Source organism: Electrophorus electricus, chromosome 22 (genome assembly GCF_041902795.1).
Source record: "Electrophorus electricus isolate QZ-2024a chromosome 22, ASM4190279v1, whole genome shotgun sequence".
NCBI classification, from domain to species: domain Eukaryota; kingdom Metazoa; phylum Chordata; class Actinopteri; order Gymnotiformes; family Gymnotidae; genus Electrophorus; species Electrophorus electricus.
The window spans coordinates 4,799,281-4,856,649 of record NC_137518.1 but is presented as its reverse complement, the minus strand read 5'-3'; the positions used below and the strand labels follow the sequence as shown (position 1 = coordinate 4,856,649).

Here is a 57,369-nt window from a genome sequence, read left to right as displayed (position 1 = left end):
GGAAAAATAAACAAATGGTTAAGCACCGCCAGAATTACCAGACACAGGGGCGAGCGTGCTTTACATTTACCTGATGCCTTTATCCAAAGTGACTTACAATTATGACTGAGTACAACTTGAGCGTTAAGGGCCTTGCTCAGGGGCCCAACAGCAGCATCTTGGTAGCAGTGGGGCTTGAACCAGCAACCGTCTGATTACAAGTCAAGTACCTTAACCAATGTTTTATTGTGTGTCTTTGTTATTAAAGAAATGCCACTGCGATTTCACAGAAGCCATGGCTGCTTTCCAAGCGCAGCATAAAAGTTCTATTGTGACGCCATAATAATTACCTGAGGCAAAACAATAAGACTTGAAAGTTGCGCACTTCCACATGAGCCTTGTTCTATGTTAAACTAAGCTTGCAAATGAATGCTGTCTGGCTTTGATTGAATTGTTTCTTCCTTTTCCATTATAGGGTTTTTAGGCCTTTATTTTAATTCCAGATTTGAGAGTAAGCCATTATCTTCTCCCACTGCTCCGAGCCTCACTAATGAACTAAAGTCTGTTTAGTACCACACTGTGCCGTCTGGTTCCGAAAAGATGGCGAATTGCTGGTAAACTTCGACTAATAATTGATTCACAAGTCCAAACCAAGTTCTAACTAATCTCAATTCACTTAGCTAATGAACGGTTGGATCGTCTAATCGCTCCACAACCCCTCGCACCAAATCGTGTTTCCTACCGATCGACATTCCTCGAGCCTCCGGTTTGGAAGTAACACAGCAACCTCCAAGTTGCCCCACGGTTTACGATGCGATAAGTTATTTCAAGAGACCCAGCGAGTCCAAGAGTGGCCGAGAAACCTAGAATTAATCTTCTTTAGTGGTGCTTAAAAAATAATTACTACAAACACGCAATGCTTTGAGGAGAGGATTATTTCCAATGTGCTAACGAATGAGGCACATTGTTTTTCGGCTAAGCAGAGAGGCACCACATATCCGTCTAATCGGAATAATAGAAAAAAATAAAACAGTTTCGTTGTTAAATTAGAGGAGACGGTACAATTTGCACTCCGTGGAATGCTTTAGCAGCCTTTTAGAATAACACAGTAATTTTCACTGACACTTAAGCTCTCACTTGGTCCAGAACTATAGCACTACAATTTTATCCCTATTTTATCACTTTTCTCTCTCTTACACACACACACACACACACACACACACACACACACACACACACACACACACACACACACACACACACACACACACACACACACACACACACCCCCCCCCCCCAGCACACCACATTGTTTAAGGGTGTCAAAGCTGCAGGTCTCCAGGGATGTGGAACCACTTTGGTGGAGTAACTTTGTCCTCTGGGAGGGATGCCAGGACACTAGGTTTTGAGCCTTTTCTCTTCTACTGGGCTGTGGCACCTGGTCCCTCATAGACACTCTGAGAAGAGTCACCTTACCTGCCACCCAGGTTGCTACGTTATCTGTTTCACTTTTGAACTACTTATGCCATTTGAACTACTGATGGTACTGGAAGTGTTCAGGAAGAAGAGGTCCTGATAATGTTGTAGCCATAGATCAGTAAGCATGTACTATGTGTCTTTGTGTTCAGATGTGTTTGTTTACACTTCCATGTACTAGGTTCTATAGGGATTAATGGCAATTCTTGGTACTTTTTCTAATGAACAAAACCATTTTTTTTCTGTGCATGTACATTTTGACAACTCAGGTCCAGTTTTCCTCAAAACTTTGCCCAGTATGTAACCATCCCATAGTCCCAGTGATCCCTCATGTTCTGCAGTCTTCAGGCAGCCAGGGTATAATCATTGGCTATGTGCCCCTTCCATGCCTTCCTCCCCTTGGGGCGGACTCCTCCCCCTTCTGTTTTCCCTGTGCTGCTAGCTGAATCCTGGCCTTATCTCCCCCGGCATGTGGACCGATACAGACGATTATGGAAGATCCCGGGCTTGCTGGCTCTGATACCATCTCTCAGACCCCACCCATTGGCCCACCCCCTCATCCCCTCCACCCCCGCCAAGCAATAGGCCTAAGATATGGCTGCTGGATGCTGGAGGAGTTGCGGATGGCGAATGGGTGAGGCCAGGCGGGTGGACAGGTGCTGCATCACCGGGACGTGGCCAATTAGATTTGGGGGAGGGGCAGCAGTTATTGAGCGAGTCCGAGCAAAGAACAACATTCTGCTTTCGCAGACTGCTCCTCGATAAAACTTAAAAGATATGTGACTTAGTGTTCTCCACACCCCTGACCAGCCTTTACAGGCAGAGAGAAATGAAGCAAGCGTAAGGTTAAACACTTTCTAGCATGGCACAGGCAGATCGCGTTTGACCAAACGTACTGACATTTTTAAAGTGGGGGAGGTGGCTGGGATAACTGCTGAATTCCAGCTGCTGTTGTCTTTTTACAGACTGCAGATCCATTTGGCCCCTTTTTGTCACTCAATATTGACCCAACACAACTGAAGGAAAAGGCCATTTGAAAATTAAATTTCTCTTTCTCTCTCAAGTCTCCCCCTCATACATCTCTGTTTATCTCGCCTCGTTCTCCTCTTCTTCTCTCTCTCTGTCACCACTCCTGTTCCTCTCTGCAAGCCATCAGTAAAGGCCTGCCAGTAAACTTCATCAGGGGTCTTGGTTCAGAGGTTTTCTATAGATTTCAACATTATTCGATACTTGCATCTGACTCCAATAAATAAATAAACATATATAAACAAACAAATAAGTAAACAAACAAGGCTGTGTCTAGCCCTAAAACCTGCACAAGCATGGAGAGGCAGTGGCGCCGAACCACAATTTTCCACCCTTTTAAAAATGCATGTGTGGAGATGGGGGTGGATTTTTTTCTGCTCTATGTGCAAGTATGGTTGAATATGAATAGATCACATTAGGCTGCTCTAATGCTGCTTCTTAGGCCTCCCCCCCCCCCCATTTTTTAAACTGTCTGCGAAGATCACATTAAAGCTTATGGAACTGCTTGCGCAACGCTCTAGCACTGGATAGGGTGACGTAATTACGCTCATTCTTATCTGGAAAGGCTCATTTAACTTCAGTATTCAAAATTTTATTTAATATCTGCGCAGCTGCGAAGATCAACATATCTGGCAATGGTACCAAGCTCTTATATGAGGGACAACTGTCCCCCCCCCCCCCCCCCCCGAATCACGGTTGAGAACACAGACAAAGAAGGAATCTTGAGACGTCTCAGTGCACGCGCTCGGCTTCGTCTGTCTGATAGCGCCTTTGTAACAGACACCGCCTCGCGCCCGCGCTCTCTGGAGAAGCACCGGATTGCTGGTGCGTTCATTTTTTTAACGTCAACAGCACTTTGTCTTCCCACCAGGATACTAGCGCTGCCTTCTACGGCATGTAAACATGTCCTCCGTGTTTACCAGAGGAAATGAGAAGTCCTCCAGCGGGTAGCTCGTCGTCTGGAACGCCTTTCACATATGGTGGGGAGCGTACAAAGGATCAACATGAAAATACTACGCGTGTTTCATTTAGTTGCATTCCAACTTTCTTCTGATATGCAAATTTACAAAAATCTGCAGTCTGCAAAAGGGCCTGATGACATAGTTACCGAGGCAACATCTGACTCAAGTACTTTTTTAATGCCATCTTATTGCAGACGTACTGTAGTAATTTCATCAGACATACAATGGCACTGTTTTGACGGTGCTGTACAGTCACCATAGCCCCAGGCAGTTTTACATAGTCCCTTCAAGCTAGAATAAGAGATACAGAGTAGAAGAGCCAAGTATCACAGCTAAAACAACAGCAACAACAACAGAAAACTTCTGGAGTTAAGAATGAATGATAGCTAATATGTACTGGTTTGTATTACATCATCACTAGTGCAAAATATAATGGTTACCAGTTAGCCTGAGTTCACTAGCCTTCTAGAAAGAATGTATGACTCTTAAGTCCCAGCTAGAGGGCTTGTTTTTGTTAGTACCCTGATTACGGGGGTCTTTAAAAAATGATAGTTCTAACCTAGTGTGTCTCTTGTCTAATCCATCTGAAGTGCCCTGTCAACTAACCACCAATCTCTTCACGAGGAGCAGGAAAAGGCATGAAATTGCAATGCGAGAAGCTGCAGGGTTGTGACGGAACACCTCGAAACCCTGCAGCAGTGTGCAGGCTTTGCACGTTTCTGCCTCCAAGCCCTGTAATATTCCACAGCACCCACCCTACCACGTCCCCCATCGCTGATTGGGCATTTCTCATGTTTTTTCTAATCAACATCTGTGCATGAGCATGAGTAGGAGTCTTACATTCACATGTACCGAGATAACCTCACTGCTCAAACCTTAAAAGATGTTCGGCATGAGGCAAGGAGAGCCTACGGTGGCTAGCTCCAAGACAGCCAAACAAAAATGGATCTGTTGAGGATTAGGCAGGAAAATCCATTGGTATATGGAAACAGTGGAGTTCCCTCCATTCTCCTGTGCTGGCTTTCTAGGTCAATGTAGCAGTAGTGAGCCATGGTTCCCAGCATCGGTTGAGGTTCCATCGACATGCAGTTGATGAAACTCTCTAGAAGACAAAAGGGTGAGGTGGTTAGGTTTGCATGGATAGGCTATGTTGGAATGCACCATTACATACCTCGAGATCCTTTTTTGGTATAACAATGCCAGCCTGATTTTTTAATAAACCGTGTGTCAGACATAAACTGACACACCTAGTATAATGACAAGACCGTGGCCTCTAAACCCCCCTGACACACACACTTACGCACAATCTCCTGCATCCATCACGCACAATCAGATGGGTCTTCAAACGAACCCTTTTCCCTCCAAAAAAAAATAAAAAATACAATTAAGATGCCCCCCCCCCCCCCCCCGACCCCTTTTCCATCATTATTATCATCATTTTCTACAAGTATTATAGTGGGCTGCCAAGCGCCTAATTGTTCTGCAGTTCGCCGCAAAGGCCTGCGCATGACGAATTAGCAAAATGATATAAATCACAGTGCGACGCTGGCCTGCTTTCCCCCTATGCTAATGCAATTAGTTACTTAGGAGGGTGGCAGGGAGTAGGGTGACGTGTAGGGGAGTGCAGGAGGAGGCAGAGGTGGGGAGGGGAGCAGAACAGGGAGGAGGCAGGAGGGAGGGGAGCAGCTTCGCTGCTTCCGACCAGGACGAGGTGAGTACGCGGCGGCCTGGCTGTGAGAGGAAATGAAAATGTTGGAGTTGAAACAGCCAGGACAAGATTCCATTATCCCCTGATCAATATGGCTATTTACACCACTCTGTGGGTCTGTGAACCTGCCCACGGTGAGAGAAAGCCACAGAAACGCACACGAGCAGTCACACTAGCAGGCCTTTCTCAAGATGCAGTCTAATATGATTTTGTTTGCCTCATAAATAATATTATGATAAAAGGTGTGTGTGTGTGTGTGTGTGTGTGTGTGTGTGTGTGTGTGTGTGTGTGTGTGTGTGTGTGTGTTGTTTGTCAAGCCGAGGGAGGATACATCGCTTTGGTCTTCACTGATCCCCGGGAGCTAAATGGGCAAGAGTGGTTAATATGCAAACGTATGTACCAGTGATTTAAACCATAGGCAACCATTCACTGAGCCAATAATTGAATCATGTACACAGTTTGGAGAAAACGGAGTATGCTGTAGTTTGCCATGATGCATCTGAAATTGAAGATGACAGTGGTTGTTAGAAAGAGAAATGTGGCAGTCCCCTCAAAACCACATTGGATTTCACGGCGCGGAAATTTTTTATGAGATGGATAGCAGACGGGAATTGCCCCCTCCCTTGTGCTGTATATCTTTCTAAGATACCAATGTAACGCACGATCATCCAGTTTTTGCAGATGAAATTTCTTATAATGCAGTGTATTGCTGAGCAAATGCCATGCCATACCATAGCCTAAAAATACATTTGATTATAATTATGTATATAAGATTAATGTACTTGTGTTCTCTCTAAATATATCCAAATAAGTAAATTCCCATTTACGGTGACTTACTTAATTAAGTAACTTAACTTCTGATCTTTTCTGCTCAATATACTTATCATACAGCTGATCAAATGTGATTATTTTGATTGAAGCAGTTGATGCTGAAAATTGGTCCTTTCATGCAAAATGTTCCCCTGGAGCTCTATTTGTAGCTATAAAGAGTTATTTCTCAAGCTACTTTAGCTCTGATTAGTGTTTAAAATTGCAGTGCCCCTGGTGGCAAGTTATGGTATAGCTAGTTGTGGTCTTAGAAAGGTATTGAAAGGGTTCTTATGTCACATGAAACCTGCAATCTTAAAGTTATGTGAGGTAATTAGGTGTATAGAGGTTCAAATTGAGTATGTTTTCACCTTAATCACCTTATGTGCTCTGTGAGGTGTCAGAAGAAAGGAAAAAAGAACAGTCTAGCCCTGCTTTTCACACAGATCTTTATCTCAAGTCCTATCTCTGCTCTGTCCTGATTTGTTCATTCCTAATCCCCAGGTTCCTGAGAGCTGACACATTCCGTTTTGTAATTCACCATGGAAGGCCCAACACGGCTTCAATGTGGATATGTTTGAGTTCCAGCTATAAATCCGGGGTTGCTATGACTGGGTAGGTATTTAATTAGTTTAATGGAACCACCATGCCCCCTCATAGTGGGAGAGTTGGTTCCAGTTGGGTGGTGTAACACGTAACAATCTAGATTGCCATCGTAACCAATTTTTAGTTTTATAGACTGACTACTCCCTTTATGGTCTCTAGCCATTTAATAGCTAAAACAACTCCTCTCTATGTACTTTGAGGTTTTATGATAATTAGGCCTTAAGACTTTTTCAAGATGATGCTTTTTTTTCATAACTACAATGCCATAACAATAATATAGGGTAGGTGCAGCATAGAGAGCACAATAATGTAAACTTGAGTGAGAGAGCGATAGTTGCAAAAGGAAATTTCCAACTGATTGTGGCCAATAAGGTCATCTTGCTGCTCTTTATGATGTGTAGTTCCTGACGTAATTGTGTCGCTTGAACTGTTAGGTGTACATGGTTCAGTCGGTTTTATCTTCTGCTTATGTTTGTACCCTTGTTATGGCAGCTTATGTTGGATTTGAGAATAAAGAGCTGTGCTCTTGAGGGCACTGGTTTCTATTTGCCGGTGGGGTGGCTGGTATTTCGCCATCATTAGCTTATCCAATACCTTCCAGGGACTTGGAGGCCCTCAGTCTGCCTGACAAGAGTGGGTCTGGGCAGCTCCTGGGAGGATCAGGTTATACCCCTCCCAATCCACACCATATTTAGATGTACAGGTGCATCGTGATTTTGATGGCTAGGGGCGCTGTGAGACAAAGGCCACAAAATTAGATGCTCCGTGTGGCAGCAGTTAGCAGATGGCTAATTCTGCTTGCAAACTCTGCTCACTTTCTCCCCTTTCTTTTGGTCGTCTCCCCCTCCTCAAAAACAAGGTCGAGCTCCATGGAGCAGGGCACCCCTTCCAAAATCACCTCATCTTAAAGCTAGCAATCCAACACTGATCACCCTCTTCAAGTGCTTTGATGATCAGCTAGCCCTCTCGATTCAGAGTCAGGATGCTAATCGTGGGTAAAGCTAAATACAGACTGAGGTGCGCAGGTTAATTACATACTGTACTTCATCTCGGAAGAGGTGTTGATTGTGCAACAAGCAAACAGTTTTACAGTTCTGGTATGTGCTTTGCCTCTCCAAGACTGGGACAACTAGTTTAAATCAGATTCCATATGCTTTACCTCATCATCTGAATTATTCTATCTTGAGAGTTCTTTGTTACCAGCCTATTGGGGACATGTGGAAGAGGCTAGACAAAGCCCAAAACCCCAGTACTGCTAAAAAAGGTGTCACCTTCCTCTGAACCTTTGCTCATGAATCGAATACGACTGGGAACCTGAACCCTCTAATGAATTAAATACTTAATCTACTTCACCCTTTGCTACCTCCTTTATGTCTCCCTCCACCTGGTCTGTCTCTCTCCCTCCCACCTGTCTCTTTTCCTCTGAGCCCTCTGCCCTGGCTCTCGATCAGCTTGTTTGTGGGCTCGCCTGAGACCAGATGCATCACTACGCATCAGTTTTTCCTGCTCACATGCCAAATGGTATGCTTTTTGCAATGCTTCCTCCTTCACTGGCAAATGCAGCTGTGTGGAAATGAACACAGGAGAAAGGAGACTAAATGAAACACAAGCAGCTTTGTCAGAATGACAGTTCAGGAAATGTTTATGCCATTTGGAAAGTTTACATTTGATGCCGCGCAGTCAGCCAAATTGGTATTACCGTCAGTCGCTGCACTGGAGAAATCATTCACTTTTCGCAGGCAAATTGGCTGGAAATATGATTTTGCAGACTGCGGTGATTTCCGCTGCAGAAAAATAATCACCCCGGATGTCCTGTCTGGATGACCCTGTTTGTTGCACTCATTAGAGCAAAGGTGGTGTTTCAGAAAAACAAGTCTGCAAGTCAGCGTGTGCAGGGAGTCTGTGCTAACGATCACCTCTACAACACTGCCCAACGAGCACTAAGCCGCTTCTCCCAGTCTCAGCATACAGCTACTCCTGGGCAAAGTAGCTCACAGTAGCTTTTTCCACTTGAAATCATAGAGAAATTCCTCTTCAGATCTGTGTAGTCCTGGAGAAAGCTTAATCTGCGTGCAGCTACATCTAGCCCTCAGGAATCTAGAGTGGGTAATATCATCCTGGTAATTGGAGGGAGATTAAATTTATTTATTTTTATTACCCATCACATTAGGACAACATCCGGAGTAAATGAAACATTCTAACTTGATTTTCTCTCAAACAGAATCTTAGGCACAAGAGCAAAGTCAATAAATGTGTACTAGGGTGATTCAAAAGAAGTACCATCTGTTTGAAAGTACCATCTGTTACATATGTTGAAGCCATTAGTTTTCTTCTGAGTACACACTTCTGCCCCCCACCCCCAGCACCAAGTTTCAGTAAGTTTCAGCTGTTGTAAGTTTCAGCTTAAAATCTCTCCTGATTTATTACATTTATACCTTTTAAATGAATGAAAATGAGTGAGATAGAAGTAAAACTAAAGTAATTACATCCCTTGACCTTATTTAAAAGATAATCTGAAGGAACTTTTTTTTTTAGTCAAGAGTTTTTCTTCTTTCAGAGTACACTGAACAAAACTGTGCACTGTAATTGAGCTCTTGACAAAGTTTTAGTGGTGATAAATTCACTCCTAAAACTTTTGCAAGGGCTCAATTTACATTAATCTGTGATTACTTATTAATCTTCATTGAATTCATATAAAAGTTTCATTGCTGATAAACTGAAGAAGCATTTAAATTCCTCTAGCTTCACTTTTCCATAATGTACATTGCATATTGTTAATATCTTTGTGCTAATGTTAATGACATAGCATATGACATCGTATCTTCCTACATAACACTTGAAAATAAAATTACTCTTGATGCTAATTTGTACTTCTCGGTGTCCCTGGAAAGCACTGGAATTTTCCCAGCACAAAGCTGCTGCATTCATATTGTTTTGAGAAGTACAATAATTTCTGAGTGATTTGGGGAAAGAGCTCAGTCTTTCATTTGATTAGACTTCATGTTGTCAGCTAGCTACTTGAATACTGCATTATAACAAGAAACAGAAACTCTTTAACCACCTGCAACATCTTAATATCTTTCTAAAAAAGAGTCTCCTCTCTTTAATCATCTACATGAGCATCAGGAGGGACCTGTGATTCAGAGCCAGAAAGCTCACTCAGGTCTTTTATTTTTAAGATGAGCTGTGCTCATATCCCAGTGCATGTTGCTGTCAAGGAGTGGTTAACGATCATGAACGAAATTGACTCCTGGATAAACTCATTGAGCTAGTAGATACATCAATAAACATCAACAACAAAAATCTATCAACTTATCACTGAATAAATGAATCAATGAATTAATCAATCAACCAGTCACATTCAAACCTGGTGGAATAGCACTGCTTGTATTGCACATTAGAATCCTTATTTACCTTTCCATGTTGTTATATTTCTGTTTTTATTTATTTGTTTATTTTTACTCTTTTCTATTTCCATTTGTTATTTTTCAAAAAATATTATATACCCACAGACAGATTTTGTGTTTGCCTGGAGGGGTAAAGTTTATTACCTACTGACTATATATTGTTATGTAAAATGAAAGATTTAGAACTTTAGGACTTATGCTGTTACCCAACGAGTGCATATCTTACTTTTGGATCTTTGTTTACTTAAATGTCAATTTTATGTCATGCTTTTTTGATACATATATTCATTGAAGTGGAATAAAACTATTTTCCAGTGTAGACCAAGGCTTAGAGCAATCAATATTTGAGTCTTTCACCAGACAGCCAATGCTTACAAATAAGTTAATCCCTTAGTACTCACAGTCTTCTCAAATTAACATGATTTTAACAGTAAGCAGCTCAATTGAAAATGTACATGATTAATGTAAATGTAAATACTAAGTTATATATATTTCACCTAATGCGAGTACATATAGTTGGTGGTTTTTTGCCATGTGAATATTTGGCCATGCGTTGTACCCCCTTGATACTGCCATACTAATGTTATCTTTTCTCAGTAATCTCCTGGCTGATTCTTACCCAGCTCTGTGTGTCCAGATCCCCTTTGGTAACACCTCCAAGTCCAAACGAAGATAGATTTGTCGTTTTCCCTGCCCCAAAGGAGGGGAGGCATCTTTATATGTCATCATAATAGCATCTCAGCTGTGCTTTGCCACATATTAACCCCCCCCCCATCTTTCTCCCTTTATATCCCCTCTCTGTCTGTCCTCTTACCTTTTCGTTCCCCTTTCTCTCGTCCAGCATTGTATCTGTCCATAATAACTAAACCTACCCTCGTATCTCGGCTCATAAAAACAGCTCAAATGGTAAAACACATTCTTATATTCTGGGCCAGTGCTAGAGCTCGGGGGTTATTGTATTCAGGCCGGTTCGGGCCAATGCCGTCTCTGGGTGCCATCGTTCCTCTTGTTGGCATCGCATCCCTGGCATCTCTCAGCTGTCGGTGTCAGCTGGGCGGGGGAGCCGACATGGGGCGAAGGGAGCCTGGCCGTCATCGAGCACTGCAGCGTTCCTGGCCGTTCTCCAGAGATACGAGTAGGATTTATGGCGTTCCTGTGACGAAGGCAATAAAATGCCGCGCGCTTCGCAGGATTTGGTGGAGAGCTTTAACCGCCACCGAGGCATAGCTCTTTCCCTCCAACTCCCCGTCTCCATGGCTGCGGAAGCCCCCCCTCTTCCCCCTTGCGACTCTGCTGCAGTTCACAAAGGGATGGGGGAACTAATCCTTCCGAAGTCCCTTGCTGGGAGACGATGCGGAGATGCGCTTAGCGCCTTTCCTGTGGAGACAATGATGAGTGCGATCCTCGCAGCCAGAGATACAAGTGGATTTATGGAGTGACGATGTTCAGAACTGCTCTAGGAGAGAGAGAAACGGGACAGAGGATGATGTGTGATATATGGAAGCCAAACTGTCTCTGCCTATCAAACACACAAGCCCCCATTCAGCACTACAGTACAGATATACGACTGACATCTGACAGTGAAGTCTTATCACACCCTCATTCTAGGAAGATGTTAACTCTATAATCATCTCTTTTTGAATTCAATCTTATGGGCAAGGGTCCAGCATCATTATGCCCCTAACTGACCCCTAATGACATGAATTCTCCTTGACTTCTCTTTAATCTTTTATGATATTGACTTTCTCTAAATGTCAGAAGCCTCTGCCAGACTGTGTTGTAAAAACCATATACTACTTTTTGTGACACATACACTCTGAACATTCCAAATACAAGCCTTTTAGTAACTACTCTTACATCTAATCTGATTTTCTCTGCAATGTTTAGTATAGGCATTATGTATTCTAAAAAATTTGAAAAATCAATCTTTTCCATGTAAACAAATCACTTTTCCATCATGTTCCCCACACTGTCACTCTTTGAGATATGCATTTTCCTCTCCAATGATCTGAGGTGCCCCCACCAAGGTCCTGCACTAACCCTCCCATTTAAAACCAGCCCCAACTTATCCCTCATATATTGTGACAGCAGCGCGCCGATATAGACCTCCGCACTCCGCAAAGCGCTAGATTTCAGTCTTTGGGCCCTACTGCCACATTCCTTTTCACTCGGGGGCCCAGAGTCAGTTCAATTCATTCACCACTATTGATTTTGGACCTGCAAAAATGGAATTACTGAAGCAGCATGCTGTATTCAATAATTCATCTCTGAAAACAATAGTTCTGGCAGCGTTGGGCCTTTTGGTCACACCAATCACATCAACCTCATGATGCCAAGCAGTGACCCATCAGGTTAAAAAACACTGCATTAATTACATGATGACAGCAATGGATTTATTAGTAACATAATTGCAAGATCCATATTACAAATGATAGAATAGATTTCTTTAATTCACGTGTCCCATCTGGCACTCATCTTCTGAGAATTATGTCTCAACTCTAAATGCCTTTGGTAAGGATTCTGGTGTTAGCTGGTCGTTAAGTGCAAATACTAGACAGTTCACCTGATCACATGACTCCATCCAATTAAACCCAACATGATGAATAGCAAGTGTCAGAAAATTAGGCTTTAGTTCAGTGTTCTTCGCTTAGTCACACATGTACAGTACAGCCTCTTGGTTTGTGGAACTCTTATAGCACGCTATGCAGCAGCCTTTTTCAAACCGCAAATAGTAATGTGTATATATAAGAGACAAGTATAAGTGCTGTAAGTGCAGTGGTAGCTCAGTGGTTAAGGTCCTTGACTTGTAATGGGAAGCTTGCTGGTTCAAGCTTCACCACTGTTGGGCCCCTGAGTCAGGCTGTTAACTATCAAGTCTACTCAGTCATAATTATAAGTCACTTTGGATAAAAGTGTCAGCTAAATTATGTCTATAGGTGAAATACACATGAATGTAAATTCCATGAAAGATTGGTCAATATATACCATTCTCAACATCAGATCAAAGAGCACTTTAGTCATGTCACACCCCATGGGGAGTGTAGTAATTTGCTATTTGTGCAAGGTTGTTTTACTAATAGAGATAATTCTTTAACCCTTATGTCAATCATGACCTAGGAAAAGATGTACATCCTAGGGAAAGCAGACAGTAAAAGGATTTACTGAAGACACTTTATATCAAGTATTATCTGTTCTGGAATAAAGTCACCAGACCTCAGGTTCACTGACACTACATTTCATTTCATGCGGGCATCATCCTTTGAAATGAATGAAAAATAAACATGGCTATTCAGAGTTTTTGGAGCAAACTTTTATGGTACCTCACATAAAATCTGCTACATCTGCTGAATCCTTCATACCCCTCTGTCCCTCATCTCTGACAGCGGATGCATTGGTCTCAGATGGTCGCGATAGTCTACTTTGAACCGCCACCCCTAGGCGGGCCTCGTCATTTCAGCCAAGTTGTCATTGCTGTCTAAAACGAGAGGAAAAAGAAAAGCCGTTGCCAGGGGTCGGGGAGGGGAGTGGGGATTCTAGCATGGCTCTGGGATCATATGAAATGCTTTGTGGCGTTTTGGCTATGTCACATTGAAGGCTACGGATAATAACACGGAAGACCTCTATAGGTCAGTCCGATACAGCTCACAGCTCAAGGATGTCTGAAGGTCTCTGGAAAAGGCTTTCACGTGGAAATAGGAGGAGGGGAAGGAGCAGTTAGCAGTAGTGAGCAGGAAAGGATTTTCTTAGCGGGTCTTAGAGAGTCAGGATTAAGCCAGCCCCTCTGACATTAACACGAATGGACTGATCCTTAGCAGGTTGGTTGTAATGATTCATGGTGGGGGACTGTCAAGGTTTCAGGAATGTAATATTAAGTTCCAAGGCTTGTCATGACTACCTCCTTGATGGTGTTACTTTGATGGTGTTACTTGTCATGACTACCTCTTTGATAGTGTAACTTTTCACTTTTTCAACTTTTGTGCGGTGGCAGTATTATAGGCTCCAGTGGTGGAAATAATGCTGATGTTCTCTGTTACACAATCATAATATAAAATACTAAAGTAGGGCTTTAAAATATTTTATTTTTAAATACTCATATATTAGCCAGTATGCTTTTATGCTGGACAATTGTAAGGTCATCATTATTTTCTAGTAGCATAAGTTGTGAAACAGACATCAAATAACAAACTGGACGGAACATCCAGTGATGTACTAGTAATGACCGATATTAAAACCCATGTGAGAATTTATGGTCCGGTTAGTCTCATCTCAGCACCAACCGCCCATTAAAACAGAGTAGGTCTGTCCCCATTCCAAAACATCCATTTTTAATTCCTTCCCAAACCCAGTGGCTATTTCCAGTGTAGCCAGACTTGAAAACATTTTGAAAGGTCACAATGAATGAATTATCCAGTGGCACATCATTTGTGTGGTTTTGAAGCCATGTGATTGAGTGCTTATTCATTTTCTGGGATTGTAGATTTTGGCCTGAATGCTAATGCACAGTCGTGGAAAACCGAATAAGCAGCACACAGCAAACTGCTGAGCGTTGTTGCTGAACTGACAGTATCGTCAAGATGTTTGGCAGATGACAGTAACCTTTGTGCAATGATTTCTCATATTCAGATTAGGGTTCTATTGCAATCCGTGCAATAATACCCACAAACCAGAACCAGATTTAAAAAACATGCTCAGTCTTGGGAGGAGCACACCTATGTTCTGTAATACATATTTTGTCAGCTTGTCAATCAAATCAGTTCATAAAATTCACTCCTTTGAGTCAATGTGCACATTATGCCAGAGGTAGATCCTGCCAAGAAAGGGTTGCCTGTTGCCACTGTCAAAACCTCACTTCAATCTTCCCATTCAGTAGTCCCTGGGTGCAGAAATTCATACCAGGCCCACTCGCCTGAAGACAGGCACTTCGCAGGAGGAAGAGCCTGGGCAACTCTCACCCGTTATCTACCCCGTCTCACGCATCCTTTTTATCTTCTCTTTCTTCCGTTTTTGCCTGGAAGCTGTCTCTTTTTTTGCTCTCCCTCTTCCTGGCTCACTCAGTGGATATCTGCGGCTGTAAAGGTCCTAACTTGCATGTCTCAACACATGCTCTGTGTTCTCCCGGACCTAATTGAGAGCATCTCTTTAAAGAATGTGAAGACTTGCCCTTATAGCCTTCTGAGGCAGCGCTCTGGTAATTTAAAGCCACTTGGCCTTTCAAATGGCACATTTGGACTTGCACAGCCTTAAGAATGTGAGACTCGCTGGATAACCCCATGGACTAAGACCTGTCAGTGAAAGAGAGAGAGGGACAGAGAGAGTGAGAAAGAGAGATAGAGAGAGAAACAGACAGAGACCTGGTGTCTGTGTGTGTGAATGCGCACACGTGCTTGTTTGTTGCTTTTTTGTCTGCTGTTCTGTTGTTCTAGTGTATGTTTGCCCATACTTCCCTGTTTACAAGAAATTAATCTTGTCTTCCCTTTCAACACTTTTTCTAATACACAACCTTTTTTTTCATGACTCACTTGCTTGTATGCTTGTCATTGCATTATCCATTGCCCCGGTACCAGCTTCTCGTCTAAACCTGTCTGTGTCTGTTTAATAAGGAAGCCCCTTAGCCAACAGCTACTGATTAACATACTGTAGCGCTCACTCAAACTCCCTAAAAACGACACTGCTGTTCTTCGGTTCCAACTGTCTGACTTTCCCTCAACATTTTGCCCATTTAACTGAGTCAGGTCCCATTCGGGAGTAACTTTGAAGCTCTCACTGACTGTATTGTAGAAATAATAGAGTAGGATTTTGCCATCTTGAAATATTAACACCCCTTTCAGTTTCTTTGAGGCCCTTTACAGTCTCACTTTCACTGACACTCTGTCAACTGGTTGAAACCCAGTCTTTCTGCAGTTGGTTCCTCTGCCTGACAGGCAAGACCAGCACCTTCATGTGTCTTGGGTGAATCTCGGTCCACCTTGTTACAAGGGCCGAATCCCTGTTAAAAGCAGGTTACCTTTAGCCTGCTGGTGCTGTGGGAGCTCTAGTCAAAGGGTTCTGTCTGCAAGCATTGCTGTTGCTGGCCTGTTGCGTGTATCGTAGTGAGATGTGCTGTGGTACAGTGCAGGCCAGGGAATCCTTGTCGGGAGAAATCCTAAGCGTCAGGTTCTTCTAATCAAGGCTTCTTGTTGTTGAATTGACTCCAGGTGACACTGGACAGAAGCACAGGAACATTTTGCTTCTGAAAAAACATGCACCCCAGAAATGCACCAACTTCTGAAGTTGGCTTGTCCATGCAAGAGGCTGCCTTTTTAAGGACATGTTTACACAGGGCTTTCTTTCAAGTTTCTTTCCCAACCTCCACGGAATTTCCTCTCCCAGGAAATAAGAGCACACCTTGCCAGCCAAGAGCTGTGTCACTTGTAAATGCTCACTGAGGACAAGATGAGAAGTAATAACTAGTCCTCTGCCCAACTATTTCTGCCTGTAAGCATGGATTTGGAGTACAAGAAGAAGCAAAAGAACAGCATGTATGTCAAGAGAAAATCACACACAAACTGTGTTGCTGTGTTTTTAGTTGGGTTTTTTTTGGGGGGGGGTGGCTATTGATTTTGTTTGTTTTATTTCTGCTGTTCAATGCACAAATCCACATTAGTAACATTAAAGATATGCGGTATAAATGCCTTAGCTATGTTTAGATGAGTGCAGTAAATTTTGGGTCCACAGAGGGGCACTAAGTCATTTTTGGGGTCTCAGCATTTTTTCAAAATCCAGTTATAAAGTACTGTTTTATTGACTTGGTGAAGAATGACTTGGTGAAGAAGTTGGTCCAAACCTGATGAAAATAATTTTTAAATTTTTGCCAGCTCAGCCATTGCAGTACAAATCTGAGATACAAACCTTATTTTGGTGAAGTCTTTGGTAAAGTTGGTATTTTCTATATATCCATTGATCTCTATGTTCATATTAAGCCTGATCATGTTAAAATCTATCAATTCCCTAACAAAAAAACCTTTAGTTGATTTTCCATGGGCTGTTGGCTCCTGTAGCATGACCACACAAAATTGCTTCTGCACTGAAAAACAAAGTAAGCCCACAACAGTGCAGTGTGTAGCACAGTGTGTCTCCCCATCTGCTTGTCAACGGCCATCTTGGAAATCTTTTCTTTCCTTAACAACATCATGTCCCTGAAGGAGGATCTCAGGTCTGTCTTAGAATGGCGAGAAATGCAGTCCTAAGCGCTGTGGTATTAATTGATTTGGATAGTGAGAGGATGCAGAGATATGATAGTCATGAGGCAGAACAAGAAAGAGCTATCTTTCGAGGGTTGGGGTGGGATTTTATATTTTAGTGCTGTGCTTCCTCAGATAGCCTGCTGAGGATTCTAAAGGCTGTAGGCTTTAAGAGCCCAGAGCAGGGCACGGATGGGTCAACAACATGCCCTCCTCCATGGCTGCCTTCAGTCTCCTCACTGAATGGCAGGGTGGCAGGGCTAGCTGATATCATACCATACCCACACTGTGTGAGTGCCTACGTGTGTGTGTGCGCGCGCATGTGCGCGCGCGTGTGTGTGTGTGTGTGTGTGTGGACAATAAGGGTGAAAGCGAGAGAGAAACCTAGAGCGAGAGACAGAGCAAGAGGGATTTTGTATGTGTGTTCATGTACCTGAGCTACAGAGAGGTTATGGTACAGATATAAGCTATTATTTTCACATTTGAGTTAAATCTGAGTCCATAGAATACAGAGGTTCTATGATATATTATTGTTGCAGCCAAATAAATAACTCCTGACATCAACTGAATTGTTGCTGAAAGGACATGCATTGCATAGAGACAAACAATGACTCCACTGAGACCACACATCCTATTTACGGCATTCTTTCCCAGTGATGAGTGTAGTAATGTCCCCAGGGCAAGAAAGGACAGTTTCCTCTGCTCTGCCTAACTGCAGGATGTGCTGGGTGTTAATTAAGGGTGCTGGTGATTTAAGGTGTCGGTTTTACAGCCACAGACTCGCAGCAGCGCTCTGTGGTCATTCTCTCATTTCTTTTCCACTCTCTGCAGTGATCTCTCACTTTCCCTCACACACACACACACACACACACACACACATACATACACACACACACACACACACACACACACTATGTAATCTGCATGCTTACCCTGGGCCAAGCTCCAGTCGACAGGCAAGCGGATAATCCCGCTATGGCATGGGGAGTCAGGGAGGGAGCACTTTCCCGAGAGAGAATCAGCCAAAACTCACACACACACTGAATTATCTCCCTCAGATAGACTAACCATTTTGGCTGGACATTTCTTCCACTTGTAGCATTTCCAAAGACTTTGTATGGGCACCTGAAGAGAAAGAGTTTCCTGCGAGTTTTCGTGGCTCCCCAGCACGATTCAGCCTCACACCTACAGTTGGGCCAAGCCACACTGTTTTTATATCTTTTCATCTTATAGTGCTAAATGGTTGGCTGAAACCAGCAGTTGGAACGCAGCCTGTTTCTGCTCTAGGAGACATGGAAGCTATGGCCAGTTTCTAAGCCCTAGGTCAGTGAAGTCATGGTTCCAGGACACAGCTGTTTAGAACTCCATAGCCTTAAAAGCACCCTCGTGGAAGTATGTTAGTCAGTTAGCGGGCAGACGATCACAGCCACTAATTAAACCCGTTTCCACAGCTCTTGTCGGTCCACATTGGGCTGAATGAAACCTCAGTGAATGAGCTGATTTATGTGTTTATGTAAATGATGCCGGTGCTTTGTGTGAGACCTCGGGGCTCGGGTTTGTTATTTATGTTGTGCTGTGCATGCCCCGCCCTCATCACCCCGCCCCAATCGCCCCTCCCTCAGCGTCTGGCAGCACCTCCATTGTGTCAGAATAGTCTTGGAACCTTAACTAATCAATAGCCCATCAGCAGGTAGAGTGTGGAGGCCTGGTGGTTTTGAACAGTAAAGTACACCGACACACACACACACACACACACACACACGCACACACACACACACACACACACACACACACACACACACACACACACCTCTCTCTCTTTCTCTCCTTCTTTCTCTTACACATACACAGCTCCTGGTCTTGTTTCTCTGCAATTAATCTGAGGTTGCCATGCACCTTTCACGTCCACACTCCCTAACCCCCACCACCACATCTCAGACATGCCATTCTCTCAGAGTGTTTTGCTCTCCGGGCTAAAGGGCGTAGTGAAGAAGGTGGGGGGTGGGAACGCAACCCTGAGGCATCTAATTACCAAATGATGGTTCCAACACCAGGGGCTAAGCTGACCTTAACCTGCCTGCATCCCTCTTATAACCATAAATCCGAGAACGGGAAAAATATCCCACTCCCACCCTTATTCCTGTTCACACCTCCTCCCCTCTCCTTGGCTGCCGTGCGTATATGTGCGTGTGTCCTTCTTCTGGTTAAAGACACACACAAACACACACTCAGATACACACACACACGTGCACACACACACACACACACACACACACACACACACACACACACACACACACACACACACACACAAAACACACAGTAACAGAGACACTCTCCGTTCTGAGCAAGTGGTGGGAAGGGTGAGGAAATGTCAGGTAACTGCCTTGTGGGTTTTACTACCCACAAGATCCCCTCAGATCTCTCCAGGGGTGAAAAAAAAGTCTTCCAAGAAGTCTTTCTCTTTGCAGATGGTCCCTAAGGTGGCCCGGAATATTCTCCTCCGGAGTTTTGCTGCTGTGTTATGGCATCGTTTCATGCCAGGACTGGATTTTGAGCATTTTTTTTTAATTTGCCAAAAAATTCAGTATGCTAGAGGTTTGTGTAAATTAGCATGAAGACGGGGATTTAGTAGCTATTAATTTATTCATGACGTCTCTGGAAAAAAAAAAGAAGTTGCAAGGATAAGCGAGATGCTCAGGAATGCTTCCTGAGTAAGTCCAGAAGGGGGGCTACTCAGTGTTTATGTCCTTGAGCATGGTAACGGCTGCAGATATCATCACAGCAGGACTACACACTCATCAAAATTTAACCAAGTCTGTAAATAATCCTGCTTCCATAATCAGGCCATAATATACACGTCCATGTGTACTTGAGCTGATGCGTATCGGTAACGCAAGCCAACCCATGGACAAACCCTCCTTGCTGATGGCAAGGAGAGATCCCATGGCACAAATTTGTAGGGTTACGTTGTTTGCATGCAGAAGTAAGACAGTGGATGTGGTGGCCAGTTGGAGAGCATGTAAGGTAGGGAGGAAAATCTTGCTTCTAATGTCCAACCTCCTGGTTCTAAAGCTTTTAAGCCACAGCAGGCATGAATGCTAATCTGACAAATTTCCCTTTTCACAGCTCCTATTTTATTGCTCCCTGAAGGAGTTTTTTTTATTTTTATAATGTTGATTACTGCATTTTCCTTGCTCTCTCTTTTGTTGTCCCATTAAACACTCTTTTTGCTCTGCCCCAAACACCCACTGTGTCCTTGGCCCACCATAGCCCAAGGGCAGTGCCATCTTCTTCCCTGCCTGTAGAGCAAGTGTGAGCAATGGCTACGTCAGCTGAGATATCCTCTTGTGGTTGTTGGCAGAGGTGAGAGACGGGCAGTCAGTGGGGGTGCGGGCTTGGCACCCGCCCAGCCTCCGCAAGCATGGTGCGGTATGGCTGTTCTGTAGTGAAGCCTGGAAACACGCCGGCATGGGCCAACCACGGCACAAGCCTCAATGGCCATACAGGTCATGCCCTCCAACAGGGCATGAAAGGAGGAGGGGCCTGGGGACCGGACCTGGGGGTGAAGATCTATGTAGTTATGCACGTGAGGTCACTGCCGGGGTCTTAAACACACAAACACCGAGTGCTGGTTCAGCTGACACACACCGACTCCCACACCAGTATCAACAAAACTGCATATATGTTCAAAAGATGGTCTGTAATGATCTCATACATCCAGTATACCTGGTATACACACATACTCATTTACATTTGCTTAACACACACACACCTCCCAGAAAAGAACACCAAGGTATTCTCTGCATTTCTATTCAATCCTCAAACCTGTTCCTCCTTTCTCACATGCTAAACGATGTAGGTAGTAGTGCGGTCACTGATCACTGATTCTGTTCTGGTGAACAAGAGAAGGGGGTATGCAGCTAAAAGATGACATTTATCCACTTTGGGAGAATCTGCCAGGCTGGGAACATTCCAGAGGAAAACAGCCCGGTCGCCGCGGAAATTTCCCAGGCCGCACAGCCTGGCTGAGCATTGGCAAAGCCCTCTCTGGAAGCAACTGGGAGCCTTGGAAATTGCTCCGATGTCATCACGTGCCCCCTCTCCTCCCCTCTTGTGAAAGGTTAGCATAAACCAGTAGGTGTGAGTTCTGGAGGCCTGGCCCTGGTCCTGAACTCAGCAGGTGCTGGCAAACATGACCGGCGCGGTTTTCGTTACAAACACATCGAGATGAAAATAGCTGGAGACTGTACAAGATGATCCCTGCGATTAATTGTGCTACCTCTGGCACATAAAGTACGGGGGGACTTGCGGAAGGGTTGATATCTTTGCAGCAGAGTTCTTCTCCAGTGTGCTAAATGGGATCCAGCAATGTACAGTGCCATAGGTTCCATGTGACCCAAAGCGGTGAGGGAAAGGCTGATGTCTGATAGGCTTCCCAGTTGGCTGGCCTGTCTACTGAAGGCCTGGAAGAGTGTAGGACAGAAATGTATTGTCAGCGGGCAGTTTTGGTAAGCAACAGAGCTCTAACAAATGTGACTGTCCACCAGTGTTTCAGCTCACTCATTACAACCCAGATCTTCATGACATAAAACAAAGGTAATTTGTGTTGCCTTGACATATTAGATAGGTCCTGGCTGCTTAGACTGTTCACCAAAGCAGATGAAATCTAATCATGGATGAAGAAGAAAGAAATATCATTAAAAGTTAAAAATAATTAAAAAGATGGCTCATCGATGATGCAACCCACCATGTCATATAAATTGCAGGGCCCAAAATCAATACTAGGGAAAAAAGTGTGGTAGGTAATAGCTAGAGGATAGAGGTGATCTTTTAGGTGTTTTAATGTAGGTAGAATTTAAGCAGAATCCAATGATACTTTTGAGTGGACTTGAATAGGGAAACAATCTTTCTAAGCTCCAACTCGAGTGTTAGCCAGAGTAATGGTTGTGAAGCCTGAAATTCAGAATCAGGAGTCACAATAATAACAGGAAGGATTAGGGTTCTCTCTTTCTGAGGTGTGTGCATTTGTGTGTGTGTGTGTGTGTGTGTGTGTGTGTGTGTGTGTGTGTGTGTGTGTGCGTGTGTGTGCGTGTGTGCATTTGCCAGTATGGCATGGAGCTAAATTACGCCTAGTGCTTGGCATGATGTTTGCTTTCAAAGCGAGCTGATGACTCTATGGTACATTTGTGGCCTGTGAACTGTGGCCAATTTCAAATGAGGCTAAACCCTTCACATCACTTTCCCGCCAAATTAAAGTACCTCGTGCGGCAAGGGGGGGTCCACAATGTGACAGCCACTCGGCAGCATCTCTGTCACCGCTGCTCCTTGTTTTCGAATGTTTGTTTGACTCTTTAAAGACCTCCGGTTCTTTTGAGGTCATTAGAATGACTCTGGGTTTCTCTTCCCTTATGGATCCTTTGTGTCCAGCAGCATTTCAAATGACCTCTGATTACATTTACTTTCTCAGTCAGGAAAAAAAATTTGTTTGATGTTCTAGCTTTCTAGCTTCCTGTTTTTTCTTCACCTCACCTCTCTCTCTCTCTCTCTCTCTCTCTCTCTCTCTCTCACACACTCTCTCTGCCTCTACCTCTTTCTTCTTTTCCTTCTGTCTTTCTCTTCGGTCTACCACCCTAACCCCAAGTGCTTCCCTGTAGTTTGAGTTTGTTTGTGCTTTTTCTCTGCAGTATCACTCCATTCAGTGTCCGGTTGCATTAATCTTAGCGCTGCATCATTACAGAGCGTCTCTCTCTCTCTCTCTCTCTCTCTCTCTCTGTGTGTCTCTCTCTCTTTCTCTGTGTGTGTGTGTCCAGCTGCATGACTTATGTAGACATAAACAGTGTGAGGACAAGAGGATGACTAGTGTTTCTCCATTTCTTCATGGCAGAGGACACTTCAAAGACTTATGGACAGAATGAGGGAGAGAGAGATGGAGAGAGAGGCCTTCAAGACAAAGAATGACAGGATAGATGACAGGTAGGTATTGGGGAAAACCAAATGTGTTCAATGCCAACACATCTTTATATCTCTTCAGATAGATTTGTTAAGTAACTTATACCCCCTGTTCTCCTCAGTGCATTTTAGTAAACAATATTCATTAAATTGTCACAGAAACCTGTCCTAATGGAACAACAACATATTAAACATTGTCCGCGAAAGTTACAGTCAGCGCTTTTAAGGAAAAGCACACTCCTGATGTCACATTTTCTGTCAGATACGTATCCAGAAATGGATATGATGTCAAACAAGATATTCTTTTTAATATTATTAGAGTTTCAGTCTTTAGTGGTTCTGGGTATATGTGGGTATCTGTGATTTTCTTTTGTCAGTTTATTTATTAATTAGTTCAAGTGCTTATTGATTATATGTTTAATGAGGGCAGTATGGGACTACTTTGACATTATGTTTTGTTGGTGTTTTGCTCAGTTGTTAAGGTTATGCTAGGTAGCTCTGCACTGTCTCATCCATCTTTTAAAAGGAACTTGACTGCAGTGTATGGGATTCATTAGCGACAAGAGTGGGACCGTCACCAAAAAGCTGTACTTAATATTTTTTTGTGCAACACTGTGACGATGCCCCTCCTCCATTCATCAAGGCAAAGCAAGCTGCAATAATAAATCCTACACACAGCCACATGCTGAAGGACACTCCCTAACATCCAAAGCCGTCTTGAGGCTCACCAAAACTACACAAATGTGGTTCAAGGTGACAGCTAGCATCCACTGCGGACTAGCCTTCGAAATAGACATGTCCTTTATAGGCATATGCATGCATCTCCACACGTGAAGGGACCATCACCTGTCATCATCACGGGAGAGGTGGGACCCTACCCAGACACCTCCCACAGTTCTCATTCAAGAGCATAGGTAGTGTGAGAAATGTAGTGATTCATTCAACCTGACAGAATTTATTACCAAGACTAGGCGACCGTGTATTAACAACTCGAAAAAACGAGAGAGAGAGAGAGAGAGAGAAAGAGAGAGAGAGAGGAAGGGAAGAGATGGTGGAGGGATGTTAAAAAGGGGAGAATCGGTGGCTTCTGACAGCGCAGCTGGATCGTCTTTGTTTGCCCCAAAATGAGGGGGGATTAAAAAGCAGCCAGTCTCTGAATCCGTTTGAAAGGGCACACAAAAATGCGAGCTGATGATTTCTGATCGAATGGCAGGGACAAAAAGGGATGTCATGATATGAAGGGGCAAGAGAGAGAGAGAGAGAGAGAGAGAGAGAGAGAGAGAGAGAGAGAGAGAGAAAACAGCGAGTGGGGAGGGGTGGATGGGAGAAGGCACTTGATGAATCATTTATATTTGGATGAATACTCATCTCCCTGTCCCCATTGTGGCTGGCAGGTTTTTATGTCTAATTGTCATTTTATTTTTGCCGTCTCCTGGGGAAACTGTGGGGAGTCGATCGGGGCAGCACTGAAAGTTCAGCTGAGAGCAGGTAGGAAAGTGTCCGATGCAGTGCATCAGGGTCCATGTTAGCAGTTTAGCAGCTGCTTGAGCCTAGTGGGAAAGGCTCCTCACTGCACTCATGCAGTAATGATGACAGAGTAGCTTCTTTTCTGTCCCTTTCGTCCACCTGACTCCTTATGGGTTGAAGCCAGTGAAGGAGCCATGTGCTTCTGAGACAGCTGGGCCATTTTTGGAATGGCACCGCTTCGAGCAAACTGGGAGCATTACAACGCATTTGCTCGGCTGATGACATGGTTTCGTTAAAGCTGCGAACGCTCAGAGGAGCATAATGGACCCTGGTTGGTCTGTGTGTGTTTGTGTGTTTGTGTGTGTGTGTGTGTGTGTGTGTGTGTGTGTGTGTGTGTGTGTGAGGGGAAGGTGCCATCCAGTTGAGGATCTGGGTCACGTCTGGTAGAGTTCCCTCTTGGGACAGTCCTGGGTGTGTGCTGCCCTTTGCTGAGTAGAAGAGTGTGAAAGCGCCAACTTGCCTCACACACACACACACACACACACACACACACACACACACACACACACACACACACACACACACACACACACACACACACACACACACACACACAAAGAGACAGACAAACAAGGAGATAGACAGACAGGGAACAAAAGAATAGGGTGGGCTCTTGTCTGCCAGACTTAAAAAATTATATATGAAGGAATGAATGGCTTTTAATGTAAATAAATAGATTTTACATTTTACCAATAATTAAATCATATTGTATATCCATCTCAAACAGTTGTTGATTTACAAACTTGCTTCATACTTTAATATCAAACCCAATTCTCATACAGCACTATTTTCAAACTCTCATGTATGAGACCGCTGCATGTTTTATCTTTCTTGTGTTTTATGTAATAAAGGTGTCTTGTCAATGGTGAATATAAAAGGCTTCCAGTGAAAGATGATGAATGTCTCTTTCATAATCAATGAAATTGCGTTGAGACAGGCAGGAATTATTGATGGAAAGGCTTGTGAGCAATATCCACCATTTTGGCTTTTCGTGCAGTCTCATTTAATTGCCTGCAAAGCACAGTCTGCATATGCATGTACACACACGCATGCACACACATTAACACAAACACACACACACACACACACACACACAAATGCATACACACGCATGCATGCACACACACATACGCACGTACATAGTTTTTCCAAATCCTGCCCCAAATTTTTCCTTAAAAACTCCCATTTTATGCTCGTGAAAATGGGCTTGTCAGAGCACGAGGGTCTCGTTAATTAGCTGATGAGTTGAGTCAGGCATGATGAGACTAGGGAAAACAATGAAAATGGTGAAAATACCTCAAAAAAACCTCACTCTCTCTGCATGTGCATACCACTCACACAAATATGATATGCTACTGGTGCTGGTACCAAATGTAAAATAGTTAGGGCTGCTAACCATTGCAGGATTTGGTTGAAGGAATAACAGAGCTTTCTTAGAATTTGTACAGTCCTCAAAATGTAGATGAAAAAGTTTGGACTTTGCCTGTGTGCAAATAATGTAGGATTATATGGGCCTAACTGTATAAAATGTAACTACCTTTCCTGGGCTGTACCTTTCACATAATAAAAAATGTTAAAGAAACTTCGTTATCACTATAAAAGGGGTGAATACAGTATAAATTATAAACTCTTATCTGTGCTGTTATCCAAACATGTATACAGAACTCTCAGAAGAGTCATTTCAAAGGACTACAGTAGTAAGAACTCAGGATATGTATAAATCTGTATAAGAAACACCTCATTTAACATTTACACTTATAAATATTCCTCATCAAAAGTTTCCATCTCATGTAATAGGAATTAAATATAACAAGAAGATGCCAAGTGCTTCTGTTTGACTACTGCTCTATGAACAAAGTTAGTGCCATGGATAACTAAGTACTAGAAAAACGTGCTGTTTTGTATTATAGCTTTTTAGGTGCTAAACTGCATAGTGTCAACACCACACTTCAAATGACATATGTGGAGGCTGGTGTTTGTAAATTTCTGATTTGAGGTGTGAAGAAAATATCTGCCAAAATGTTGTACTTATCCTTTTAAGATAGTCTGATTCAGGCTGATCCAAGGGTCAACAGCATCAGGGCCTGGTAACTATAAATTGATTGTCTAGATAAACTTAATGGGCAGAGAGAATGAAGGATGGAAGGAAAGATAGAGAGAGATAAAAAGAATGGATACTCCCTAAGAGCACGTTCCTCATGTGGTTACTATGGAAACCATCTTCATGGAAGGGGAGAGCTGAGAGTTCAATATGAATGCTTCAGAAATGGTACTAGGCTAAAAATGCAAAATTAAAGGATACATTGTAATGCAGTGCTTATTGTTTTCTACTGATAAACGCTTTGTTTAGTGGCTCCGTTTTGACACTTGTAGACTCTTTCACTGCTGTGTGAATATTCTTAGATAATTTTATTCGCAGTCTCTCAACTTGTGAGAGTTCCTGGCTGAGTCCATATGCGCATTGTCAGAAGCGATACATGTAGCAGGGAGATTGTTTTCACCCCCTGTTCCAGCTGTTCCCTGTTATGTGTAAATCGTGCCACACATGCCACTGTATGCTATGAGGTGTGCACACACGATTCCCAATCTTTATGGTACTTTTTCACTTACTGAAAGGTGTACACATGAACACATATGTTGATTGATACTGGCAGTATACTGGCAGTAGACTATATATTTTAAATATAATTTTTCAAAATCTAAAATTATGGTTTCACTTTCCACTAGGAGGGATGTCTTGTCATATATATTTTTTTAAAATTCAGCTGGATGTCAACTTCCACTCACACCCTTTTCTATTTTCAGAGTAATTCAAAATGCTGGCAATGCATTCACCTCCTCACACTGTTCCTAATGTAAAAATAATGAAGCCATGTCCAGAGATCAAATTAATTTAATTGTACACACAGTTCCAACCTGGTTCTCTAGTGGAATTAAATGAATAGGTTATGATTACTATTCAGACCCAAGGGTTCAAACATGCAGGTCTGAATGTAGAGTATCTTTTGAATAGCTTAAGGGTGGCAAAAGGTGGCACTCCCTTCACCTTGGATGGTAGATAAACACCCTCATATTTGCTTGTCATTTTCAAAGCGATTCTTTGTCAAAGACTGCTGTGGTGGATATTTAGTGTTCTTTAGCCTTGATCAGTAAACACTCAAAGTCATAGTGAATCTGCAAATAAGGCATTCAGATATAAACTTTTAAAGGTTTTAACATGGGTGTGGTCACCCTTCATTGGTTATCAGAGACAAAGAAGACTTAACTAATTGGTCATTAAAATCCGATACTCTATTTGCATTTTCTTCCATTTACAAACAGGTACTTTGCTGATTCCTTCAGGGTCTACCAATCCTTGTGTTATCTTTGTTCCAGTGCAGTGAAGGTCAGTACTCCTTTGCAAAGGCTTGAACAGAACTGTTCATAATACTTAACTCAGATTATTTATAAACCCAAAAATTGTTTAATACTTGAGTAAAATAATATGAATGAAAATATACAAATATCACTACTAAAATACCACTTTAAATTTGAGTTCTGTTTTTAAAGGAAGTCGAGTGAGTTATTTGAAGACAAATATCTATTGCAGGTTAAAAACTTCTTTATATCTGTTCTTTATAAAAGAACCTGGTTCTAAATGAGTACCTCACACAACTGCATAAATTCCCCATATGATGCAAAGGATATGGGAAGATAATGGCAACTCATCAAGCCAAACAATGCGGAGAATGATTTCCTATTTTTCCCACGTTTTTTTCCCACCAATATGATAGTGAAAGAGGGGAGAAGGATCAGAAAAGCCCACTTCCTGCACTTCTTGAGGCCCTATAGACCCATCGGCATCTGGCTCATTATGGTTTTAGTTTTCCTGCCCCACACTACTCCGACTTTGCATTAGGCAACGTAGCTACCTGACTCCTGAGCGATATCTGAAAGGTGACAGAATGGCTGCCCCATGGTTATGTTCCTGTGGTCTGTGTCTGAACGTGTCTGCAGACTGCGGGGAATGCAGTGAGTGGGGGTCGACGCGATAACGAGCAGCTCTTTCTTCGCGGTTGAGAACGTGTTCCAACAGCCCTCCCTGAACTCCTGGCAGTTTCCCACTGAGGTAGTCGGAGCTGAGACCAAACACTCTCTCCCTCTCACTCACACACACACACACACACACACCCCTCTTTGCCTGGTTCATTGGCTGTTTAACTTTAGGGTAGGGAGAAATCCAGGCTACTTCAGAAACTGTGATTTCAAGAAACGTCCCAAGCCAGTGTGCACGCTCTGTCAAAATCAACACACACCTCTGCATATATGGTGACTGGATCTAGAATTCACCATGTAGAGATCCCCTCAGACAATCGCCTGCTTTGACAAGTGCTACGTGCTAAGTGTCTGCTAGACCCTATCAAGCACCTAGCACTGGATAAAGATCTCCTTCATGCATTCCATGGGTTTACACTGGTATGTGTGCTCAGTCAACATCTCCCACTGTTACTGAAATTCCCCCCCACACCCAAATCCACATTCCACATACCTTGTCGACCTCAGTTCTGTTGGCTTGTCTCAGTAGCCACACAAGAGCGCCTCAGTCTGCCTTTCTCTAATGCAGGAAAGTGTAAATAGCATGCATCAGTAAGCCAATTCAGCTACATCTTATCAAGTGCAATGCTCTCTTTAATCAGCTGCCTTCCGCCTCTGAGTGTATTCCCTTCTGTTCACTCTTTATGGAGGCTTTTCCAGGCAGCACAGGTGGCATAATCCTCACGAGGCGCTGCTGTCCAAACGATGGCGCCTGCCGTGCTGGCTGGCCAACGCAAGGACGGCACGGGCGAGGGACCGGCCAGGGAGCCCCCCGTGCTCACCGCAGCTGAAATATGCCCAGCGGCCCACATTCTGAGGACACGCTTCCTCTCTCGGCTGGGCTAACGGGGTCGAGGTGCTCCTCAGCAGCCAGGTGGCAAGTCGAAGGAACAAGTAGAAAAAGAAAAACAAACAAACTCAGGCACTGCCTTCCTGCCACTCTGAATGCGGCTGTGTGCCGGAGTTGGCGGGATTGAGTCAAAGATGAAAGTAGCAATAGGGCAGGACCATTTGTACGTGCTTCTCTCTGCCCTCAGGGCAATCAGAGGCTGGAGAGAGGCTGAAATGCACATAAGGACTTGGATAAGGTTGGGGTAACCTTCAGTTGTGTATGTGTGTGTGTGTTTGTGGAGGAGTATTGGCATGTTATCCTCCCCCTGTTTTCCAGCTCCATTTTGATTTATTCAACCAGGCTATTTTAAGCAAACCGTGAGCCAAGAGGTCCTTCAGAGCAGCGTATGTTGATCTAATCAGGCTTTGATTTGAGCGTTCTCTCGCCTTCCCTCACCCATCCTCATAAAGTTGCACTCTTTTCTCTAGCAGTCTCAAAATATCATTATAGGTGCTAAAGTATATTATATATTATGTCTTAACCAAATTCTATTATATTGTATAACAACTCCCTTATATTTTGCCTTACTTTCAAGATTAAGACCACTAGGCCAAGATCAGAACGCTTGCTTAATTAAACACACTCGCCGCTAGCCCCTCAATTCAGACCAGACTTTGTTGCTGAATTATTCGGTTAATTTGTCCCAAATAATTAATTTGCCACTTGTGTGATGTGGCTTCTGACATCACAAAAAGCTCATTTTCAAAAGTACCTGCGTCAGACTTAAAATGGGCAAAGCTGGTTTATATATGGTACTTATTGACTGCAGCCTTTTTACGTACTACACTGTGGGATCCACCTGGGACTTTATGACACGTGATTATTATTGATAGTAGCCTCAGAGTTGTTCTGAGGGGGACGAAAGGAGATTGCCAGTCTTCTGCCGTTTCTCTCAGGATCTTTTTTGCAGTCGATTATGGCAGCAGCAGGAGCAAGCAATCAAATCTCTATCTCCTGCAGATGAAGCTCTGATCCAAATCTACTTTTTCTTACGTCGTGAATGGACTTTGATTTTTTTGATGATGCTCGGCAGAAATGGGAGAAAATATTTACAGAGTGACAGAGAGAGAGAGAGAGAAAGAGAGAGAGAGAGAGAGAGAGAGAGAGAGAGAGCGCACATGTGTGCGTGCGTGTGTGTGTGTGTGCGTGCGTGTGTGTGTGTGTGTGTGTGTGTGTGTGTGTGTGTGTGTGTGTGTGTGTGGTGGTGGTGGGAGGGTCAAGCAGACTAGTGCATCTAGTTTAATTTGTGACACCTGGACACAACCACACATAGACTCGATTAACTGTCTCCATCCATAGGAGGCCTGTTAGTTACTAGCATTTTGTCATTAGCTTGGCAGCCTCATCAAGACTTAATTATCAAGGGGTCCACAATGACAAGAGCTGAATACCGATCCGGTGTGTGCACAAAGGAATTCTGCCTCATAACATCTTTGGGGTTATTTGTTAAGCTAGAAAAGAAAACATTTATCTTGCATTTGAAATATTATATATATATATATATATATATATATATATATATATATATATATATGTATGTATATATATATATGTGTGTGTATATGTATATGTATATGTGTATATGTATATGTATATGTATATATATATGTATGTATGTATGTATGTATGTATTTTATGCAAGCATATGAACTTAATCAGAATTTTCTATCATACGCAATACTCCGTTTCTTTAAATTAGTGTATAGTTACTAGGCCCTGTATAGTTGTAATTGCGTACTTTTTCTCAGACTGACATATTTTGATAGTGACACTCTTGGGTTAATATCATGCCCCTCTCATAGACCATATAAGACAACCTCTATTAAGGAAAGTTAATTTGATTTACTTTAAATGTACCATAAATGTAAAATGTATTTGTACTGTGTATGTATATGTATATGTATTGTATATGTAAACGGGAAGACTAGATACATTCCATAATTTACCAACCACCCACTCATAACTCATAAGAATTCATTCAAAATAAATATTCTGTAGCAACAGTGACTATAGCACTAGGACACAGAAATTTCACGTTTACGACTTTATCCTATATACACACATTATCCTATATATATACACAAAACGTTCCCTCAACGCATAACTGAACGATGCTGAAATTTAAAGCTTAATGTCATTTATTTGTGAGGGGAATCTGCTAGTTTCCAGTGGGAGAGTCCCTAAATCTCTAATGAGTTATTATTACGTGATTAATATCAGTGCATTTTACTAGAGTTCATATAAAATGTGTATATGACTATTTTTCTCTCTCTGTTTAATCCTTCCTTTTTCAAACATGGGAGGCTCAACTTTCACTCTTCGCTAAGTAAAAATAAAATGGAAGATATGTCCCTTTTAAACTTAATATTGTTTATTGGCGGGTTATGAAAAGGAGGCGGGTGGCCTCGTGTGCGCCACTCTTTTCGTTTAGTCGCCCTCTGGCACGGCGCTTCTCTTTTTAACGGCAGGAGCGGTCATCATTCTCGACGCCGGCTGGCCGTGATTACGCGTCTGCTTTCATTTCGGGCGGCCTGGCCTCCGGGGCGCTGTCCTCATGGAGGATTTCGGCTCCGTTGCGTGAAGAAGCTCGGGTTAATACCGCCAGGCCGTAGGCCTACGCGCTCGCGGCGATGGAGCTCAAATGAAATGCCGCAGCGTCGGCGGCGGCAGGGATCGCGAGGCTTAAACCAGGATCCTGAAGCCTAGATTCGAAAACAAGAGTCTCGGCGGAAATCTCATAGCACGCCCCAGTTTAAGCGAAAGGGTTAAGGCAAAGTGATTCCAACCTCTGATCCCCCAGCTATGGGGCCGGCTAAACTGAATATTGATTTTTTTTTCTTTCTTTCTGCGGCATTGTGTTTGTCTGCTGAAAATTTGTCTTTTATTGCCAGCCGTGGGCTTTGTTTCACAAGCTTTCTTATAGTGGTTAAGATTTGGATCTAGGCTCGTCTTTGGGTGGGTTTAAAGAGACATCTCGGTGTGGATATGGCGGTGCAAATACAATCAGCCTTGCGTAGACTAATGCAACGTAAATGGCTTCACTGTGGGAAATGAACAGTGTTGCAGCACACAGACTGTTTAATGTGTATTTACATTACTTATGTGATTACTGTGGAGCTTAGTAAATTATCTGTCACAGACTGTAACTGTGTGTTCCACGGTTTGTGACACGTTCACACACCAACATGTGCAGGCACAGCGAAACATAAAATTTATGTATACAAAACTATCGTCTCCATGAATATGTTTAAGGCTCCGGGGGGGGGGGGGGGGGGGGGGAATCATCGCCTGTGCACTCGGCTCGCAGTCGACGCTATGTGTCAAATTCGATAGTACGAATTCCTTCCCGTGTGTTGGGTCTTTCTTGAGTATTGTGTATTTAATAGAGCCTTATGTAATTACTGCTATTCCATGAGAAGCGAGGTTAACGTTTCGTCGGATCCTGTGGAGACTGCCGAATAAAAAGCAGATGGCGCGCCCCACCCCCTCCTCCAAACCCCCAGCGCGCCGTACAGGCAGGTGCTGATGTGAAGAAACGAAGCCGGCTAACTAGCTGAATCCGACCGAAAGGCTCAGGAACAGAGCAGGGCATCGCGCACAGAGGCGTAGGTGGCCTGAAAACGGTCTGCAGAAAAATAACACTTCGCCACGTTGTAAGAAGCAAATATTTAAAAAGGCAGGTTCCACTGACTGCTAAATTTAAGCCCAAGTGTGAACTTCTACCTTATTATTTGTAACGAGAGTTTAGATTCTGCCTTGAAATTCAAACTTTTTCAGAAGGCTTTAAGATATTCAAATATCAAAGACGTTCATAGATCATTGTGTATGCAGATTCAGTGACGTTCGACTTATGTGATAGGGGCGATTGAAGGGGTTATGAAGGGGTACTTACTCAGGTAGGAATATGCAAGTGTTTAAGTCTCTGTGCCGCCTTCCCTACTCGAGGAAGTGCTGAGGAACCTAATATGAAAAATATAACTTGCTAGTATAACTAATCACTCTAAATTACCTTCACTTCAGTAAAGTGGAAAATCAACTGCTGTAGGTGAGTTCTGCCGTAAGTCAACTTGGTGGAAAGTGTTCCTCAAGACTTCTCGTGTTTTAAATGTTTTTCATGTTGCATGACGACATTAGGCATTTTATTTTTTGTTGTTCTCGAAGGGCTACTTTTTAACACAGCACATCATCTATAACCTGCCACCAGTACAGAGAGCAAAGCTATCTGCATTTACAGGAATGCTACTTACCAAAGATGAAAGCACTATTGACAGACGGTTCATTCTGTTTTCCAGCCTTGAGGTTTGTGGTTTTAAAGACGAGGAGATAACTATTTACTTGTGTGGGCAGATGCTCCAGACGTGTCCAGGCAGGTGCAAGATGTGGTCGGGGTTAAGGGCGACCCCACATCAGGCTACTGCCTCTGCTTCCCCACTCGCTCGCTCTATAAATAATTCACTATTATCTTAAAAAATTCTATAATTGCTGCACGTCCAGCACCATCACCATGCAGAGCTTATCCATAACTCCACCTCACCTGTCAGAGCACTGCTTGCCTGGAGCATCAGAGAATCATAAATTTAATGTCACCCACTGTCTGCCACTCCCAACCTTGAGCAAGTCCCAAAGGACTGTCTCTCTCTCTCTCTCCCTTTACCTGAATGTCTGGAAGTTATTGTTTCTCTTTTTTGGTTATTTTTTTAATGGGCATTGGTGTGATTTACAAGAAGTAGCCGCACTGAGTAATTACCCTCTAATAACATTTTTATTCATAGGGCTGTATGAATTGGACTTGCCAGATCAGAGCTATGCATCAGAACACAAATAGTAAGAAAGTGTGAGGTCAAGTAAAATGTATGTTTTGTAATAGATTTATAATGACTATAGGCTATATAGTAATATTTTCAGTAATGGTTTTCTTAATTTGTCATAGGATGCGCTGTTATTGTCATCCATGTAAAACGGCCTGTATTTTTAATAACATGGAATAAGAAGTGACTCAAGAAATAATAATCCCAACAAGAATAATCATACACAAAACAGCAATCTGTCCAAATAAATCCCACCCTGAATAACCAGTTACAAAACAACAATCTGGCTAAGTAAAGGTGGTTGAAGCTGTGGTTGATGTTAGTCATCAAACACGTGCTCCCTTCTTCCCAAATGCAATATTTAAGACACAGCAAATTTATGTAACAACTGTTTGACTGTTACTTCCAGTAAAACAGTTTAATGTTTCATCCTGGTTTAGCTAAGAGTCTCATTAATCCCTACTACTTCACATTTCAAACATAAGCATTTTACTCTAGACTTGCACTTTTGTTAATGCGGACAGTGCTAGTGATTTGGTGTCTTTGTACAAAATGTGCTGGTAGGTAATGCACACCCCCCAAAACATAATGTAATCAGCATTTGATGCTTCAGGCTAGAAACAAGGTCTGCTGAACCTAAACCTCCAGCATTTTCATACATTCATATGCATGCGAGCCTGAATGCAAGTGCATTAATGATCACAATCACAAGGCTGTTGCCGATTTGTCATTGGAGGGCGTGGGGCTGGTAGGAGTGGCTTTGCTGGTTCCATTGTGGTTGGAGCCTCCTCTGGTCTAACCGCTATGAAATCATGCTTGTAAAATGTTTATGGGAGCTGCTGCTGTGCTCCCTGATTTCCCCCAGCACCTGCTTGTGGAGGCTGAAGCTGATAGGTATGGCTGGGCAGACACCTGTGATCTGCTGAACTCGAGCCTACCGATCTCTCTGGGAGGCGTGCGTGCACATGTGGGTGTATGTGCGTGCGCGTGTGTGCGTGACAGCGAAAGAGAGAGAGAGAGAGAGAGAGTGAGGTTGGGGATGTGTGCAGAGGTTGGGGCGGTGGTACTGGAGATAGGACTATTACGTTAGCTAGTTCTGATTAGGGGAGCTGAAATTGGAACACATTCTTGGGCCCTTACACAAATCCAGAGGCCTATAAATCTCTCAGCCAGCTTGTGAAGCTCGCTGTAACCAATGAACGAGCAATGTGTTATCAGACCTTTTCTCCAGCCCTCTCTCGAGACATGTTGAAACAACAGACATGGGCTGCATCGCGTTGGGTGATGTCATCACCTTCTTTTCCACTTGTCAGTGAGGCTTCGTGTGTCTTGCTTTGCCTTAATCATATCCTAACATGCCGGAATCATGGTGATGCAAGCATCAGGGCACTCATAGATTAATTCTAAAGATCTCTGATGCCTTTCTAATGATGGAACGATGTCACACTGTGTTAATGTAGATGCGGTTAGTAATTGTCTCATCATGTCCAGCACAATAATCAGCTTTGTTTATCTGCAGAGAGATATAGCACATGGCAGATTCTGATTGGTCAGCTTTCAGGATTTCCTTTGGATATGGCTTCTGAGAAATTTCAGAGTCAAAGCAAGACAGCCTGAATAAAACGCAGAGATTCCTAACCTTACTGAAGAAATATGGCACGGGGGGGTAAAACCCTACCGCTGGCTGCTCTGACGTCTCCTCATTACCTTTTCATTTCTTTTCGCAGGAAGGTGAAGCTGTGTGTGCTCACCTGGGCCCTTTGGAGGTGGTGAGATCTCGTTTTTTTGGTGGGAAGTGCCAAAGCAGCTGCCTGGATGAAGTCAGAGGGGAAGGTGGCTAGACTCCGCCTCCCTACGCCTGTTTCCATGCTTTCCTCCAGGCCAGGCCCCCCACCTCACCCCACAAACCCCCAACCCCACCCCCTCCTGCCCCGGCCAACCCAGAGTCCACGGCCGCAGTAAAGGCCGCTGACAGGCCCAAATGCAATTCTAAGCTCTGCTTGTGTGCGAACAGTGTCCTCCTTCCACCAGTCTAACAAAAAGGCCCACGGTCAAGCAGTGTCGTGTGTATGCGGCACGTCTCGGACAAAAGCCTCTTGTGAGGGTCTAATTTCATGCAGGCGTGTTGAAAAGGTTTCTGCAAATTGCAAACTGCAGGATGTTAATAAATTACAATGGGAGATATACACTCAAAGGTACGGCAAAAAAGAGGATGAAATGCAATCTTTTGATACAGCTGTGAATGAAGGCTCTCTAAGGTGTCACGCATGTCAGTTGTTGAATGGCCGTCGAGTGATTGCGCAGTGCCGACCACGGCTCCATCCCGCACGTGCGCCGACCACGGCTTCATCCCGCACGTGCCCCGACCATGGATCCGCCCTGCATGTGCACTGATGCGCTGCTGAGCCAAGAGTCTCCACCGCCAAAACTGGGCACCATCCGAGAACAACAGGGACTTCTAGTAAAAAAAAAAAAACGTACCACAAACTCCCAACCCCTCTTGGCTGTCATGGTGGAAGGGCGGGAGGGGTGCGTGGTAGGTACCTTTTGTGAATCGCTGCGCAGTATAACATGGCTCTGCTGAGGCTGGAGAACGCCTCTTGCGAAGAAAAAAACAGGTGAGTATGGGCCTGAGAGAAGGATTAGTGGACACTGCCGGAAAATAAATTGAATATATTCAGTCCAGTAAAGGGAGGATGAGAAAAAGAGCGAGAGGGGGAGTGGGAGAGAGAGAAACAAAAACAGTGCCATTTTTACAGAGCAAAGCAATTAGACGTTGCTGGGGCAACCACAGTGGATGTGACCTCATCAGGCTACATGCCGTCCTCCCTCTTGTGAAGGGGGGAAGGTGAAGGCAGGACCTGTGAAATTAAAAAGCAACCTTCCAATACCAGTCACATATTCATTCCCCTCCGCCCTTAACGGAAACATTGCAACCTTGTTAGGGAAGAGGCCATGGAAGCTGCTGTTGCTTATTCTTTTTTTAATCGCCGTGGTAAAAACTAGAGACTCTTGCTGCAGAGTTACCATTCATTACAAGCACGTTGCCTAATAGCGTGACATTAAAAAGTGCCAAACGTGAACCTCTGTGGGGAAGCCACATTTGTGGAGAAGACACACGTGTGGATGACTACATGTAAGTCATTTGTGGGTATCGGTAAAAATGGAGTATAAAAAAGAGGATCAAACGCTACAGTGCTGATCACTGTGGCCATCTGCGGCTAAACTAAGTTAGGCAAAAGTGCACTATCATAATAGTGGAGAAAACCAGATTCTTGCTGGCATCAGTACATTCAATGTGCGTTTCTCCCCCGAGCACCAGTGTTTGCCTGTGGACGCCGGCGGCCTTGTGTTGGTGATGCCTCACAGTTTCCTGTGCTGGAGATGAGGTAATGTGTTGCAGAAACCGTGGGTAACCAAGGAACCTTGAAGAGACTGTTGTCTTCTCATTCCCCCTGCTCAGATCTTTCACTTGCTCTTTACTTGGCTGTCTGATTCATGTGTTCAGCTTGTGTCTGGAAGTGCCGCTCATGGGCGAATGTCTGGAGGGTGGGGAGTGTTGGCTGTGTCAGTGGTCACGTGAAATCAAATTCTCCAGCATGATGTTCAGTGCCTGGTTTAAAGAAAGACCCCCGAAGGGAGAAGTGCCTACCTCCTCTTTTTCCTCCACAACATCTTTGTGAAGCAGTGGTCTTTATCGGTGCGCAGCGTTGATCCAGACTAAGGAAAAGGTGCAGGGCTGTAAAATTGAAAGAAGAAATACATCAAAGAGGGGTAATGAACCCTGTCCAATCCCAGCCCAGCTGAGAGGCTCTCGGGAGCCAGGAGATGGGGTGAATTCTGATGAAGCCGTTTTCCTTGCCAGGCCAGTGGGCAGAGGGAGTGTGTGTTTGTGTGTGTGTGTGTGTGTGTGTGTCTGTCTGTGAGGTGTGAGAGAAGCAGCAATGTCAGTAGACAGCATTACAGCTGCTGGTTGCCTCCGATAGCCCACAGCGTGTGGTTAGAAAACTTTGTGATCCGAGACTGCGGATGCTAAATGGGAAAAAGGGGCATTCACAGTGGGGGTCGTCTTTTCTGGAGGGCCCCCGTACACCTCATTAAGCCCCATGATTCCTGGGGGGATCAGGACACATCCGGCAGCAGCTTAACCCATCTCCCGGCACTGGGAGCAGAAGGCACGGATTTGAGATCTCCGGCCCGTTTGAAGCGCGATTCCACATCTTTTCCCATCTTCGTTGTGTAAAAGGCTCTCTCCAGGAGGGCTGTCGAAAATTGCTCTCATAGTATTTATGGTTGATAAACCTCTTATGCATGTGTTTTATTCTGCAGGGATATACCCTAAATGAAGTCAAGTGACGGCAAGGAGCTTCAAAGTTACATCCAATACAATAAGCTCAGTCTGAGCTGTGCTTATTTAATGGTTTAAAAAAGAGCTTAAGGATTTTCTTAAGTATGGAAACCTGGCACTGAAATGATGTGCTGTGCTTAAGAAAATCTATTCTCCTTCTGTTGTACAGTATGCTTCTGTTCTGTGTATGGCAAGGATCTGTAGCTTGCACATTCTTTGGATACATTGGGTGTGTGTGTGTGTGTGTGTGTGTGTGTGTGTGTGTGTGTGTGTGTGTGTGTGTGTGTGTGTGTGTGTTGGCGACTTGTAATTTTGTAGAAAGGAATGTTGGCTCTAAGGTAATTTAAAGAACCGAATGGTGCGAGCCGATATCTTGCTGCGATGGCCTTCTCTCATTACCCCAGCTGAGTCTGAAGTGGTGGGAACATGCACCACAGCAGGCATAAAGAGCATGGATAGATGTTGTGCATGCTCTGCTGAACGATGCCCGACTAATTCTGGGAATGGAGAGATTCCAGCTCCAGCAAGGACCGCTTGGAAGGAAGCAAATCACATGACTCAGTCAAAGGAAAGGGATCAGGAGCAGTCACATTTCTTCGCTTGACCTCCTCAAAACACCATTCGGCGATTGCTCATCTCCATAATCCTCCTTAGCAGCACACTATCATATGACTCATTGTGTACTTTGCAAATGCAGAATTGCCTCCCATATTTTTCTTTACAGTATACCTGCCCAGAGAACCTGTTAACATGCTGGCCCTGTGATATTTCAGGTGCTAATGTCAGAGCTTATATAGAGGGCCTTATGGAGTGACTAACACACAGCAATACTCACATTTACAGACGCTCTTATCCAGCTGCTGGATTTGGCAGCAGATCTTATCCAGAGCAGCTTACATATTTAGCAGTATGACGGTATGTGTGCTCCCCGGGGATCAAACCCAAGACTTTGGCGATAGACCAGCGCGCTCGGCCATCCTGTGTTCCATTCATGTGGTTTTCAATCAGGGCATGGTTAGCAGCTGTTTTCCCTGAACAGGCATCTCTTTTCACGTTTACAATTTTTTTAGACGGTCTTTGAAGGTTACTAGCCAGTAGCTTGGCAGCATCTCTGAGAAATACTTTCACTTGACCTTGGCATGGTAATATCAAGTCTCAGTGATTGGGGTTAGATAGTAACATGGGTGCATCTGAACAAAGTACATCTGAAGTTCTTGAATAATTGGAGCATAGATTCCATTCCCTCACACATGTCCACAGCTGTCCTTGAAAAGTTATTTTTCCAGCAAATAGAGAAAAGTTGGGGTTTTTTTTGTTTTTTTTATCAAGTTTCTTTTTCATCTCATCAAGCTGTTAGTGTCTCTGTTTCAGTGCTGGTGAACAGTTGAGCCTTTGTGGATTTTGGAGACAGCAACGTCCCCGACCTGACCTTACTAAATTTTACCGAGGCGACATCCCTCAACGCATTAGCCACCGCTGGTATGTGACATGCAGAATGGCCATTGATTTTAGGTCTCATTCGTCATGTGAATGTGTTTTCTAAGGGCCGGGGGGGGGTGGGGGGGGGGGGCATAACACCACAGCTCCTGGGTTTCTCCTTTCCCTTTGACCCAAAATAGATTTTACCAATCTCTTTGCTAACTTGGCCATGCCAGCCATATTGTGCATTATAAGTGAGAGTGCTATTATCATCAAAGGAATTGGGCAACGCCCACCCCCCTTCTCTTTTAAGTCATCCTTGGCCAGTTGTTTCATCGCCTTCCTTGGGTTGAGACTCTGCAGTAATTACCCTCTCCCTGTCTCTCAGCTGCTCTCAGACTGATGCCTCCAAGTCGCGAGTCAAGATCTCTCCTGCCATTCATATCAAACAAACAATTAATGATAGTCAGGTTTAATTACAGCTTCAATAAATAAAAAAATAAATGAATAAAGAGCGAAAGAGTGCGGCTTCTTTTTTTGAGTGTCTGAGGCGCTTAACCTTCCTCTCGGCTGCTTTCAGAGAAAATTTGCTTCTTTCATTCTTTTTTGTTTTGCACAAGGTATTCCAGATCTTACGATAGTGCTCCGCTTCTAAAAAGGCTTATTACTTTGAGACACAATCTGATGATGTCTAAGATTTTTAAACAATCTGGGATGGAGAAAGGTTAAGATTAATTTAAGAGCTGTTTTTTTGCAAATGTTCCATACTACTATGTTGCTACACAGAGTCGATATTCAGTTGGCATATAGTGATCAAAGCTCCATTAGATATGCTGCTATTGTCTGATGTTGAGCTTAGCATTTGTCTCAATTCAGTCAGCGATCTGCCCCTGTTTCCTTTTGTTGCTATGCCCCGCTGATTCGGAGGCACACAGATTCATGTCCACTGCCACCAACATAACAGGGAGCTTTGTCACTAGAGTAATGATTACACTAGTGGAGCGTCTCAGGGAGAAAAAAACAAAAAAACAAAAAACAAACTAAAAAAATAAATAAAAATTGGGCACGGCTAGACGGGCACTTCTCCTCCGAGTGCCTTTCAAAACTTTGCTCTGTTGCTTTTCCTTCCTTGGAAGACAGGGCTTTGATTTATGAGTTTAATAACAGAAGCAAGCAGTAATCCAGAACTAATTCCAAATTAGCTACCTAGTAGTGTTGTGCCTATACTGGCACACTGTGACCCGTGCTCAGTGCAGTCATTATTTATTTATTTATTTATATGAAGGTGGCCAAGCATCACTTTGTGTGTCTGTGCTCATGTGAGTGTGTGTGTGTGTGTGTGTGTGTATTTGGGGAGTGGAGTGGGCATTTGTTTCTATTCCAAGATGTGTGTATCTGTATGTATTTGTGTATGTATATGTGTCTATGTGTTTATGTCTCTCTCTTTCTCTGTGTGCGTGTGTGTGTGTGTCTGTGTGTTTGTTTGTGTAGGAGAGAGATGTTGCCTATCTGATCTTCTATTATGATTTTGACCCACTGGGAAACAGATGTAAAATCAACAGTCCTTTTGCACTTATGTGTATTTTAGAAAAGTCTGTCCCTTGAAGGCCAGGAAGGCTCATAGGACGTGAGCTAGTGCAGTAATATCAGTAGCTGCTCTCTTGTGAGCTTTGCGAAACAATTTCAGCTGCTTGACTTCATGTTACAAGACAACAAAGACCATCATTAAGTTACACTGACTTTACTGCGAGGCTCAGCCATGTGCTAGTATGTAATGTAGTGTCTAAGGCACAACAGGCAATGATAAACATAATGACTGCACGCTTCATCCACATTATTCCCCTCAGGTCCCAACACCGAGTAGTGATGAGAGCAATTATTTACTGTACATAATAGAACAAAGGTTTGGGAGAAAACTAGATAGCCATGCATCTATATTCAACTCTCATTGGAAGCCAATTAATGACATAGTCACAGCAGCAGTAGTAGTAGTAGTAGTAGTAGTAGTAGTAATAATAATTGTCACACCTTTCCACACAGTCAGCCCCCACAGGTGCTTCACACTGATGGTCCCTATGCTGCCCCACTGCAGACTCTGCCAAGCCTGTCACAGCTTATACTTGCAACCCAGCCTAGTGGAATCAACATCCTTTGTATATTTTTCTTTTGCCTCCTACTCAAAAATTCAGTTTCCTTTGTGTGTTTTACGCTTAATAAACACCATGGTTACAGTCACTGGCACCTTGCTCCTGACTGGGAGATGTCACAATAATAATAACAGCAATGTAGAATTATGACTAAATTTTGTGCAATTGAGGGTTAAGGGCCTTGCTAAGGGGCCCAACACTGGCAGCGTTGGGGCTTGAAGTTGCAACTTTCCAGTTACTAGTTGAGTACCTTTAACCACTGAGCTACATCTGCCCTGTTAGAGGTGTTTCAGGTGTTTCATTCATAAAATCAAGCACCTAGCCAAGCTGTCTGACTTTGCAAACATTTGTGAAAGAATGGGTTGTACTAAAGAGCTCACTGAATTTGAGTGTGGTAATGTAATAGGATGCCAGCACTACTACCACGTCACCAATTTCTTCCCTCGTATTATTACTGAACATTGGAAGCATTTAGGAACCACAGCATCTCAGCCACGAAGTGAGAGACCAGCAACTCAACCACGAAGTAACAGACCACGGGAGTGCTGAGGTGCATAGAGCATAAAAGTTGCCAATGATCCACTGACTCACTAACGAGTTCCAAACCTCCTCTGGCATCAGCACAAAAACTGTGCACCAGGAGCTGGCATGGGTTTCCATGGACAAGGAGCTGCATGCAAGCCTTACATCACCAAGCCCGACACCGAGCGTCAGATGGAGTGGTATAAAGCATGCTGCCACTGGACTCTGGAGCAGTGAAAATGTGTTCTGTGCAGTGGTGAATCACGCTTCTCTATCTGGCAGTTTGATGGACAAGTTTGGGTTTGGTGCATGCCAGGAGGCTGTTACCTGCCTGACTGCATCATGCCAACTGTGAAGTTTGGTGAAGGAGGGATAATGCTGGGGTAATGGGGTTGTTTTTCAGAGGTTGGCCTAGACCTCTTAGTGAAGGGAAATCTTAATGCTTCAAAAGACATTTTGGACAAATGTGTGCTCCCAACATTGTGAGCCTTCTCCAATTTGTGGGGACAGTTTGGCAAAGGCTATTACCTGTTCCAGTATGACCATGCCCCAGTGCGTGGTCCATAGCACAGTCCATAAGGGCATGGCTGGGTAAGTTTGGTGTGGAAGAGCTTCACTGGCCCATACGGAGCCCTGGCCTCAACCCCATCAATACCTTTGGGATGAATTAGAATGCAGCCAGGCACTTTCGTCCAACATCAATCCCTGACCTCACAAATGCTCTTCTGGATGTATGGGCAAAAGTTCCTACAGATACACTGTATTAGAAAGCTGTTACAGCTGCAGAGAGGCAACCACCTCCATATGAATGCTTATGGATTGAGAATGGCATGTCATAAAGGCTCCTTTATCCTGTAGGTGTAACTTATAGGTGTCCCAATACTTATGTCTATATAATATAGCCTGCAGTCTGCAACTCCTCTAGATGTGCTACATGTAAATTTACACAGCCACTAAAATAACTGGCACAAAGGCATAAATTGTCATCACCCATTCCTCCTCATGCATCACTGTAGGCGTTGTCTTGCACAGATGTAATCAGCTATACATTGGAGAAACCAGGAAAAGGCTTGCTGGTTGCTATCTAAAACACCTTTGGACCATCAGAATTAAGGATTTGTTGCTTCCAGTGGCAAGGCATTTTAATACTAATGGACATTGCATTAATGACATATCTGCTGGCATTGCAAGTTGTTGGTAGCAATGAAATTAGGAAATAAAGAAAAAGATCTAATTTACACTCCTGGAACTTCAGAACCCTGTGGAATTAATGTTATGAATTAAACATCTACTTTTTCATATATAAACTGGTTCCTCCTACTAATTCAGAAGCACTTTTCTTGCACAGCTGATAAAGGACCTCTGGCAGAAGCATTCTGTTTCTCTAGAACCTCTGTGTACTTTACTACAAACAATTTTGAATCTCTCTCTCTCTCTCTCTCTCTCTCTCTCTCTCTCTCTCTCTCTCTCTCTCAAATAATTAAAGGACCACTCCAAAATTAAGGGACCACTCCAAAAACCCATGTATGGCAACCATTTCATTCCAGTATCGGTTGAATTTTGACACAAGCACACTTCATTCTGCTTAATGAGGTACTGATTAGGTGATCACCTGAACCAAATCTTTTTTAATGAGCAAAGTGAAAGTCTGGTGGAGAGCATGCCAAGACACATGAACGCTGTGATTGAAAACTGGGGTTATTCCACCAAATACTGATTTCTCACACATAGTCTTCTTTCCCATATGAGCACATACCATAGCTCCCAACAAAATATAAATATATAGCTGAAATTGTGTGTGTGTGTGTGTGTGTGTATATATATATATATATATATATATATATATATATATATATATATATATACACACACACACACACACACACACACACACACACACACACACACACATACACACACATATATATACACACACACACACACACACTCTGCCTGGCCAAAAAAAGGTCACACATGCTAATATTTCATTGGACCGCCTTTAGCTTTGATTATGGCACGCATTCACTGTGACACCATTTCCACAAGCTTCTGCAATGTCACATTTATTTCTGTCCAGAGTTCCATTAATTTTTCTCCAAGATCTTGTATTGATGATGGGAGATTTGGACCACTGGAGTCTTCTCCAGTACAAAGATTCTCAATGGGGTTCAGGTCTGGACTCTGTGGTGGCCAATTCATGTGTGAAAATGATGTCTCATGCTCCCTGAACCACTCTTTCACAATTTGAGCCCACTGAATCCTGGCATTGTCATCTTGGAATATGCCTGTGCCATCAGGGAAGAAAAAATCCATTGATGGAATAACCTGGTTGTTCAGTGTATTCAGGTAGTCAGCTGACCTCATTCTTTGGGCACATAACTTTGCTGAACCTAGACCTGACCAACTGCAGCAACCCCAGATCATAGCACTGCCCCCACAGGCTTGTACGGTAGGCATTAGGCATGATGGGTGCATCATTTCAGCCACCTCTCTTCTTACCCTGATGTGCCCATCACTCTGGAACAGGGTAAATCTGGACTCATCAGACCACATGACCTTCTTCCATTGCTCCAGACTCCAATCTTTATGCTCCCTAGCAAATTGAAGCCATTTTTGCCAGTTAGCCTCACTGACAAGTGGTTTTCTTAAGGCTATACAGCTGTTTAGTCCCAATCCCTTGAGTTCTCTTTGCATTGTGCATGTGGAAATGCTCTTACTTTCACTATTAAACATATCCCTGAATTCTACTGTTTTTCCACAATTTGATTTCACCACACGTTTAAGTGATTGCCGATCACGATCATTCAAGATTTTTTCCAACCACATTCCTTGCTCGAAGATGATGTTTTGACACTGTCCTTCCACTTTTTAATAATGCAGTTATTAACCCGATTTTACTAGTTTCAGTAATCTCCTTAGATATTTTCTCTGCTTGATGCATGCCAATAATTTGACCCTTCTAAAACAGATTAACATATTCTGCGACCACAGGATGTGTCTTTCGACATGGTTGTTTAACAAATGAGAAGCTACTCAGTGCATAAGTTAGGGTTAAATAACTTGTTGCCAGCTGAAACATAATCACCCATGCAGCAATTATCCAATGGGAGGCTCCTACCTATTTGCTTAGTTAAATCCAGGTGGCGACATGTTTTTGGCCAGGCAGTGTGTGTGTGTGTATCATACACTGGAGATCAAAATTAGAGAACATTTGAAGGATTTTTTGTTAGGGGTATACCATGCCACTAGAACAGTGTTTTACAAAATATCCAAGGTATTACAACATAAAACCTTTATTCAGCAGAAAACACAATGATCAAAATTAGAGAACAACAATGACTGTAGTACAGAGAAAGATTACAACTAAACAGTCACCAATCACTCTTCTTGGTCCACTCTTCTTGCAGTCTCTTCTTCAGTGCTGAACTGGCGAGCAATTCCATCTGCAGTGTTGAACCAATTACCCATGGAGATTCTCCGCATTATCCTGTCCTCTCTTGCATTTGTCTTTCGTGGGCGACCAGCCTTCTTGGGGGACTTGAATGAGTTTGTGATGTTGTAAAGATGCAATATTCAAGAAATCACAGACTTGGACTGACCAAATTCTCTTGCTATGGCTGATAGGGTCACGTCTTTGGCCTTCATCTGGACAACCTGCTGCCGAAGGGTTTCAGTCACTTTGAAATGGCTCACCATCTTGCAAAGTCAGTGAAAACTGGAAAGTTAGGCTGCCGGTTAAATAGGGTTTGTCAGATAATTAAGGAAATTAGCACCAGGTGCCAGATTAATACCAATAAATTGCAGGTATCTGAAATTGTTCTCTAAATTTGATCAGTGTTCTTTTTCAGTTATCTCATTTAAGTTTTTTATACAGTGCTTTAGAATATATACAACTCGTGAAATAAGCTTAAAATACTGCTCTTTTACTCCTGTTTAGGATAAATTCACATAGGACTACACAGTGACCTTGAAATTTAGCAAACTGTGTATTGTTCTCTAATTTTGATCTGCAGTGTGTATATATATATATATATATATATATATATATATATATATACTGTACTGAGAGACTTACAGCCTTACTTGCTAGACAAGACACCTTCACCTGCCATACACTGTGTGAGCGTGTGTGTATATGTGAGTGTGACATCATTTAAAATTCACAACCTACTCTTTCTTCTAAGAGTGCATAATATTAACAGTTTAAATGCAGGTGTAATTGTTTTTATTAATTTAAAGTTCACCACAGGAAACCGGTAACCTGAACTTATCGGTATTCAGATAATTTTGACTCTTTTGTAACCACCACGTACTACATTCCAGCATTTCCTTCTAGGTTGAGGGGAATAATGCATTGTGGGTGATGACTTGAGTCGGCATTGGGAATAGTGGTGTTTCAAGCCTCTGAACTGACTGCATAAAGGCTGCTTACAGCCTTGTTTATCTCTGTGTTGAATGTTAAGCTTACTTACAAAAGACAACAAGATGCAAGCTGCCATCTGGGGCAAATAAACAAACAACAACAAACAATTTTGCATTACATAGCCTTACCCCTAATCTGTCAAGAGACAAAATATCCCAGGTTCAGGGATAATGCTCTCTGTAATCATATTTATGACCTCTTTGTGACTGACATAGTGTGAACCTTAAAAGTTTTAAAGCATAATGTGCAAATGAAAAAGACATTAGTGCGTGTGGAAACAGGCTCCAGGTTGCCAGCACAGCACAAGATAACAGCAAGCCCGCTATAATCAATTGGCTCCCCAGCTTCCTATATAAACACGCATATTGCCTATCTGCAATTTGTAATTTAGAGCCGTCTAATGACAACGTTTTGGCGGCCAGGGCTGGGAAACCTGTTTTGCTATTTGTGCTGCCCTGCACAGAGCAAGATAAAGTGAGTAATTGGAAGTGTGAGGCTCAAGAGAAGCAGGTTTCCCTGCAAAAATAATTCCATCGAATCATGCAGAAACAGCCTCTGAGGGACGGCCAATTACTTTATGGCAGCAATTCAGCCGCTTGTAGGGACAAACTGAGAGTTTCTCGAGCAGGTTAGTCTCATGTGGCCTTAGGACAAGGGTTCTGAATTGGCTGCATTTGAAGCGCTTCTTAATTTCAGGAGGGAAAAACAGGTTCGACATCTGTCTATTTTAATTAAACAAACCATCCTAAAGTGCCAACAACATTTGTAAGGACATAATACACCTAGTAATATTGTGTTTGTGGCACTTTCATGTGCCTCTTTTGTACATAACGTTATCCAGATACGTGATCTTCTATGTCATTTTGAGTAGTTAATGATCCAGTACTCCAGTTTGAGTATTAACTGGAGCTTGAGATATTGATAGTTATTGTCATTTTTCCATATTGCTAAATGTGTATATTGATTCTGAATATGACTTTTGCATCACGAGTCGTCCGTCGCTGTTGTGTGACATTCCTATGAGACTATGACAGTCCTATGTCATGCTGTAGATGTCGGTCATGGGGATCAGCGAGTAAATGTCCCTTTCTCTCAACATGAAAAATAAAGAAACGGTGGTACCATGGTACTTATATGTATGCTATAATTCTTTAAATATGATATCAAATTAATACTATACCATTAATTACAAAAAAAGGTGAAGCACAAGAATGGTAAGGATTGGGATTGGTAAAGTTGTTCTTTGAACTGAGCCCTAAAGAGATTAAATTAAAAATGATGATGGTTTATATAAAGGGTCCCTTTGCTAATGTTATATATAGGATAGGTATCATTAATAAACCATGCATTTCATTATTAAACCATAAGTAATCTTATTAAAGTAATTAACATTATTACTGCATCACTGCACTCTTGGATAAGCATATTTTTTACAGATTACAAACTCTGCCTTGTCTCTGTCAGTAACTAGTACCATAATGTTAGTTAAGGTATCCTAAAGGTAAATTACTGAGTAATTAAATTAATTTGAGTGCAAAAATTGTTAAATAGTAAATAATAAGACCACAATATACAACAGAATAAAACAGATTAAAATACCAAGTGCAAATAAACCGTGATAAAGACAATCAAATGAGTGAACAGCCAATTCAATAGTATTAAACATCTGCATATAAGATTCTGGATATGCAGTGAGCTTTTATTATTTAATTTTTTTACAGATTACAAACTCTGTCTTGTCTCTGTCAGTAAGTAGTACCAAAAGGTTTTTAAAGTACTAGGTTAAGAGTATCCGTGATTCTCAGGTTTTTTGTAGATGGAGAATTTCAGATCTTGGGGCCATAGTAGCCCAAATGAGCCAACACCTTCAGCCAGGTCGCAGCAAAATGATGTTATCTGAGTAATCTAAATGGAAAATACCTAAATGGAAAATTATCAGTTTGCTAATGCAAAAATGGGCAAGACCATGAAGATATTTAAAAAATTAATGAATCTTAGAAATGATTCTAAAAGATTATGGTCAGCCAATGATGCGAGTATTCTGGAAGCAGCATTCTGAACACCTAATTAGCACAAGTGCTTTTGAGAGGGTCAGAAAAGATTGCAGTAATCTAATCTATTTGACAGATATGTTTGTACCTGTCAGGAATGAAAAGATTGTCATGGACTTTAGAGATATTGTGGAAGTGATAGTACACTGTTTACTGTCATTACTGATGTGGTTTTAGAAACTGAGGTCATGGTTAAAATGCCCCTAGATTTTTGACGTAATTTTTGGACATTACAGACCAATTGGATAAATAAATAAGTGGATCTTTCCCTGAACCTTGTTTCTACTAAACAGGAGGTCTAGTTTGGTTTAACCGCAGTAAAATTTGGAACATTTGGGACATTAATTCATTCAGACAAAGAGCCAAAAGACATGTAGGAATTTCTGCATTACCTCTGCATAAAAAGCAAATGTTACATTTATTAATTCTAGCAGCTAGGAGAAGCATATAGAGGTTAAATAATAGGCTGCCAGAATCAACTTTTATGAGAGTCTTTCTAGATACTTTATGATATCCAATAAATGCCCAATGCAACATAACACTCACAGCCACTTAGATCGGATCTAATCCAGTCTGAGTCAAGCAGACCTACCAACAGACCTACCAAGTACCAAGCAGACTTATCAACTGGTCAAGAGAAACAGGTGGGCAACTATGTCAAATGCAGCACTGTGATCTAGTAGAAACAAGACAGACATGCTACCACAGTCCCTATTAACTCTCAAATCATTAAAATATCTAAAAGTGCTGAATCAGCAAAATGGAAGACCAGAAAACTAGATATTTCATGAATATTATTTGGGTTGAGATAATCATTTTAACTTAATGGATAGTACCTTATCAATTATTTGGCCAAGAAACGGAAGGTTAAATATCTAGTCTGCAATTGTGCACTGTTAAATCAAGAAGTCAAGTTTTCTTTAGCAGAGGCCAAACAACAGCTTGTATGATCCTAATGATCATTACAGTTATATGTGATAATATACTGATATGGTAATGATGCCCTGGGAGCAGGGCCTTGATTGAGCATTGTCTGTGAGGCGAACAAGCTCTCAGGTTGATTCAACAGATAATTGATATTGGATGCACCTGTTCATTGTTTGGAATAGCCTATTTAAACTCTTTTTTTTCCTGGGAGGGAGGGAGAGAGAGAAAGAGAGAAAAACCACACAAACCCTGCATGACTAGCACCGATGCAGTGGTGAAAAGAGCACTATCTGCCAGGAAATGGTTCGTTTTGGTTTTTTGTTGCTCGATATATGTCATTTGTTCTTTTGCTTCAGCGTTCATAAAATGGAGCTTGCACCATACCGTCTGCCTCAGACTCTCCTTTCCCACAGACATGTATCACAGGTGCTTTCATGAGCATGGTGAAAGCTTCCAGCCCTCCAGCGCACAGTGGACCTGCATTCTGTCAACCTACTGATGTAATGGCACTTTGAGATGTCTTAACCATTCAGAAGGAGAGCAGCTGGCTGCTTATAGGAAGACAGAGTGATGGGGATCTGGTTTGTGTTTTTTTTCTAGGTCCCAACCTTAGAGAGCTTATCTGAAGTTTAAGTTTTATTACACATTGCATGTACAAAATTTTTTTTTTAAATAAAATAAAATATTTTAATGGTTACCTCCAGGCACTGCGAGATAAACCCACAAACAGATTTTATTTTACAGTGCTTTTTGTTGTCTTTGTAATCAAGCTGGCTTTTAATTACATTTGGTTGCACATTATTGAGATGATGGTTTCAGCAGTGCAAACACATTACTTGGAGCATATTTTATATCAGCTTGTTTGCCTTTCGAAATAAAGCTCTTCATATTACCTGCAGCCAAAAGCAACTGTGCCACTTGAGATTAGGCACCAGCATGTTAAAGAGATCAATTACAAAGAAATTACTGCAGCGTTAATCATTTGTGTGTGGGTTTTTTTTTTTGTGTGTATGGGGAGGGGGGGTGTGGCTGTTCGAGTGGGTGTGTGTGTGAGGTTATGTGTGTGTCCTTGTGTGCAATAGAGCAAAGTTATAATGCTTGAGTAGTGCATCAGTTTGGCATTCTTATTCTTATTAAAATTGTTAATTGGCTACTTTAGTTTGATTCACATGATTTGCTTTACATTGCAATTCAAATATTTTCATTTGGATTTATATTATGTTTAATAGGTGTCCCAATCCAGAAGTATCTGAAACAGCAATGTGACTGATTTTTCTCACAGCAGTGCTGCTCATGGGTTCTATGCATTTACGGATATGCACACATATGTCCTGCGAGGCTGCATGTATGGTGCACTACAGTCAGTACAGATGGAAGTGAACAACTGAAGGGCTCCCAAAGGCCTTCTAACCTGTTCACAAAGTTTCATATCCTCCTCTGTGACGTGTGTCACCTCCCCCTCACGTGAGACACCGACTTTGCGACATGTTCAGTGGCTTAACCATGTGCCAAGCAGTGTGTTGTGGGTCAGACATCCTTAAATGCTGGAGCAGTATCCTAGACACATGGCATACAGGGAATAATTACTGAATAACTAAAGGCTCTGTTTGGCTCATAGAAATAATTGATTTTTTTTTGTTCAGGGAGTTGGAGGTTTTTTTACGCATCACAAGACTCACAAGGTCTCCCGGTGTGGTCAGCGCACCTAGGGCTTCCGATGGGCCAGAGAAAATTGTAATTAATTGGATCTGATTAAAATTAATGAAGTAATTAAAGAGCCTGGTGGGCCCAGTTCCAGGCTCGTGTGGATAAACCCGGCAGTATCGCCATGGGAGGGCAGGGACCAGGAGGAGATCAGGAGTGGTGATACTACTGCTATCACTAGAATCATTACTGGGCTGCTTAGCTCGTTTTGACATTTTCTCTCAGGCCATCACCTTCTCCAGCAAATGGTTCCCATTCCCATTACAAGCCCTGCCTAGAAGCACCACCATACACCATACTGTAACAAGCAGAGAAGTGAAGGGCAGGCGGCGTGTCTATTTCTATATTCCAAGCCATATGACATTTCCCAAAGGAAGGCTATACAGTAGCTGCTAACCCACAGTTACGTTCAGTAGGAAGCAAGTGTAGCTGAAGATCAGTAACTGTGATGCATTGTAGAGAGGCTTTTCACCTTTGGCTCAGCGGTGGGTGAGCGTACAGTGGAGGCTTGAATACATACAGCAGGTACTTCTGAACAGACGTGAGCGAGGCAGGGGTCAGGGTTTTCCCGTGGGCTTCCATGATCACCAGACCTGGGTCTTCTGGGGGTGGGGAATTGGGGAGGTGAAACAGACTAAACCTCTTAAACTAAATGTACTCATTAATGGTCCCAGCCCAGCTACCTGTCTGTAAAAACACAGCAACAAGGTTAGGGTATCACGCCAAGCATAATGACAGAATCTCAGTTAGTCTGCATGGCCATGATTTGAGAGCCAATCTGCTAAAATTTATAGCCAGGAATTGCAGATCTTGTCAGAAGAGTGGTAGAGGAGGTGATGGTACTGAAAAATAGCTTAAAAAGTTTGGAGGATACTTCAGCTGGAACAACAGATACTAAAGAGTGTATGACAGACAGAATGTGTTGGAGTCAGGCTGAAGAGTCAGCTATGTGACAGTCATGGAGATCAGAAGCCACAAATTAAAATAGCCAATGCTATTTGGGTTGGCTTGAGTGTTTGTTTTTTTTCTCAAATAGAGTAGTATTTTTTTTTTATACCTTTTAATAAACAAATTGAATATGCAAGCAATGCACCATCTATTACCAAAATGCAATGCTGTGGGAAATGAATGGACCGTATGTCCTGGTGAATTTGTATTATGGATGTAATTTATTAGTCACAAGAGCAATTTTTGTGTGAATTAATCTTTTATTCTCACCTTTACATTTACATCGATAACATTTGTCCAGAGCAACTTACAGAAGTCCTTTGTACTATCAAATACATATCCTCATGCTAGCATAGAGTCTTGACACATAGGTTAGTGTCAAGAATAATATTGGGCTAAAGCCCTGACTAAAGTGGGACAGAAAACAGTAAAAGTTTTTTTCTAAATGCATCTTTCAGTGAAGATGAAGGTCTTCAGTTTTCGTTGTCCTATATGTACAGCATCAATGTCTTGATGCATGTCTTCTTTGTGTCTTGATGGATGGTGGTTTGAGTCTAGTCAGACTCTAGCCAGACTAGAGGCTTGAAAGTAGTGTTCTGCAGACCAGGCTTTGATTAGTGCTTTTGGGTGGGTACATGGGAACTGGTCCAGGTATGACTTTGTAGATCAGTGACAATGTTTAAATCTGATGCGAGCTGATACAGGGAGCCAGTGGAGGAAATGCAGCAAGGAGGTGATAATGGGATAACTTTGAGAGGTTGAAAATGCACCACACAGCCACAGCCAGGAGAAAACCTGACAGGAATGAGTTGCAGTAGTCCACTCTCAAGATGGTATGGGACTGAATCAGCATCTGACTGGATTCTATGGGACAGAAATGCCTGGATTTTCCTAATGCTGTAGTAGATGTTAACAAGATGGTGAGATGATGATACAGTTACCCAAAGGTTGCTTGCTTTGCATCCCTAGTTAAAGGGATCCTAGAGTTCTCTAGTGACATCCCAAGGTCTTGACTTGCGGAAAAATCTCCAGTGATATATATCAGTTTGATTTTGCTGAGATTTAGCTTCAAGTGATAACCTGCCATTCTAATAGGCATCTCTGCCATCCAGGAAAAGATGCCTGTTAGGCATACTGTGACATAACCCAAGGCTTGGAGGCTGTAAAGTTAGGAAACCAGTTTTATTAACTTTAAGTGTTTAACAATGTTTATTTATTTTTATTTTTTTGAATACTGACATGGTAAACCACACTGCAGGAATATTGAGTTGGGGCCAATTTAGTACAATTTGTGCCCACTTTGCAATATATTGATGTAGTCCTCTGATGTTTCCTCAAAGAAATATAAATTATAATATAAGTAAAAAAAAGTGTGTGTGCAAAGTCCAGTGTTCAGTAGCTACTTTGCATTCTGTATGTAGTGCCTCGCCTCACCCTAGTGCTCTGACTCAAGGCAGCGCTGTGGAAGGCTTTATGCCTCGGCCGCCTTCAGTTAATCCGTGAAGTCATTCTGGGCGCACAGCCACTAGCAAGCATGTGCAACCATTGCCATCCCTTGCACCCGGCACCGCGATACAGCCGCTTTATGCCTAGGGGAGGTATTGGGGGGGGGGGGTGCGTATTGGAGCACTGTGATGCCGGCGAAGGAGTCTGCTCGCCAGCCTGCGCTTACAGATAGGGAGCGTTAGTCTTCCTGCTGCGGCCACAGCGATTGCTTCAGCCTTGCAGGGCTGAAAAATAAATGAATAAATAAATACAGAAAGAAAAACGGTCAACCTGCAGGAAGTTGCTTCACATATGTGTGGGAGTGGTTAAGCAATACGTATCCACAACAGACTGGTGCTGATGGGGGTGATGGTCTGCTCCTAAAGCTCAGATGAATAAGAATGTAAATTGCATGTCTTATTTTTAACCCTTGTGTTATCTTAGTGCTCAGTTTCTGCAGCCATGTTGTGCAATGGCCAACACAATAGTAAAGCATGGGGATCAGGGTATAATGAGCTAAGCTCACTGGAGGGCTTTTGATGGAGTTAACTCCCAAGCCCCTGTGTCCTAGAATAAAGCTCAGCCATCAGTCTGTTGTTCACTGCTAGCAAAGTGCCTCTGAGTTCAATTTAATGAATTCATTTACATTTACATGTTACTTGCAGTTGTGACATTTCCCTCAGGAGTTGTGAGGTGACCCAGAATGCAGCTTGGGGGAGAGGGGTTGGGGGCCTTCGAGAGAGGTGAGCACTCCTGCATTTTTATTGGAGCATTCATTCACCCCCCCCCCCACCCCGAACCCCCACTACAGAAGCATCCCACCCCTGGTGAGTTGCAAATATTCTATTTTACTGTTCTATCCATTTCGGTTTAGTTGCAGCTACGTTTGACAGAGCATATTTGACACTGCCTCTCTCACTGTAAAAAAAAAAAAACAGGAACCAAAAAAAGCCCCTCAAACACAGGTCCTGTGTCCATAACACAAGAGCCACTTTGCTCCCTGCCCCCATGCTAAACGGATGAAGCAAGCAAGGTGTCTCGCTTGACGCAATGGAGGTGCCCCATGGAGCTTATTAATTGAAATATGTTGGGACCTCCACCTGCACCATGGGATGTACAGCACCAACAACCATCCCTTCCACACGGTCCTTGCGCGACTCACTGGACTCACGCGCTGCGCTATCCGCTCTGGTTCCACCTCATCACTGAATGTTTTTTTTTTTTGCCACAGGACTTCATTTTTGTCACTGATGGCATTTTATACAGTATATGAAAAAAATGTTACATGTTATTCCCAAATATAGACCAAGGTGATCAAGTAGTTGTTGGTGAACATGAACACCGTAACGCACATCACTACTAAGTTCCAAACATGCTCTAAATGTTAAATAGAAATCTTCTGGACTAGCCTCAAATTCCCCGACTCCCCCAAGGTCCCTCTCATCCCCATCCGCTTGATATCAAGCATAGCAAAAACCAAACTGAAGTCTACAATTCTACAAGTCAGCATTGAAATGAGCATACAACCTCAGGTCAATGACCCAGACTTCCTAGAGTGTATCTCATTAAGCCCCGCCCTCTGCTTCTTGATGGTTGCAGTGGTTTTAGTAGCTGACCCTGGCTGGGGAGGATGTCACATGAAAGCCAGGGGATGCAATAAGGCGCATGGCTGAGGCCCTCCGGCAACATATTCTGGCTGTTCCCTCACCCTGGCTGTTCCTTCCCCCTTGCTGCTCCCTTGTACTGACTGTTTTCTTAACCTGGCTATTCTCTCACCCATGGCTGCTCCCTTGCGCTGGCTGTTTTGTTAGCTTGGCTGTTCCCTTTCACTGGCTGTGCCCTTGTGCTGGCTGTTTTCTTGCCCTGGTTGTTCCATCACGCTGGAGGTTCCCTCACGCTGGCTGCCCCCTGGGATCTCCTCAAAGCCTTCGCTCTATTTTCTTCTCAGCCATGGAAGTATATCACTCACAGACAAAGTGGGAGAAGGGAGAGCAAGGGTGGAGGATGAAGCCAGCCAAATCCCCCAGTGAACCAGAGTCCGCAATCAGCCTACCCAGCTTTGGGGCTCTGGGATCAGCTTCCCCAAATAGACCGCAGACCTTTCTGTGGAGGTCCCCAGGCTCAAAGACACACCAGCTTTGGGCTGGGACACCCAAGGTGGAGGGGGTGGGGCTACAGGACCTGTTTTTTGTGCAATGATTTATTTATTTTTTTAGCAATGTGCCCTTGAATGCGTGCCACCCCTTTCTTGGTTTGGTGAGCATTCCTTTGTGCATGTTAATAAAGGATTATGATTGGCAGGTAGGTATGTTAGGCCTGTTATGCATGTTAGGCATGTCAGACATGTTAAGCAGTTAGGCATGTAGCTAAGGCGTGAGACAAAAACAAACCAACAAACAGAAAATCAACCCGACTACCATCTGTGAGAACCAGATGACTTGGTTCTGTAGATCGACTCATGATGTTCTAAGTTATTACTGGGGAAATCGAAATGCATAAACCAGTTCCTGCAGGAAAGGCGACTCTGCTCATAATGTGCCAAAAAGCTCTCGGAAAGCACTCTGTTAAACATGCACTCTGTTTGCTATTTTCCAAATGTGACGCGATGCACTATGGAGCAATCTAAAGAAGCTCAAACTTTTTTCCACTTTATTTGCTGACTACACACCTGAAATATCTGTCCCAGATTTGAATCCAGTATAAAAAACAAATAAAAACAACAATGATGGGGGTATGCTTCTTCAGAACAATAAAGGAACCTCTAGAGCATTCCTTTCTTTACCCACACACCTCTTTCTTCCATACTCTCCTCCACCTCATTCTTCAGGGTCACTGGGCGGCCAGCTCTCCAACCAAGACAAGAATAATCCTCTATGGTATATTTCCCACCAAAGCATTTGGGAGGTGTTAAGTGCATTTGTCTGTGAAAAGCAGGGAGATTACAGGGACTA

The 57,369-nt window shown here is 43.0% G+C and overlaps 1 long non-coding RNA gene across 1 annotated transcript; it reads right to left on the bottom strand.

The window, feature by feature from the left end:
• Positions 1-3,602: 3,602 nt before the first annotated feature.
• Positions 3,603-29,793, bottom strand: LOC113572396 (uncharacterized). Its single transcript, XR_003410102.3, has 4 exons — positions 29,199-29,793; positions 10,786-11,427; positions 10,591-10,661; positions 3,603-4,545 (listed from the first exon to the last, which is right to left on the bottom strand). It is a non-coding gene; the product is annotated as an uncharacterized LOC113572396 (long non-coding RNA).
• Between the last annotated feature and the right edge of the window lie 27,576 nt (positions 29,794-57,369).